At 54.1% G+C, this 69,495-nt stretch overlaps 3 protein-coding genes and 1 long non-coding RNA gene across 7 annotated transcripts in view; 3 read left to right on the forward strand and 1 right to left on the reverse strand.

Annotated features, from left to right (window-relative positions):
• The first annotated feature begins 1,515 nt into the window (after positions 1-1,515).
• POU3F1 (POU class 3 homeobox 1) lies at positions 1,516-2,988 on the forward strand. The gene is made up of 2 exons (XM_029081168.1): positions 1,516-1,744; positions 1,787-2,988. The coding sequence occupies exons 1-2, from the start codon at positions 1,516-1,518 to the stop codon at positions 2,986-2,988; spliced, it is 1,431 nt and encodes a 476-aa protein (XP_028937001.1).
• A 579-nt stretch (positions 2,989-3,567) lies between these two features.
• Positions 3,568-9,990, forward strand: LOC114817192. Its single transcript, XR_003765029.2, has 3 exons — positions 3,568-3,631; positions 8,122-8,319; positions 9,334-9,990. It is a non-coding gene; the product is annotated as an uncharacterized LOC114817192 (long non-coding RNA).
• A 29,269-nt stretch (positions 9,991-39,259) lies between these two features.
• UTP11 (UTP11 small subunit processome component) lies at positions 39,260-54,673 on the reverse strand. Its single transcript, XM_029081454.1, has 8 exons — positions 54,570-54,673; positions 47,653-47,714; positions 46,037-46,139; positions 44,919-45,032; positions 43,261-43,354; positions 42,741-42,871; positions 39,938-40,048; positions 39,260-39,416 (listed from the first exon to the last, which is right to left on the reverse strand). The coding sequence occupies exons 1-8, from the start codon at positions 54,630-54,632 to the stop codon at positions 39,333-39,335; spliced, it is 762 nt and encodes a 253-aa protein (XP_028937287.1). The 5' UTR covers positions 54,633-54,673; the 3' UTR covers positions 39,260-39,332.
• Positions 54,674-63,864: 9,191 nt separating this feature from the next.
• Positions 63,865-69,495, forward strand: part of FHL3 (four and a half LIM domains 3) — a 12,372-nt gene continuing 6,741 nt past the window's right edge. For 2 of the 4 annotated variants that reach the window (XM_029080266.1, XM_029080269.1), the window contains exon 1: positions 64,028-64,131. The gene's annotated coding sequence lies outside the window, so the exon portion shown is untranslated. Of the gene's footprint in view, positions 63,899-64,027; positions 64,132-64,813; positions 64,895-69,495 lie in introns of those variants that run through there. The other 2 variants (XM_029080267.1, XM_029080268.2) reach the window with 2 other exon arrangements.

Raw genomic sequence — 69,495 nt, forward strand, 5'->3', positions numbered from 1 at the left:
TGTGCCGAGCACTGTTCTAAGCGCTGGGGGAGACACAGGGGAATCAGGATGTCCCACGCGGGGCTCACAGTCTTCATCCCCATTTGACAGATGAGGGGACTGAGGCCCAGAGAAGTGAAGTGACTTGCCCACGGTCACCCAGCCGACAAGCGGCAGAGCTGGGATTCGAACTCATGACCTCTGCCTCCAAAGCCCGTGCTCTTTCCACTGAGCCGCGCTGCTTCTCTAATTGAAGGATGGCCAAGCGGTCCCCTGCGGCCCCGCATCGGGGTCCCTCGGCCGAACCCCGTGAGGAATGAATTGGTCCGTCCAGTGTCTCGGGGCGGGGGAGGGGGAGCGAGTGACCGAGCGAGCGGTCACCAGGAGGAGCCGCGCGGCAAAGGGGGAGCCCGGAGAGAGGTGCCGAGCCCCCCGAGATTCTCGGGCCCCCGGGGGCGCCCCGGGACGAACGAGTGGGAACCACGGCTGCTCTCCATCCCTCTGTATCCATCTACCTACACGTACACGAATATACCATAGCCGGTATCCACCCCGGCGCTTAGAACGGTGCTCGGCACCCAGTAAGCGCTTATCAAATGCCATGAGAGAGAAAGAGAGAGCGAAGCCGCGAGGCTCAAGTGGCGAGAGCCCGGGCTTGGGAGTCGGAGGTCGTGGGTTCTGATCCCGACTTCGCCACTGATCAGCTGGGTGAGTTCGGGCAGGTGACTCCACTTTCTCCGTGCCTCGGTTCCCTCCTCTGTAAAATGGGGGATGAAGCCCCACGTGGGCCCCTCCCCCCCCCCCCCCGATGGCCTTGCCTCTCCCCCAGCGCGGAGTAAGCGCCTTAACGGATACCGACATTATCATCATCACCGGTGTACATACGCGGACCCCACGACGGAGCCCCACCGGCGGCCCTGGGAACTTTTCCGCGGGGGAAAGGCAAGCGGGCTCGGTCCCCTAACTCCGGTCTCCGGGCAGACCCAACGCCGCGCCGCTCCTCGGCGGCGAGCGGGTACTCACCTGGCGGGGTGAGCGGCGGCCGCGGGGTCCGGTCCCGGTCCCGGTCCCGGTCCGGTCCTGCCCGGGGAGTCGGAGCGTCCGAGTCCTGGCGGCGCAAGTCGGGGTCCGGAGAGGGTGGGCCGGGGGGGGAAGGCGGGGGGAAGGCGGGGGGGGGCGGGGGGGGGGCGGGGGAGGGGAGCGGGGCCCCGCGCGCGTGCGGCCGCGGGCCGGGCGTGTGTAGGGGGGGGCGTGGGAGCGGACGGCATGAATGAACCCCCCGCGGCCAATCAGCGCGTCCGGCACGCGGGCCCGCCCGGAGCGGGGGACCAATGGCGAGGGGGCGGGGGGGCGCGCGCGCCGGGGGGCGGGGCCCGGCCGGGGGGCGTGTCGGCGTCCGGCCAATGGGGAGGCGCGGGGGGCGGGGCTCGGGGCGCGGAGCGGGTCCGGGCTTTAAGCCGGCGGCGCGGGGCGGCGGGAGCGGCAGACGGAGCGGCGGCGGCGGGGGGGCGGCGGCGGCGGCGGCGCGGGGCGGCCATGGCCACCACGGCGCAGTACCTTCCGCGGGGCCCGGGCGGAGGGGCCGGGGCCGCCGGGCCTCTCATGCACCCGGATGCGGCGGCGGCGGCGGCGGCGGCGGCGGCGGCGGCGGCGGAGCGGCTCCACGCGGGGGCCGCCTACCGCGAGGTGCAGAAGCTGATGCACCACGAGTGGCTGGGCGCGGGGCACCCCGTGGGGCTCACCCACCACCAGTGGCTGCCCGCCGGCGGCGGAGGCGGCGGCGGCGGAGGCGGCGGCGGAGGCGGAGGAGGAGGAGGAGGAGGGGACTGGGGCGGCGGCCCCCACCTGGACCACGGCAAGGGCGGCGGCGGCGGCGGCCGGGGCGACGAGAGCGGCGGCTTCCACGCGCGGCTGGTGCACCAGGGGCCGGCCCACGCGGGAGCGGCGTGGGCGCCCGGCGGGACGGCCCACCACCTGGGCCCCGCCATGAGCCCGTCCCCCGGGGCCGGCGGGGGCCACCAGCCGCAGCCGCTGGGGCTGTACGGCCAGGCGGCCTACCCCGGGGCCGGAGGAGGGACCGGGGCGGGCGCCGGGGCCGGGGCCGGGCTGGCGGGGCTGCTGGCCGGGGCCGGGGGCGGCGCGGGGCCCGGGCTGCACCACGCGCTGCACGAGGACGGGCACGAGGCGCCGCTGGAGCCGTCGCCGCCGCCCCACCTGGGCGGACACGGACACGCGGGGGGGCTCCACGCGGGACACCTGCACCCCGGGCCCGGCGGGGCCGGCGGGGCCGGCGGGGCCGGCGGCTCGTCGTCGGTCGGGGAGCACTCGGACGAGGACGCCCCCAGCTCCGACGACCTGGAGCAGTTCGCCAAGCAGTTCAAGCAGCGGCGGATCAAACTGGGCTTCACCCAGGCCGACGTGGGCCTGGCCCTGGGCACCCTGTACGGCAACGTCTTCTCGCAGACCACCATCTGCCGCTTCGAGGCCCTGCAGCTCAGCTTCAAGAACATGTGCAAGCTCAAGCCGCTGCTGAACAAGTGGCTGGAGGAGACCGACTCGTCCACCGGCAGCCCCACCAACCTGGACAAGATCGCGGCCCAGGGCCGCAAGCGCAAGAAGCGCACGTCCATCGAGGTGGGGGTCAAGGGCGCCCTGGAGAGCCACTTCCTCAAGTGCCCCAAGCCCTCGGCCCACGAGATCACCGGCCTGGCCGACAGCCTGCAGCTGGAGAAGGAGGTGGTGCGCGTCTGGTTCTGCAACCGGAGGCAGAAGGAGAAGCGCATGACCCCCGCGCCCGGAGCCGCTCACCCGCCCATGGACGACGTCTACGCGCCCGGGGAGCTGGGCCCCAACGGGACCGGGCCCGGGGCGGGGCCCGGGGCCGGGGCCGGGGCCGGGACCGGCCCGGGGGGCTCCTCTCCGCCCTCGGGGCCCCCCCCGCCGCCGCCCCCCGCCCCCCTGCACCATCACCACCATCACCACCACACGCTGCAGGCCTCCGTGCAGTGACCCGGCCCCGACCCTCCCCCGCCCCCCGCCCTCCGCCCCCGCCCCTCCCACCCGCCGGACTGGACCCCCCCCCCCCCCCCTTCTCCACTCGGGACCCTCCGGGCCTCCCCGTCCCTCTTCCCCTCCCCCCCCGCGCGCCTCCGCCCCCCCCCCGCACCCCGACCCACGGGGAGGTGCGGGCGGCGGGCGCGCCACGGCCGCCCCCCGAGGGGCGGGGGGCGGACAGGACTCTCTCTCCTTTTTTGGGGTTTGGATTTTACAAAAAAACAAAAAAAAGGAAAAAGGAAAAAAGAGAAACTTTCCAAAGGAAAAAAGAGAAACTTTCCAAAAAAAAAAACCAAAACAAAAACGAACGAACGATCGAAAGAACGGTACGGACCGACGAAAAAGATGTACAAACGCCAACGAAAAGCAGAAAGCGTCCTGGAGTAGACGGACTCAAAGCGCGGTGCCTGAGGCCTGGGCCCGAGGCCGGAGAACAAGAGGAGCCGACGTCGCGCCCCCTCCTCGGAATTCCCCTCCCTCCCACTCCCCCGGCCCCCTCCCTCCTTTCCCATCCCCCCCCCCCATCCCCTCCCATCCCCTCCCCGCCACCAGCTGTTTTCGGGGCCGGATCCCGGCAGCGCCCTCCCCGCAGCGACAGGTAACGCGATGAAGGGGGGCAGAAAACTTGGGGAGACCCCCCCCCGGGGGGCTGGGGGGCGGGGGGGACGGGAAAGAGGAGGAGGAGGAGGAACATCCCGCCCCCACCCTCCGCCACACGCTCATCCCCCTCCGGCCGGCGCGGCGCGCAGAGGGTTAACGCCGGGGAAACTTCGCCGCTCCCCGCGGGGGGGAGGGGGGAGAAGGGGGTCGTTTCATTCTTTCCCCTTTATGTCTTTTTTTTCCCCTCCGGATATCCCACCCCTTCCCTCCCCCCCCCCCCACCTCCTCGCCCACCTCCTCCTGGGGTTCGGGGGTCTTTTTGTTTGTTCGTTAGTGGTGGTTTTTTTTTTAATTTATTGGTTGAGATTTTTTTTTTTCGGTTTGGTTTGGTTGGGGGGCGGGGGGGGCAATCTAACTGTCTAACTCCGCTCGCGTTCTTAATTTAAATCGCTGTGTATTTATCTGGACTCCGGAGGGGAGACCGCGAGAATGCTGACTGTGTATAAAAAACAGAGAAACTATCCAAAGCTTTAATCTATTCTAATTTATTTTTTCCCCCTCCCCTTTCCCAACTCGCCTCCCGTCCCTCTACTCCAAAAAAAAAAAATAGAGAGAGAGAGAAAGAGAGAGAAAATTTCCGGGTACTTCTCTTTCCCCGATTTTTTTTTTTTTTTTGGAATTCTTTTTCATTTTACTGGTGTCCAGAGTCCCTTTCCCCCTTTTCCCCCGGCCGCTGGGTGCGGGGCAGCGAGCGGACGGGGCGGAGAGGGAGTCCCTCCCTCCCTCCCTCCTTCCCTCCCCGCTGGGCCTGACCTTTTTCCCCGGGCTATTCCGCGGGCCGTCCCCCTCAGCATCCCGCCATCTCTCCCTCGGACCCTTTCCCCCTCTTCTAAGACCGCCTCCATCTCCCCCTCCTCCTCTCCTGACCTCACCTCTCATCTTCAAATAACAGGTAGCTGGAAAAGTTTGTTTGGTTTGGTTTGGGTTTTTTGGTTTTGGTGGTTTTTGGGGTTTGTTTTTTTTTTTTTTTGCTTGGGGAAATTCAGCGTCCGAGGAAGATAAACTCTCCCCCCCCTCCTCCCCGCTCGGATTGCTGGGCCCTTTTATTGCCCCCCTCCATCCCCCCCCCCCCAAAGCCCCCCGTCTCCCGTGACCTTAGGAGGGGAGGGGTTGTTGAAGAAGGGAGAAGAAAAAAAAAACCAATATATCCACTTGGGGCGAGGCCGGAGCCCTGTAAATATGTGATATATGTACACGCACGGGGCGGGTGGGGGGGGGAGGGGGAGGGACGGGGAGGGAAGAGAAGCGTTTTGTGCTCGGGTTTGGCTTTTTGTTTTGGTTTTTAATTTTGGATTTTTATTTGTCTGTTTGTTTGTTTTCTGGTTTGTTCCCATCCTAGAGGATTCTGTGCCCTGACTAATCTGAAGAGGATATTTGACTATGATTTCTGGATCCCTCTGGCCCGTTTCTATTTATTTTTTCTCGTTGTGTTTGGAGCTTCTCCCCTAGCCCCGTTTCTAGTTCTGTTTGTTGCGATTTTTACTTTATTTTTTATTAAATTTTATTTGGACAGCGTTCGGTCCGATCTGTTTGTATCTTTATTGCAAAAAAAAAAAATTGTAGAATGCGAAGTTCCCTTTATATTTATGTTATAGTAAATATTTTATTACTCACATAAACATGTACCCCATCGCCGTGTCCTGTCGTCTTTGCAGCAGGCTGGGAGGGAGGGGAGGGGGGCGGGAAGGGGTGGAGGGGGTCCAGGGTGCGCTCTCGGGCTAAAGAGGTAGCGCTATAAGGAGGAAAGGCGGTTAGCCGGGGCAGAGCTGGAGCTTGGAAGATCTCGGCTCCTTGAGATCTCGCAGCTGCGGGGAGAGAGGGACTCCGCTTCATTTAACAATAACAACAACAACCCCCCCCCAAAAAAAAAAAATCCCCAAATCCTGGGAAAGGGAGGGAATCTGTCTCTCTCGGCCGGTCCTTCGCTCTCGGCCAACGCGGTCCCTCTGAACGCCGGTGGCCGGGCGGAGAAGGGGCTTTCGAGGATCCGGGGGAGGGTCTTTGGGATCTTAACCCGGGTTTCGTCTTTCTCCCTTGCCTAAGAGATGGGGTAGAGCCCAGCCCCGGGCGGGGGTCAGCCCCATCTCTTCCAGCCTTCCCTTCCCGATTCCCTCCTGCGTTTCCCTCGGGGTACCGGGCCAGTCGACAGCCGGACTCGATAGTTCTCCCCGGGGTCTTGGGGACCCCCATTCTCCCTACTCTCCCTTCTCCCTCCTCCGCAGGTCTTGAACCCGGCTTGTAGAGGGCCGAGGGCCCCGAATTCGCTTCCATCACGAACGGGAAAATTCGTTTTTTGATGGGTTTTTAGGGTGGTGGTGGTGGTTGTTGTTGTTTGTTTTGTTATTTTCAAAACAACCCTGCGCGCTGGGTGGAAACGGATCTTCGGGACGCTGTGGGGGGGGGGGGGGGGGGAGTCCCCGGCGTGGATTTGTCCGCCAACGCTCGTGGTTCTGTTTTTAATGAATCTGTCCGCCCCCTCCCACCATCGATATGATGAGCGCCTTCCAATACCACCAACGTTTGTCGTGTGTGTGTGTGTGTGTGTGTGCGCGACCCCTCCCCACCCTCACCCCATCCCATGGTGGTTCTCTCAGAAGTGTGGAAGGAGGGATAGGTTTGCGGGGGGGGGGGGGGAGACGCGGGCTGAAAAAAATCTCCCAAGGCTCTACGGGGAAAAGTTGTAAAGGAGCATTAGGGCCCTCCAGGTATCCGCGATTATTGTCTCCGGATTTGCAGCGGGGTGGTTGACTCGCCCAGGGAGGCTGCTGGGGGACGGAGCGGAGAAACGGGGGAATTCCCCCGTCTTTTCCCTGCTCAGTTTGCCACGATGAGTTCCGCCGGAGGGGGGTGGGGGACGTGTGGGGGGGGGGGAGAGAGGGGGAGGATTTCTTCGCGGTCTGGGGTCGTGACGTCACCGGAGCCCCTCGCCTCGGGCCCCTGCCTCCGTCCTGGGAGCCGGGAGTCGAAAACATTTTCAGCGATCGATTCCGCTCTGTCATTCCTTAATTCCGTCGGCTTTCTTCCGAGAAAGAGTGCCCCTTCCTCGGCTATGTTTCCCACCCGGGTGGGGAGGTTAGAGCGGGGTTTTGTGTTTCTAAAGTCTGCGCCGGGGCCGAGAAAGTTGGGCCCGGAGAAGGGCTGTGGGCCTAGCCCGACTGTCGTCTGCCCGTCTGTCGGCTTTGGAGCACCTAGGCCCGGCCGCGGTTCCTTCGTCTCTCCTCCGAGTCGGGATTGAGGCCTAGGACGGGCCCCTGGCCCTGGCTCCAACCGCGCCCTTTCTTCCCCCCACCCCAGAGCTGGAAAAGGAAAAAGGAAGTAATTTGACTTTGGTTCGTGTGATCCCTAAAGCCGGCTGCTTTCGGCTGCCCCAAGCAGCGAGTCTCCTTCCACCCCGAGTCCGAGTTGGCGCTGGGTTTCCTTGGCCGGGGCCGGGCGGTGACCGTCGGGCCTGCCCTCGGTTTCAGGTGAAGGCCGGACCACGGGCTCAGCACCTCCCGGTCACACAGGTCGACAGCACCGCCTCACTCCTCTCAGCAGGGCCCGGGCCGCTGCTCACATTTGCCAGGGTTCGGGTTCCTCTCCCGTGTCTCCTCCTCCTCTTCCTTCTCTTCCTCCTCCTCTTCTTTCTCCTCCTCTTCCCCTTTTTCTTCCTCTTCCTCCCTCTCTTCATCCTCCTCCTCCTTCTCTTCCACCACCTCCTCCTTCTCCTCCACCTCCTCCTCCTCCTCCTCCTCCTCCTCCTCCTCCTCCTCCTTCTCCATCTCCTGCTGCTGGGCTCCGTTGTCCCGTCCAACAGCCCCCGACCACCCCTCAGCAGCCCCCGCTCCAGTTGGCTCCGGCTTGCCGGGAAGGCCCCACACGGAAGGGGCTTGCGTGAGGAAGACTCCGGGCCCCGCTGCTTCTGAATTCCAGTGTCTCTGCCCAAATCCTGCTCCGTTTCGATTTGGCTTTTCCTTCTGTGGGTCTCTCAGGGTCTGCCCGCGGCCTCCTTCCCTGATCCGATTGCATTGTGTCTCCCGCGGCGCCGAGCGCAATGTCTGGCACGTAGCGAGCGCTCAGCGAAGACCCCGGTTAGTGGGGGTTTTGTTGTTGTTTTGATGATTATGAGGCCGGCCGGGCAGCTGAGCCGAGAGGCGCAGAGGAGTTGCTCCCCAGCGCCAGCTCACTCTCCCCTGGAACTTGAGGGTTTTTTAGTGAACGCGGAGAATGCTCGCCCCCAGGCGCCCCCAAAATCGGCCCGGGACGCAAAGCCTCCCCGGCCAGATGGGCCGAGCGGTCTGGCCATCGGAACCGGGGCGTGAGTTTGCCGGGGAGGAGGAAGGGATGCCGTTCCACCCACCCCCAAGACCCCCACCCCCACCCCAAGCCCCCGCCGGCAGCGATGGGTTGATTCCCTAATTGTCTGGTTCCTCTTTTACGAGAATTCAGGTGTCTAAACCAACCGAGCCAGCCCCACAGCCGCCGCCCACGAGCCGAGTCCAAGAGAAGAGGGGTGATCCGGAGCCAACGCCTCTCTCCCAGGGCTCCCCCAAAAAGACAGCCGACACTTCCCTGAACCCTCTGCGCCCCCGTTGCTGCTTCAAACGCGTGCCCCCTCCAGCCGACACCCCGCCCAGGAGATAAACGGTATGAATGCGACCGATTCACTGGGGTTTTTTTTTTTTTTCCGATTCCCCCGCTGTTGTTTTTGGGGTGGTGGGGGGGTTAATCGGGAGCCCCAGCCCCGCCCCGCCGGGCCCGAGAGGCCTGTGGGGGCCCGAGAACAAGGGTGTCGCGGCCCTCTGGATTTATCTTCCGTCCTGGCATGTAGGGGAGCTCACGGAGGGGAGCGGGGGTGCGTATATAGGGTAGGGGACGGGGGGGGCCCAGGGGGATCCCAGCGGGGAGCTGGGAGCGGGCTGAGTGAGGAACCTTCCTATCTGTGGCCGAATTGTGCTTTCCGAGCGCTTAGTACGGTGCTCAGCACACATTAAACGCTCACAATAAATACGATTGAACGAATAAATGAAAGTTAAGCTGGGTCCAGGGGGACCAGAGACGCTGCTGATTGAGGAAGGAGTCCGGCGCCCCGAATCGGCAGCCCCCTCTCAATCCCCGACCGCGGCTCGGCCCAGACCCCGGAACCTGTTGCGATGGGTTTGGTGTGGGTTTGTTCAGGGTCAGTCAACCCACTCCTTTTGCAAAGTGGACGGATGAGGCGTGTGTCCGTCTGTATGTTCGGGCCTCTCCGAAACGTCCCCCAAAACAAGGTCAAAGTCTGCGCGTAGCCCCGAGTGAGGATATGGGCGGATTGCGTGGTGTTGCGGGTGGGTGATAATTGTGTGAGCGTGTTGTGTGGCTCCGAGTGTGCATCCCGCTTCCTCTGTAACGAGCGGAGATGTAGGGGGGAGAGGAGCTCTACGTACCTGTGTGACTTCTGGCCCCTACGAGGATGGGCCGGATTGAAAGATCAGTGGCCCCATGGCTGAGACGGGGTTGAGATTTAGGGGGGCTTAGTCCGCGTTTTCCCGAGTCCCTCGGGTCGCGCAGCCGAACCGGGGCCTGCCTGGTCCGACCCATCCCCCTGTTGAACATTCTTGGGGTTCTTAACTCGGCGGGAAGTGGGGGAGAGGAATCACAGTCCATCCCTTTCGATCTTAGGAGTGCCCTGTCGGCAGGAAAACGAAGAAGGGAGAGAAGAAATGCGTCGTTCTCTTCCCGACTTTGTACCTCTATCCGAGGACGAGGGATGGAGGGGGCGGTAGGAGAAGGCCTGCCGGAGGAATCAGGAACAGTAAGCTCGGATGTGATTAATGAATGGTATTTGTTGAGCGCTTCCTCTGCGCCAAACACTGTTCTCAGCGCTGCTCAGGGACCGGTGGACGGGAAATTCAGAGCGGGTCAGGCTCCGAGAGCGCCTTGGAGTCTCCGGCTCTGGGTGAAATCATCGGGACTCGGAGGGGTGAAACGGTCCCGGTCCGTTTCCCCTGGGCGGCTGTGGATTCTCCGGTCCCGGGTGTACCTGTCGGTTGCTAGGCGACGAGACTCGGGCCGAACAGGGCAACCCACAACCCGGGTTTCCCTGCGACCCTGCCGCCCGGGCGAGGGGAAAAGAGGAGGTTGGTTGGGACCCGTTCGTCGGGAGTTTGTTGCTTCTTGAGAGGGCCTCCATGGGTGTCCGGAAGAAAGATCCGATTTGAGCTTGTGTTGAAGATTCCCGTGTGGGTGGACTGCCCTCTATTGGTCCCTGGCCCGGGGGCACGGGAAACGTCTCTGTGCAGTCACCGTGGACCAAAAACTTCAGAGAGAGAGAGAAAGGCAGACGGGCGGGCACGGAGAGACAGAGACACAAAGAGAGGGAGAGAAAGCAAGAGGGTGAGAGAGGAGAAGGGAGGAAGAGGGGGAGAGAGAGAAGACAGACGCAGAGTCAGAGACACAAAGAGACAGACAGGGTAAGAGAGAGAGGGAGAGAGTAAGAGAGAGCAGACAGAGACAGACACAAAGAGAAGAGGAAAGACAGAGTGTAAGAGAGAAAGGAGAGATACAGAAAAAGCAGAACAGGCCAATCTTGGGACCCACAGAACCCCCGAAAATGGCCACCGAATGATCTCACCAGACCTAATAGCAGTCCACCGCATCTAGTCTCCCGTACCCACTATATTGTCGGGGATCTAGGCTCCTCACACACTCCCATCCAAAAAACATTCACATTTGTTCTCCCACTCCCACTCTCTCACGCACACACCTGCACAAGCTCCCTCTCACTTTCTCCCCACACACATTCTTACCCGCTGTCATTCTCTCTCACACACTCACAGGTGCAAGCGCAAGAGGGCTTCCTAAAGATTCACCTCTTCCAAGAGTAGTTGAGGCAAAGACACGCTCTAAGAAGAACTGTAGGAAACACCGGGGGAAAGTATAAGGACATCGATTCAGACCACTCCTGGTCCGCCCGGTGGCTCACATTCTAATCTGTGGGAGAAAGGGGGAGGACGGGCACCCAGAGAAAGAATAAGAGGATAAATTCAGCCAAAATGCTAATTGTACAAGAGCATCAAGAATAACAGAATAATAACGAGAAGCAGCATGCCTAGTGAATAGAGCACGGGCCTGGAAATTCTAATCCCGGCTCTGCCACTTGTCTGTTGTGTGACCTTGGGCAAGTCATTTACTGTATCTGTGCCGCAGTTACCTCATCTGTAAAATGGGGATTCAAGCCTGGAAGACCCACGTGGGACAGGGATTGTGTCCAACCTGATCAGCTGGCATCTACCCCAGTGCTTAGTGCAGTGCCTGGCACATAGTAAGGGCTTAACAAATACCATTTAAACGCCCCCCCCAAAAAACGGTCCATCACTGCCGAGAGGCTTCGATCCCCGGACTCCTCACCTCCAGGGAGGGCCTTGCTGGGTCCAAAGTGTCCTGATCTTCCCAGCACCCCAAATTAGCCGGGCTCCAGGATCCATGCCTGTGGCTTCCACCTGCCTTCTAACCTCCTATCGGCTACCTGGCTACCTGAGTTCCCTATGGGTCTATCCGGTTTTCAGTTTGTCATTCATTTAACTTCTTACTTGTGATTGTCATTCCACCTTTCTCTTTTGCCTCCGGTTTACTGGGCAATTTGCATCCGGTTGCCTCTCTCTTTAGAATGTAACTTCTTTGAGGGCAGGGGCCGGGTCTTCCACTTCTAGCGTATGTTCCACGAGTGTCCAGTGTTTTACATACACACACACACACACACACACTCACCAGGCGGAGAAATGATAGTCAAAAGGCAGATTATCTCTCTCTTTCTCTAACCCAGCTCTCTGTAATTGTACATGTCCTGCCTTGATCTGAAGCTCATCATCCTACAGTATATGGAATATGTGATAATAATAATCGTGATGATTTTGACAGTGGATTTGCATAACTCCTTCCTTCTTAGACTCTCCTACGGCTTGCGTAGCTCAACACGCCGTTCCCCCCACATTGTTTGCGACCCTCAATCAATCGATCATATTTATTGAGCGCTTACTGTGTGCGGAGCACTGGACTAAGCACTTCGGAGAGTACCACGGAGTTGGTAGACACGTTCCCTGCCCAGAACAAGTTGACAATCTAAAGGACCCTCCAGCCCACCACAAACTCACCAGTTCCCTTCTCCAATTTATAATCTCGCTGTTCCTTTGGAAGTTAGACTTCTGTGTATGTGTGTATATGCTTATTTTTTGTGTACACCCACATTCATACATTTGAGTATATATAGAGATAACACTCACACACATACACACATAGAGACTATCTCGGTCTCCGTCTCCCTCTGTCTCTCTCCTTACACATTATTACGCACACACACACACACACACACACACACACAAACACACAGAGAAAAATCTCTAGTGTTCTGCCCCAGGACCGCTTCTCATTCCCCCCTCTCCCCCGGGAGCCGGGTGAGACGAACTCTCCCAGCTTTGTGTCTCTGAGAAGTTCTGACCAGTTTCCATCAGACCTATTAAGACCCAAGACTTCACTGGGCCCCGGGCTGGTGTGAGGCCCGGGTATCGTTAGGCTGCAAAGGCAGCGCTTAGGCATATGGTCTCGTACACAAGAAATACTGTCATGTAAAATCAGCCCTCATGCATAATGCATGATGCCTGATCTCACATTATTTTTGGTGTTAGTCAAACTCAGTGTTATTTCTTGTAAGCTCTCCTGGAAAGGGGGTGGGGGGAGGAGAGGAAAGGCGTTTGGTAATTACACACGTTGAAGCAGGGTCACAGACAGCTGAGAGCAGCCCCATCTCTCCATCTTTCTCCTGCCTCTGTCTCTCCCTCTCTCTCTCCTTCTCTGTCCCCGCTTTCTGGCCCTCCCCACTCGTCCTCGCCTCTCTGTCTCTCCTCATCTGTCTCCTCCTCTCCGTCTCTCCCTCTCTGCCCTCTCCTCCCCGTCTCTCATGTCTCTCTCCTTCTTTGTCTCCATCTCCCTCTCTGTCTCTTCATCTCTCCTGCCTCTCCTTCTCTCTCTCTCTTTTGTCTCTGTCTCTCCTCTTTCGTTTCTCAGATTAAAGGGGAGGGTGTGGAGGGCGACGGGGGTGGAAAACGCACTTTTTTCTTGATCCGAAAAGGGAAAAGGCCCTGCATTATTTTTACCCTCCTTTTCACTGGTCTCTCGCGTTCCTGGAGGGCTCGGGCTCGGAAATAAAGATGCCTCTGTGGCCGCTTTCGCACCCGATTCATTTGCTGGTTTATGAACTCCCCGTTGATTCATCGCCTCCTCGGGTCCATGATTCACTCCCGGTGGCTTTTCAGAGATCTTTCTTCAAAGGCTCCCGAGTCTCCGGGCTCTGAACGGGAGCCGACCCGAGCTTGAAGCCGCCGCCGATGACCGGGGGCAGAGACCACGCGTTTACACACACGCAGAGCTTTGGGTGGAAGATTCGTCAACGTTTTCAGAATGTGCCCTGACTCTGGGTCGCCAGGGGAGTGGGGGAGTGGGAGGTGGGAGGGAGAAGGAGAGGAGGACAAGGAGGAGAAGCAGGGAGGGAGGAGGAGAAGGAACAGGACGAGGAAGAAAGGGGAGGAGGAGGAAAGGGGAGGAGGAAGAAAACGGGGAGGAAAAGGGGAGGGGGAGAGGAAGAGGAGAAAGGGGAAGGGAGGGAGGAAAAGGGAGGTGGGAGAGGATGGGGGGAGAGGAGGGAGCAGGGGAAGAGGTGAGGGCCCGGACTGGATTTTCTGAGGAAAGGCGGGATCCGGAAGACTGCCACCTGATAAACTGGATCGGATCGAAGAGAAATGAGCGACACCTGTATTTTCCTCTCGAACCTACTACGGAGCAAACGGGCATCCCCGCGGGAAGGGAGATGCACCCACCCCTCTCGACGAACAATTGAGCAGACACACACATACAAACACACAGAGACGCTAGCCCCCAACCCGCGGGATCAGCCTGCTTTACCACTCCCCAGGCATCAATCGTTACACAGGGCGAGGGGCTAATTGTAAGGTTGAATTAGAAGGTCAAAATCAACGGCAAATCTTTCCTCTCTTTTTCACCCCTTTTCAGGAGGACGTACGTTTCCTAACTTTCCTAAGGAAGAAAAAGTCTTGAGCTAAGAAGCTAGGGGACTGAAGGAGGCTGCGAGAGAAATATTAAGCGCCTACCGGCCTACCTATATACTAAGGGCTCTCCTTTAAATCTACACTAGAATTAGTAGACGTCATCTCTGTTCTCAGGAAGATTGCGATTTAGCGGAGGGGACGGATACTAAAATTAATTACTGTTAGAGAGAAGTAATAGAGTCTCAAAAGATATGGGCATAAATGCTTCGTGAGGGTGTGAGCATTCGAGTGGTCAGGCGGCGCGGAAGTGCTGAAGTGTTAGGGGAGGAGTAGGCTAGGGAATCTCCGTTCCTGAAGAGTTTTGAGCGCAGAAGATGGTGGGAAGAAGGTGAAGGCAGGGGAATGGCCCTAATGACTTTCGAAGGACTCCCCCCCGCCCCCCCCCCCCGCCCCCGAAGGCTGTGGATTAATTACAGTTAAGCATCAGGATTTGGGAGTAATCGTAATACTAATGATGGTATTTGTTAAACGCTTACTGTGTGCCAAGCACTGTTCTAAGTGCTAGGGGAGATTCACGGTACTCGGATTGTCCGACATGGGGCTCACAGTCTTAATCCCCATTTTACAGATGAGGTAACCGAGGCACAGACAAGTGAAGTAGCTTGCCCATAGTCACATAGCTGACAAGTGGCGGAGGCGGGTTTAGAACCCACGACCTCTGACTCCCAAGCCCGGGCTCTTTCCACTAGGCCACGCTGCTTTTCCGACTCGCTGTCCCCTGCCCCTTCCCCGCAGCTAAATGAGGAGATTTGGATCTGATTATACTGTTTCTACCCCAGCGCTCAGCACAGTGCTTGGCGTATAGTTATCATTTATCAATTATTATTGCTGTTGTCGTTATCGTTTTATTAGGCCCACGTAGAGGATGGAATCATCTTGAATTCGAGCAGCCTTTCGTCTCTGAAGCAGGACCCCCTGCCCCACGACCTTCCCCCAAGTCTCTCTGCATCTGCCTCTTCCCTGGGCCTTTGCCCGGTGCCTTTTCAGCCTCCCTAACGTTTCTTGCAGGCGCCGTTATGCCCCAGTTAGGAGGGGGATCAGAGAAGGGAGGGGGCGTTGTAAGAGGTTTCTGGGACCCCCGAACCCCCACGCCCCCCACCCAGTCCAAATCCCTTCCCTCCCAAAACCGGAGAGGAAGGGCAGGAGACTGGGATTCAGAAGGTCGTATGTTCTAATCCCAGCTCCGCCACTTGTCTGCTGTGTGAGCTTGGGCAAGTCACTTCACTTCTCGGAACTTCAGTTACCTCATCTGTAAATCGGGGGTTGAGACTGTGAGCCCCACGTGGGACAGGGACTGTGTCCAACCCGATTTGCTTGTTTCCCCCCCGGTCTTAGTACAGTGCCTGGAGCATAGTAAGCGCTTAATAAATGTCTCGTCTTGTCTTCTGCTGCCGAGTCGTCTCTGACACATAGCGACTCCGTGGACACTTCTCTCCCCGAAAGCTCCACTCTCCATCTGCAATCGTTCTGGTAGCGTAGCCATAGTTTTCGTGGTAAAACTACCGAGATGCCGATTTACCATTGCCGGCTCCCGCGCGGGAAACTCGAGTTTCCCCCCTCGATTCTCTCCATGCCCCTGCTGCCCAGCACAGGTGAGTTTTGACTTGTAGCAGATTGCTCGCCACTCTCTAGCCACTGCCCAAGTTAGGAACGGATATGCCTCCGCTTGATTCTCTCCCATAGCCGAGAATGGTAATAACAATAATAATAATAATAATAATAATGGCATTTGTTAAGACCTTACTACTCGGCAAGCACTGTTCTACGCGCTGGGGGAGGTACAGAGGAATCAGGTTGCCCCACGTGGGGCTCACAGTCTCAATCCCCATTTTACACCGAGGCCCAGAGAAGTTAAGTGACTTACCTAAAGTCCCACAGCTGACAAGTGGCGGATGCGGAATTAGAACCCACGACTTCTGACTCCCAAGAGCGTGCTCTTTCCACTAAGCCACGCTGCTTCTCCTGGTAGAGTACTGGAAACTCTCCAGGTTCGATCCTGAGAAGGGACTTCATAAATACAACAAAAATAATAATAATTAAAGGGAGCCGTGGACTTGGCCACAGAACTTGAGCTGGGTGGAGGAGGGAGGAGCCTGGGGGGGAGGGGAGCGTGGCAGACGCGGGGCCGACCCCCGGGGGACTGACCTTGCATCCAGGGGACCCTGAAAAAGCCTAAGGAAGATGCTCACACTGCCCAAGACATGGGGCTCGGACCCTCTGAGCCTGGTCGCGAGGAGGGAGGGAAAGGAGATCCAGAACAGGAGAGGCCCCGTCTGGACAGGCTGGGAGAAAGTGACGTGGGCGGAGTGGGGAGTGAATAGGTTGACTGCCAGTCAATCGATTTATTGAGCTCTTAATGGGTGCAGAGCACTGTGCTAAGCGCTTGAGAGCGTACAATATAATAGGCACATTCCCTGCCCACGAGGAGCTCAAAGACTAGAGCACAGAGGGTTCCGCTGTTCTTCTCTCTTTTTTTTTTTTTATGGCACTGTGTTAAACGTTGGGGTAGATACAAGCTAATCAGGTTGGAGACAATCCCGGTCCCACAGAGGGCTCACAGTCTTAATCTCCATTTGACAGATGAGGCCAACTGAGGCACAGAGCAGTTGAGCGACTTTTCCAAGGTCACCCAGCAGACAAGTGGCAGAGCGGGAATTAAAACCCGGATCTTCCTGACTTCCAGGCCCGTGCTCTGTCCACTAAATCCCCTGCTTCCCACTGCTTTCCAGGAAAACGAAGACCTCGCCTCTCCCTCTCTTCCTCCCTATCCCATCCCCACCCCCCTCCACCTCCCGGATGGGAAGAACACCTAGAGGGGTTGCGGGAGGAGACCAGCAGGAAGCCAGTTGACCACAGAGACCTGAACTGCCTCCTTGGTCTGGCCCCGATCCCTCGAGAGATCGGCATATTGGGGGTCAGGGGTCTGGGGAAGGAGGATTCGGAGAGATGGGGGCCCATCGGTGAGGTCGCAGGGGGGCGGGGGGCTGCCGCTTCCCAGATTGGCACTGGGGCCCAGCCGGCCGTCGTCTCTCTAACGAGGGTGTCCAGAGCAGCAGAGGCGGGGTGATGATCTATGGGGCGTGAAGCTCTGGCTATTGATCCCCGTTAATCTCAGCTCCCGCTAATGACAGGCAGAGCTGCCGTTTAGCGGTCCCCAGTCGCCCGGCCTCTCACTGCCCCCAGAGGGTCAATGAATCTTCCGGATGAGCGCGGCTGGGCCGGCAGGAAGCTCTGGACCAGAGGGTGGGGAGTTTTGAGGGGGGACGGGGGCGGCTCAGAGTGGGGCCTGTCCCACAAGTAAGGTCCTTCCCGCCCGGGCCGGGGTCTCCGAGCAGAAACAGACCCTTCTCCGGGGATTTAGGAATCTCAGCCTCCCGTGATAGGTTCGCCCTCATCCGCCCTGGCAGTCCTCCCTTCGGATTTATGCGGCAGCATCTCCATCCTTGCAGTTAAGCCACAGGCCCGGAGCCAGTGAGAAAGAACTCTGGCATCGAGCGACTTCTGTTCTAGGTCGGTGGGTCGGGGACTGGAGGTCCAGTCGGAGGGCCGAGGGACTGGAGGTCCAGCTCTCCCTGATTAATAAATCTCAAAACACAGCTGTCTGGGAGTTCAGCAGTCCCAGAGACACACCTCAGAGGAGATGAAATCTAAATTCTTTTTGGGAGGGAGGAGGTGTGGGGGGTTTTTTGTTTTGTTTTTTTTTAAAAAAAAAACAGCTCTTAAAGCTCTCACGGGTGGCTCTGTCTTCAGGTGCTAAGTGAACCAATTTACAAATTCGGCCAGGAGCTAAAAGGCTGGCCAGCGACCTCCTCAGGCCGCCCCTTTTCCGAGACTGTAAAATCGATGTGAGCTGGAACGGGTCTACTAACTCTATTAGATTGTACTCTCCCAAGGACTTAGTATAGTGCTCTGCACACGTTAAGGGTTCCATAAATACGATGATTGATTGATTGATAGATTGATAGACAACCTCAAGAAATTTCAGGATCAAAGTTGCTGCTGAGGGGACCTGTCTACACTTCTCTCTCTTCCCTCATGGTAGTCGACTTCCCTCCCTGGCTTCAGCACCAAGATGGGGGGCTGTGAAGATTAGTGGACGGCTTCCTGAGCTGGAAGGAGACCCGGGTTCTCCTCTCAGCTCTGCTTTTGAGTTCTCTGGCCTCAGTTTCACATCCATAAAGTGGGAAGACTAATCGCTCTCGCGCTTCTCTCTGTCCCATCTTAGTCCCACTGGGCTTTGGGGAGTCACCTCTGTGCCCCACGTCCTCTCCCTTCCCGCCCCCGACCACCGGGAGGCGGGGGGGTGGGTGGCCCTCTGTACGTATCCGTAATATATTTATTTTAATGTCTGTCTCCCCTTTTAGACTGTGAGTTCCTTGTGGAAGGGAACTTGACCACCAACGCTACTATACCGTGCTCTTCTAAGCGCTTAGTACAGCGCTCTGCACCCAGTAAGCGATCGATAAATGCCATCGATTGACTGATCGACCGTAGATTGGAATACTCTTTGAGGTAAGGCGTGCAATATGGTATGATCTCTTCGGTTCTGGATTCAAAGCCCAGATCCTCTGGCTGTGTGGCCCTGGGTGGGGCCCCGCCCCTCTCCGGGAAGCCGAGTGGATAGAGCACGGGCCTAGGAGTCGGAAGGTCACGGGTTCTGATCCCGGCTCCGCCACTCGTCTGCCGTGTGACCTTGGGCGAATCAAGTCACTTCTCTGGGCCTCGGGGACCTCAGCTGCAAAATGGGGACGGAGATTGGTACGCACTTAACAAATGCCACGATTATCATTAAAAGTGTCACGTCCGGGAGAGGGGGGCAAGAGCAAACAGGAACTAGGACAAAGTTCCCTGGAAAGCCATCCTCCCTCCCGCAGACCCCGCTGACCCCCCCCCCCACCCCTCCCCGGGGGCCGTGGCATCGCGGGGCGCGGGGGCGGCGGGTCACTGACAATGACTCCTCTCTGGCCTCCCTCCCACACAGGCCGGGGCGGGGCCTGGAGCTGACGCAGCCGAGCGCGTTGCTTGGCAGGGGCTCCGCATACATAGCCGGGCTCCTCCCGCCATTCATACCCGACCCCCAACCCCCGCCCCGCACTGCCCACCGCCCCCCGGACACAAACAGCTCTCAGTCCCCTCCTAGCCCTCTGCGGCTGGCGGCTGGCCCCAGCTGGCTTCGGGCCTCCCCATGAATCGCCTTTCTATGGTCCCTGGATGGGCCGGGGGTGGGATGGGGAGGGGGGTGGGGAGGGGGACGCAGATGACTGTCCTACGCACCGGGCCCAGGCCGGGGACGGGGAGAGGGCCGGGGGGAGCCGGATTAATGGCATTTGGGTCGTCAAGCGCAATAGTGTGAGCAAGAAACAATAGTAGGCCTGTGGCCGCCGGACCCAGGAATGCCAGCGCCCGGTCTGCCCATTGTACTACCCGGCTGGGGCCCGGAGCTCCCTGCGCCCCCCGCCCCCGAATACCTTTGGGGACAGTGCGACACCCAGCCGTGGCTGTTCCCTCTCCTAAAGGCGCCCCCAGGCCCGGGAAGGAAGGAAGGAAGGAAGGAAGGAAGGAAGGAAGGAAGGAAGGAAGGAAGGAAGGAAGGAAGGAAGGAAGGAAGGAAGGAGGTTCCTGCGGCTGTCGGAGACCCGGATGGGCGGGGAGGAGACCCTAGAGTCTCTGGGGGCATTGGAGAAGAGGTTATAGGGGTCCCCACTAAGGGGGTCCTGGTTGGGTCTGCCTCGCCCCGCCCTCTCCCCTCGCTAATCCAACAGTGCCCAGGGGAGCAGACACGGACCCTGAAAGAAAGAGGACCGGTTTAAAGCCAAGCCAGCTTGCGGATGAGAGAGAGAGAGAGAGAGAGTTGGAGGGAAAGGGGAAATGCCACCTGCCGCTAGCTCTACCCTCCCCGGGTTGCCCACCGGCCTCGTCCCGCCCGCCCCCTCCGTCCCGTGGGGCCCTTCCAGCCTCAGCCGTCGAGTCGCCAAGACAGTAAGGGGCTGAGAAGTTCCGAAAATCTCTCTCCCCTCTTCCCCTTCTCCCCATCCCCTTCCTCCAAGAGACTTAGTCACGGTGGTCGGGGTGGGGAGGAGAAATCTTTGGGGGGAGGGGGCGGTCGGAGGGGCCCTGGGGTGGGGCGGGGGCAGCGCTCGGAGCGCTTAGGCCCGAGCCATACATCATGGCGGGGAGGGGGACGAGGGTTGGGGGGAACCACATTAGAATAATACATGATTAGAGCGGGGTTGCCATGGCGACGTATGAGGGCCATGCATCATGAGGCCCCGTCCCCTCTGTGATGTATGACTCCCCGCCCGGCTCAGCCCCGGAGCGGGGGGCAGCCAGGGAGTCTCCCCCCGAAGCAGACACCAGCCTGATTGCTTCATTAAGGGGCAGAAAGCGCTGGCTGCTGGCCCCTTCTCTTCACCTCTGCACCCCTCACCCCACCCCCCCAAAATACACACACACACACACACGCACCGCTCCCGAAATGGGGTGCTCTTCAAATCCCTGCGCCCGACTGTCTGGCCGGCATCTGTCCGGAGAGCCGGGGACTCGTGGGCTTTAAGGCTAGAGGAGGTCACGTCGGGGTCGCCTCCTCCCGGACGCCCGGGTCCCCGGCAGGGGCACTTTTCTGCTCCAGGCAACAGAGACTTGCTGACCCTTCCTCTCCGCAGTCCTGCGATGCCCCGGACACCCGGAGAGGTCTGCGCGGGTCAGCTTAGTACAGTGCTCTGCACATAGTAAGCCCTCAATAAATACTACTGAATGGATGAACGACCACCGCCCCGCCTCCAGCACAGACGGACGAAGTTTCCCCCAGGGAAGAAGGAATCGGGGTCTCCGTCCCCCAGCAGCCGGCTCCTGTCTCTCTCACCCCTCGCAACCTGCAAGGGCTTCTCGCTGTCTAGCCTCGGTCCCTCCTGCTGCAATTAAAGACTCATCTGGGGAGGAACGAGAGACCCGCTGGCTCCCGAGGAGCCTGGGGGAGGGGGCGAGGGAGAGGGAGGAGGAAAAATCAGACGGGGAGGTCGGCGGGGAGGAGAAGGGGCGGGGGGAGAGACCTGCGCTCTGGGAGAGGCGAGGAGGGAGGGAGGGGCGATGGGCAGGTGGGTCTCGGCTGCCTCTCTCCGCCCCCAGCAATCAGGGCTCCTTGAAGCAGCAGTCGCCCCGTGGGGGGATCTGAGCCAGAAGACCCCCCACCCCGACCCCTCCACCCCCCTGCAGAGAAGAGGAGCTGTGCCTAAACACCCTCTGCCCACTCTATGCAGCAGGAGAAGGGGACAGTATTCCTGTCCGGAGGGAAGGACAGAGGGACGTGGGGCTGACCATTCCCTTTCCTGCTGATCCCCGGGGTCTGACCTTCGTCTGCTGGGCGAGCTGAGGGCAGTGGAGGCTGTTATTCATGGCATTCGTTCAGCGCTTACTATGTTCCAGGCGCTATTCTAAGCGCTGGGGTGGATACAAGCTAATCGAGACGGACACAGGCCATGTCCCACATGGGGCTCACAGTTTTAATCCCCGTTTTACAGATGAGGAAACTGAAGCCCAGAGAAGCGACTCGTCCAAGGTCACCCAACAGAGAAGCGGAATTAGAACCCAGGTCCTTCTGACTTCCAAGGCCCGTGCTCTAGCCACTAGGCCACGCTTTGGGGGGGGGGGGGTCTACCTGGGAGGTCGTCCAGAAACAACCGTGACATTCGGAGTGAACGGGACTGGGTCCCGTCCCCTCGCTCCCCCTATAGACATAGGCGCCGGGGGGGTGGAGAGGCAGAAACGGACTCTGGAGAATCCCGAATAGGGGAAAGAGGCCGGAACCCACCCTCCCGTATCTAACCGGATTCCCTGGATGGGATCCTGAGGGTCGCGGAATCCCAGGAGGCCCCCGGGGGACGACACGGAGATTCAGCTCTCCGCCAAAGAGGGGTCCCGAGTTCCAATCCAACCTTCCCCCTCTGGGTCGCTGAGTCCCGGAGGCAGAGAACGGCGGCCGGGAAGAGGGTCTAGTGGTAAGTGAGGTGTATTTGCGCAATCTCCCCAAGCGACCCCTGGTGCCACGGCTAATTCGGAGAGGCCCGCGGAGTCCGATTCCGGAAAGAGAACAAGCGCGCCGTCTCTCTCCCCGTTTCCAGTCCTCCAGCAATTAGGCATCTCCTCACCCAGCGAACCTGCTAATCTCCTCCGCGCCGGGCTGGCCCATCAATCATTCGCACCGAGCGCAAGGCCCAGCCACGCCGCCAGACACGCGCCTGCCTGCTCTCCCTCCCCGAGAATCACTCGCCCGAGGCGGGCTCCCCCTTCTCGGCTTCCCCTCCCCCGGCCTGCCGAGCCCCTGGGCTGGCTCGATCCTGGGACTGGGGGGTGGGAGGAGGGGGCTGGGGGTGCTCCTTCCCCGCCCCTTTCCCCTGCCACCCTATCTCAGCTGGATAAGGACACCAACCCCCACATCCCTGTGAGCCAGTCTGTCTACATCTCTCCCTCCCCCAAGCATCGCTTCTGGAATAAATTCCTGACTACGTATCAGATCAGATCGGGTCAGATCCGAGCTACTGTATGATAATAATAATAATTGGGATATTTGCTAAGCGCTTGCCGGCCGCCAGGCTCTGTACTAAGCGCTGGGGTAGATACAGGGTAACTAAGTTGGACACGGTCTCTGGCCCACATAAGGCTCGCGTCTTAATCCCCAGTTTCCAGATGAGGGTTCTGAAGCACCGAAAAGTTAAATGACTTACCCAAGAGGTCGCACGGCAGGCAGAGCCGAGATTAAAACCCAGGTCCTCCTGACTCCCAGGCCCCTGATTTATCCACTAAACCCAGCTGCAGGTTTATTCAGCGGCAGAGCCGGGATTAAAACCCAGGTCCTTCTGACTCCCAGGCCCATGATTTATCCACTAAACCCAGCTGCAGCTTATTCCAGTGCTTGGCCCATAGTAAGCACTTAATAACAATTCTGATGGGATTCAACGCTGGCTCCCTCTTCCCTACCTGCTCTCTTCTCGTGCCCCTCGCCCCTCCAACTCGTGCTTTATGCTCTTCCCAAGGTAACCTCCACCCTCCGGCCTTAGATCCACTGCTATCGCCTTCCCCCAACCCAAGATGAGGCTCTCCCCGCCTCCTCTTGGCCAAACTACAGTCCCTCACCCCTTCAGAGCCCTTCTAAAGAGTTACCTTCTCCGGGAAGCTGTCTCTGATTGATCAGTTATTTATGTCATTGTAAAACACTTAAGTGTTAAACACTGTTCTAAGCTCTGTGGCAGATACAAGTTAATTAGGTTGAATGCCGTCCCTACCCCGCATGGGACACACTTCTAAGTATTGGTATTTGTTAAGCGCTTCCTATGTGTCTAAGCACTGTTCTAAGCACTAGGATAGATCCAAGATAATCAGGTTGTCCCAGATGGGGCTCACGGTCTTCATCCCCATTTTACAGATGACGTAACTGAGGCCCAGCTGACAAGTGGCGGTGGGGGGATTAGAACCCACAACCTCTGACTCCTAAGCCCGTGCTCTTTCCACTAAGCCACTCTAAGAGGGAAGATAGGAGAACTGAGGCACAAGGAAGTTGAGTGACTTGCCCGAGAAAACACGGCAAGCAATTGGCAGGGACAGGATTAGAGCCCAGTGCTCTTTCCATTAGGTCATGCCGCTTCTCAAGCCTGCCCATTATACCCTCCTGCCATTCACCTTAACATTCACTGATGAATCAATCAATCAAAGACATCTGTTGAGAGCTTACTATGCGCTGAGCACTATGCTAAGCGTTTGAGTGAATACGAGGCAAAAGTTGGTAGGCACGAGCCCTGTCCACAATCCATCAGTTGTATATATTGAGCGCTTACTATGTGCAGAGCCCTGTAATAATCGCTTGGGAGAGTACAATATTACAGAATCAGTGGTCACGTTCCCTGCCATAGGGAGCTTACAGTCTGAATGGGGGGGAGAAGTACTAATACAAATAAATAATTTATAATATATGATTAAAGATATATACATAGCTGCTGTGGGGTTGAGGGTGGGGTGAGTATCAAATGCTCTAAGGTCACAGACCCAAATGCTTTCAGTCCAGTACATTCATTTATGTAATAATAATGATAACTGTGGTGCATTTGCTACCATAAGCTAAGCACTGGGGTAGATACAGTACAGTCTGATTGGACACAGCCTCTGTTCATTTGTTGTTGATTGATTGATTCGCCTTTGCCTACTATTTATTTTTAGCTGAACTCTTTCTCTTGACTATGGTATATTAATCAGTTCACATCTCCCCCACTGTAAGCTCCTTCAGGGCAATCACTGTATCTTTTGCTGCTTCATTTGTCTCCCAAGTGTCTATCCATGTGTGTATCTCCCCATACCTTTCTTGGGCTGTGATAGGGTAACTACGGGTGTCCATCCGTTTTTTTGTGACTCTACGTGATTGTGCAAATGTGCCGGCCCATGAATCTGCGTGTGCCTCTCCTTATATGTGGTGCGAGTCTATGTTGTTGCAGGGCTGGGTATGTGTGGGTCTGTGTTTTTGTGTACCTCTGTATGGTACCATGTGTGGGTCTAAGTTTTGCATATACATATGTTTGTACCCATATGTTTGGGAACCCATGTGTGTTTGTGTATCTCTGAAAGGGTGTATCTGTTTGGGTGCCTGACTCCCACCTTGGGTTGGTAATTTTTATTTAATTCCATTGATTAGAATAATTACACACCCAGGAAATTCTTCCTTTTTTCTCCTCTAAAAAACCATGTCCTGGCCCTGCGCCAGGGAGAGCGGGCCTGGCCCCGGGCCAAACCCACACCAGGAGCAAGGAGGTCTCCCAGCTGGAGGGAATTAGGGGGCGGGGACTGAGGGGTCCGGGAGCAGGGGAGGGGGGCTGGGTGAGGGCCTGGGATCTTTCAAAATCCCTCTGCTGCCCGACCTCTCTGCCCACTTCCCACCCCCGACCCCCCTTGCTTCAGCCCCTCTACCCCTCCTTTCCCTGCCCTGGTTCCCCCAACCCTCCCCAGACTGAACCCCCTTCCCAGTAAAGCTTGCCTTCCTTTCCTAATCATTGTTCCCTCCTCTTCTCAAATTCCCCGGGTCAGCCAGGAAGCCGGGAGATGGGTTAAAGGGAGACCCTATCCAGAGAAAAGAGAGCCACTGGGAGACGTGGAGAGACAGCAACAGGGGAGGCGGTCCAGAGAGGAGGCAGGGGCAGAAAAGACAGAGACAAAGGAAAACAGGGATTCTAGGAGAGAGGGGGGAAAAGGGAGTCAGAGTTGCGGGCGGAGGCGGAGATAGACATACCCGAAGGGAGAGACCCTCAAAGAGAGACACAGACACAGAAATGGATGCCAAGAAAGGGCAGATCGACCCCCCCCCCCAAAGGAGTGAGAAAAAGAAAGGGAGAGAGGAGCGAGAAAGAGAGAGAGGGAGAGATGGGGAGAAAGAGCGAGAAAAAGAGAGAAACAAGAAAGAGAGGGAAAGCTAGGGAGAAAACGAAAAAGAAGGAGAGAGAGAAAAGAGAGGGAAAGAGAAGCGAGAAAGAGAGAGGGAGAGAGAGGAAGAAGGTGGGAAAGAGAAAGGGGAAGATAAGGAGGAGGAAAAAGAGATGAAGAGGAGGGAGAGAGAGGGAGAGATAGGTAGGGAGAGAGAAAAGAGAGAGAAGCGAGAAAGGGAGAAGGAGTGGAGAGGAGAGGGAAAGGAGATAAATGGAGGGAAAAAAGAGATCAGAAGAAACAGAGCTATAGGGAGGAAGACAAAAAGAGAGGGAGAGAGGAGCGAGAGAGAGAAAAAAGAGAGAAGCGAGGAAAGGGAGAAGGAATGGAGAGGGAAAAGAAATAAATGGAGGGAGAAAAGAGATAAAGAAAAAAGAGACGAGAGAAAGGAGAGAGAGATGAGAGAATCGATAAAGGGAGAAGGAATGGAAAGGAGAAAGAGATAAATGAAGGAAGGAAAGAGATAAAGAGAAAGAGCTCTAGGGAGGAAGAGAAAAAGAGGGAGAGAGGAGCGAGAGAGAGAGATAGGGAGGAAGAGAAAAGGAGAGAGGAGCAAAGAGAGAAAGGGGAGGGAAAGAGAGAAAGGGAGAAAAGCGATAGAGAGATTAGGGAGCAAGAGAGAGGAACAATAAAGAGAGAGAAAAGAAAGAGGAGCGAGAAACAATAATAATAATGTTTTTAATAATAATAATAATGTTGGTATTTGTTAAGCGCTTACTATGTGCCGAGCACTGTTCTAAGCGCTGGGGTAGACATAGGGGAATCAGGTTGTCCCACGTGGGGCTCACAGTCTTAATCCCCATTTTACAGATGAGGGAACTGAGGCACAGAGAAGTTAAGTGACTTGCCCACAGTCACACAGCCGACAAGTGGCAGAGCTGGGATTCGAACTCATGAGCCCTGACTCCAAAGCCCGTGCTCTTTCCACTGAGCCACGCTGCTTCGGGACGCTGGTCTTGCCCAGTGGAAGGGGAAAAGAATTGATCTTCACTCCTTCCCGAGAGATCCCTTCCCATTCTACTCCAAACAGTCAATCGATGGTGTATATTGAGTGCTTACTGTGTGCAGAACACTGTACTATGTGGCAAGTACTGTTGTAAGTGCTGAGGGAGATACATGGTTATCAGGTTGTCCCAGGTGGAGCTCAGAGTCTTAATTCCCCTGAGGTAACTGAGGCCCAGAGAAGTGAACCCTATTTATTTTGTTAATGAGATGTACATCACCTTGATTCTGTTTATTTGCTATTGTTTTAATGAGATGTTCTTCCCCTTGACTCTATTGCCATTGTTCTTGTCTGTCTCCCTCGATTAGACTGTAAGCCCGTCAAAGGGCAGGGACTGTATCTGTTCCCGATTTGTACATTCCAAGCGCTTAGTACAGTGCTCTGCACATAGTAAGCGCTCAATAAATACTATTGAATGAATGAAGGAAAGTAACTTGCCCAAAGTCACACAGCTGACAAGTGGCAGGGGGGCGATTAGAACCCACGACCTTTGACTCCCAAACCCGTCCTCTTTCCCTTAAGCCAAGCTGCCTAAGAGACAAAAGAGAGAGGAGTGAGAAAGAGAGAGGGGGAGAGAGAATGGGGAGGGAAAGAGAGAAATGGAGAGAAAGAGAGAGAGCGCGCACCCCCCGCACCCCCAGAGCCGGGTCCGTGGAGAGGGTGAGTTCTGGGGCCTGGGGGAAGTCCAAGCTCCAAGCCAGGGCGACCGCAGGCCCTTCCAGGAGGGGCGGACAATAGGCGGCCGGGCCACAGATGAGAAGGAAACATGATCTCCGGGGGCGAGTCCAGTCAAACTGGCCATAACTGCGAGCCCCAAGCTCCCGTCCCCCGGCCGAGCCCCGGGGCACAGCGTGGGCACAGCGGGGGCACAGCGGGGGCACAGCGCGGACCCGGCCCAGAGCCGCCCGCCTCCTCCCAGACACGTGCTGCCTGACCGCCGGGCCCGGGGCCTTCATAAAAACATTATTGTCCATCGCCCGCCCGGACAGGGCCGCCAGGGACTCAATCTCCGCCGCCCCCTTGCCCCTGGGCCAGCCTCCCTCCTGCAGCTCCCAGGCTCCCCTTCCCTCCTTTGTCTGCCATCCCTCCACCCCCAAAAATCCTCTCCCCGACACACCCCCTGACCTCTCTCCCCTTGCGGAAATTCTAGGTCCACCTAGGCAGGCCTGGAATCAGCTATCTGGGCCCCTCAGGTCCGGCCTGCATCCATCCAGGGACTGAGCTCTCCAATCCCGGCTCCGCCACTTGTCTGTTGTGTGACCTCGGGCGAGTCGCTTCATTTCTCTGGGCCGCAGTTACCTCATCTGTAAAATGGGGAATGAGATTGTGAGCCCCACGCGGGGATCGTGTCCACCCCGATTTACTTGTATCCACCCCTGTGCTCAGTACAGTAGCGCTGAACAAATACCAACATTATTATTATTATTATTACGGTGTCTGGCACATAGTAAGCACTTTACAAATACCACAATTATTGTTATCATGTCCCTACTAGGCCCTCTCCTTCTCCCTTCTCCCCCCTCCAGACATTTCTCTTCCTCTCGTCCCACGAGGACAGAGAGACCCTGTGGGCTACCCTCCCTCAGTGGGGATTAAGACTGCGAGTCCCACGTGGAACATGGGCTGAATGACAACTTCCATCACTCCTGTCTTGGATCACCTTCCCTCTCCCTCCCCTTGGTGAAGCGGAGAGAAACTGATGACAACTGTATGGTCAGCTGTGCGGTCACCTGTGTGGCCAGCTGTGTCGTCCGCTGCACCAGCAGCCCTGGCTCCCACCCACACATACACGTATACACAAACATGCTCAAACAGACACGCATGTGCATACACAGAAATGCACATACACTTTCCCAGACACACTCCCCCCCACATGCACAGATGGGCACCCCTCACACAGACACATAGAGAAGCAACATGGTGTAGTCGACAGAACCTGGGCCTGGGAGACAGAAGGACCTGGGTTCTAATCCCAGCTCCGCCACTTGTCTGCTCTGTGGCCTTGGGCAAGTCATTTCACTTCACTGTGACTCAGTTACCTCATCTGTAAAATGGGGGTTGAGACTGTTAACCCCAATTGGAACAGAGACTGTGTCCAACCCGATTTGCTTGCATCCACCCCAATGCTTAGTATAGTGTCTGGCATATAATAAGCCCTTAACAAATACCACAGTTATTATATACATATGCACAGATTTTACACACGTGCACACTCACATGCCCTCATCCATAAACACATGCACGCAGGCACACAGACACCCTGTGGGGCAGATCCGGGAACACAGGCCCCATTCAGAGATGAGGCTGGCCCCGGTGGGCGTTTAAAGTCATCGTGTACACGAGCCGGGCCTGTGGGCCACGTCCCCGGGGCCCCAGTCGCCCGGAGGTGCCCTCAGGGTGACCCGGCCCCCGCAGCACCCGAGCCTCACCCCCCAGGAGAAGATGCCACAGGCATCAGTGGGCCAAAGGGCACCACGGGGAGATCTGGACAGGGCGGGCGGTGTGTGTGGAGCTGGGCCGGGGGGAAGGGGAGAACGGTCTCTCAGGCTGAACAGGCTATCTCCTTGGGCCTAGGCAGAAAGCCAGGGAGAGATGGCGGGAGAGCCGTCTCAGTCTGGGCTCCAGAGCCTCTAGGAGTGGGGCTTCTCGGGGAGACACGCCAGGCAGCAGAAGAAAGGGCCAGCAGGGGAGGCTTGGGTTTCTCCCCCATTTTCTCCCAGGTCCAGCAGCCTGGCCCAGCGGAGCCTCGTGGTCTGTCGGGCCAATGAGGCTATTGAGGCCGGGGGCACCGGAGAACTCTAGCCTCCTCCCAATCCGCCCTGTTCTGCCTCTAGAAGGCCATGAACAACAGAAAGTGGCCAGGAGATGGGGAGTCCATGGGCTTCAAACCTCTAGCTCCTAGATTTGACTTCTCCTCACACCCGACTCCCCAGACAGGCTCAGCTTCTCTGCTCCCGTTCCCTAGATAGCCTCTCCTGCCCTTTGGAAGAGAAGGGACGGAGCACTGAGGAGAGAGGAACAGCGGTAGGGATCCCTGAGAGGAAAACAGCCCGGCCTAGTGAAGGAGGAACACAGACTTAGGAGTCAGAGGACCTGAGTTCTAACCCAGGTTCCACCACTTGTCTGCTGTGTGATCTTGGACAAGTCTCTTCACCTCTCTGGGCCTCAGTTACTTCATCTGTAAAATGGGGATCAAGACTGAGTCCCACATGGTACAGGGACTGTGTCCAATCTGACTAGCTTGTATCTACTCCAGTACTTAGTACTGTGTCTGGCAACACTAGTAAGTGCTTCACAAGTACCATTAAAAAATAAAAAGGGAGACAGGCCTGGGACAGCCACGGAGGGAAGGGAAGCCAGTTCCGGGGATACTGGATTGTAGAAGATTGTAGGAGAATATTGGGTAGAGGGGCAGGAGGCACAATCCTGAATAGTCCAAAACCTTGGGACTTGCTCCCTTTATTCACCCCCCTTGCAACCAGCAACCACAGCACTTAGAGAGCAGTGTGGCTCAGTGGGAAGAGCCCAGGCTTGGGAGTCATAGGTCACGGGTTTGAATCTCGGCACGGCCACTTGTCAGCTCCGTGACTGTGGGCAAGTCACTTCACTTCTCTGGGCCTCAGTTTCCTCATCTGGAAAATGGGGATGAAGACTGGGAGCCTCACGTGGGACAACCTGATTACCCTATCTACCCCAGCGAGTAGAACAGTGCTTGGCACATAGTAAGCGCTTAACAAATACCAACATTATTATTACGTACTTATCTGTAATTTTTAAATTCATATCAATGTCTGTCTCCCCCTCTAGACTCGTTATGGGCAGGCGATGTGTTTAGTGTTGTACTGTACTCTCCCAAGGGCTTAGTACAGTGCTCTGCACACAATAAGCGCTCAATAAATACGACTGGCCGAAAGAGAGACTGAGCCCCAGGAGCGTACGCCCGCCCTTACCGAGCCCCAAACCCCGGCTCGATCTGATGAGGCCCACACTCATTTTGGAGGGAGGGTGATTGCATGTTCCTTGAGTGGGTGTAGCACACATGCACAGTTGTCCTGGGGCTGTTGAGACTTGTCGTCCCAGCAAGTACACAGGAACTTCCATGTATGCGTGATACTTCTTTCACGCATGGCAGTGCAGCTGCACCACACACCTGCCAGGCATGCCGGGAGCTGTCACCCCCTACCCTCTGGCACATGGCTGACGGAAATGGAGAGGAACGGGCCAGCGTAGACCCAGCTGAGGCCTGTGCACGGCCGTCTTGGGCCGGGAGGGCCCTGGGGTCAGCAGGAAAAGGACCAGAGGAGGAGCCGAGGTCAGGAACATTGAGGAGCCGGAGCCGAGAGTTAGCGTCGGAGGGAAAGATCAGGGGCTGGGGGATGCCGCGTGTGGTGAAACTGAACGAATCACGAGCAGGGGATATTCCACTACAATAATACATTTGTTAAATGCTTACTACATGGCAAGCACTGTGCTAAGCACCGAGGTGGATAGATACGGGGTAACTGGATGGAACACAGTCCCTGTCCCCCATGAGATTGAGTCTTGGGTGTTAGAGAGGGTGAACGGGTCTAGTGGATAGAACCCAGGACTAGGAATCAGAGAATCCGGGGCCTAGTTCCGGCTCTGCCACTCGCCTGCTTTGTGCCTGTGGGCAAGTCGCTTAACTTCTCCGGGCCTCGGTTTCCTCATCCACAAAACAGGGATTAAATATTTGCTCTCCCTCCCCCTTCGATCGGGAGCCCTATGTAGGATAGGTCCAGCTGGGGTAGGTAGACGATAATCAGATCTGCCGCTATCCTACATAGGGCTCCCAGTCGAAGGGGGAGGGAGAGCAGATATTTAATCCCCGTTTTGTGGATGAGGAAACTGAGGCACGGAGAAGCTAAATGACTTGCCTTCACACAGCAAGTGGCAGAGCTAGGATTATGTTTTATCCAAAGGCCGCACAGTTTCTCAATTTCCCAAATTCTAATTTTTAAGCCCCAGACTGCAGTGTTTCCTTGTCTGGGGCCTCTTTGCTCAGCGGAGACTGGTCCAAGCTGAAACGTAGGGAGCTTCTAACTAAGGACCATGAGAGGGACCTTCCAGCCCTGAAAGGGAGAGTGGGATAATAGAAAGAGTAATGATACAATAACGATAATAATAATATTTGTTAAGTGCTTAGTACTACGTGCTAAGTACTGTTCTAAGTACTGGGGGTAGATACGAGATAATCGGGCTGGACACAGTCCCTGTCCCACTTTGGACTCCCAGTCTTAATCTCCATTTTATGATGAGGGAATTGAGGCACAGAGGAGTTAAGTGACTTGCCCAAGGTCGCACAGCAGACGAGTGGCAGAGCTGGAGTTAGAGCCCAGGACCTTCTGACTCCCAGGCCCATGCTCTACCTACTAGACCACACCGCTCCTCTAGCTTCGGGAAACCCCAACTCCTTGGATTAGAAACCGGATGGATGGAGACCGAGAGCCCCAGCCTGGCCCCCCAATTCGGGCTGGATGGGGTTCCACTCTCCTCCCTGACTCCTGAATTTGTCACCTTCCTCTAAAGCCCAGGGCCGACCGCTGACTCCAGTTCTTGAGGTCCCTCTCCCCCGACCATCCCTCACCCGCCCTTTGACTTGTCTCTTTTAGGTACATTTCGTTGACACCCATTTTCATCTCCGTCCTTCTCCTCCCCGCCCCTCTTTCGCCGACACTCTCACTCTCGTTATTATTAGATGTGATTTACATCGGAAATGCTGAGTCAGACGAACCAGGGGCTCCTTGGGCGGGAGCCATGGGGAGGTGGGGGTGGGGAGGGCCCTACTTGGGGAAGGGGAGCCGTGGTCTCCCACCCCGAGTGTCTCTGCTGGCTGAGCACAGGGTGCGTGGCTGGGTGAAAGAATGAGACCCCCCCCCCCCACCCAATCTGCTTCCAGATGGATGGACTGATTTCACCCTCTTAGCTAAACTCACCCTGCAGATTCCAGCTGCGGAGACCTCTCTGCCCCTGCTCTCCTAAGTCACCTGCATCTCCCCTGATATTTCTCCCTCTGACTCTTTTTCCCGCTTTCTCTCGTTCACTGACTCTCCTGGCCCTGTTGGCCAGTGGACCTGACCAAGCAGGGGCTACCCGGCTACTGAGGTGTTAACGGCTGGGAGAGCTCTGAGGCCTGGGTGCTTCAATTTGGCCCCAGTGATGCCTCATCTCTGGAATCTGAGAATACCTGGCACAACTAAGGCCTAATGAGGGTAGAAGGACCGGGGTGATGAGGAGCAGCGAGGCTTAGTGAATAATAATAATAATAATAATGTTGGTATTTAAGCGCTTACTATATACAGAGCACTGTTCTAAGCGCTGGGGTAGATACAGGGTAATCAGGTTGTCCCATGTGAGGCTCACAGTCTTCATCCCCCTTTTACAGATGAGGCACAGAGAAGTGACTTGCCCACAGTCACACAGCTGATAAGTGGCAGAGCCAGGATTCGAACCCATGGCCACTGCCTCCCAATCCTGTGTTCTTTCCACTGAGCCACGCTGCTTCTCTGGGCCTGAAGGAGCTGGGTTCTAATCCCAGCTCTGCCACGTCTGCTGTGCGACCTTGAGCGAATCGCTTAATTTCTCTGGGCCTCAGTTACCTCATCTGTAAAATAGGGATCAAGAGTGTGAGCCTCAGGTGGGACAGGGACTGTATCCAACCTGATTACCTACCCCAGCACATAGTACAGTGTCGCCACATAGTAAGCACTTAACAAGTACTATTATCATTATTATTATGGATCTAGCCAGGAGCGTGACTCGCTCCAGACCAGCTGCTGCAATCCCCCCCTGACCATTCTGTGATAATATCGAGTTTACAGAATTTAGCGTGAGCAGAGGCGGCAGGGAGATCGGGGGAGGCACCTCTGTCCGGCCTCATGGGGACAGGTAGGCGAACGCGGGTGTTGACAGCTGGTGTTCCCGCGTGTCCACTCTCATCCTGCGGCGACGGGGAGAGAGGAAGAAGGTGAGGGGGTGGGAGGAAGACCACAGACAGGTCTCTGCTCTCTGGGCCTCTGCTCCTCTGGCGGAGAGGAACTGGGCATTGTTGCCAAAAATAAACGTTAGCGCTCCCGCTCCCCGGCTCATTAGGGATGCATGTCATTTGGCTGTAGTCCCACACCTTGCAGCTCGTTATAAATATGCAGTCGCTGCTGGCGCTACCCCAATCATCTCTGCAATCAGAGCTTTTAATTAGGTTAATTAAATTGTATCAAACCTCGCAGGGACGCAGTTCACTGATGCTGATGAGGCAGCCAAAACAGACCCCGGCTCCCCCTCTAATGAAGGCCCCGCCGCCTCCCCCAGCTAACGACGGCACATAATAAACGGGCGCGTCCTCGGGGAGGGAGGGGCGACCGCCCCGCCCGGCATCGGGGACCCCCTGAGGGTGGGGGTCCGGGGGGGGGGGGGGGCGGGTTGCGTCTGGCTCTGACAGGGGATGACCGGGGGGCTCTCTCTCAGCCCCCAGCACGTGCTCAAGAAGCAGCTGCATAGGCAGAACGCTTAAGACAGTGCCTGGTACTTAATAAGCCCGTTGTGGGATAGGGATTGTCTCCATTTGTTGCTGAATTGTACTTTCCAAGCGCTTAGCACAGTGCTCTGCGCACAGTAAGCGCTCGATAAATACGATTGAATGAATGAATAGTAAGGGCTTAGAATCTGGGGAAAGGGGAAGAGGGGAAGGTGAGAGGGATTGGTGGGGGGAGGCAGGAGTTAAACCCCACCCCCGGCCCCCTTATGTCTTGCGATTCCGACTACCTGAGGGGACCGAGTAGGGGTCGGGGGCAATTTGAGTTCATCAGGTGGGAGAGGTCTCCCTCTCTGCCCTCAACCACGACAAGGGGTGAGATTCAAAGGAAGAAGGGCTGTGCGAGGCTGCCAACCACTTAACGGGGCGAAGGCCCCAAGGTTGGCATCGGAGGCCTGGAACTCGAGCGGGGAGCTGGGCACCGGGGGATGAATGCCCCCTTGTCCCTGCCCTGGCCCTGTGACTGCTGGGAGCTGGACGTGGCCCCCCACTCACCCTTCCCCACTATTCCCTGGGAATATCTCATTAGCAGGGGAGGCCAAACTAAACCCAGAGACCCTCCTACGGCCTCCTGCTTCCTGCCCGCTCTCCATCTGCTGTGGAGGACCCAGCTGCCCCCGGGGCCGAAAGGGTTGGGGGTGAAAGGTTTTTTTAGGGGGGTGGGGGCCAGTGAGATGGGGACACTTCCACCCTCCCCTATCCCGTGCCATATGGAGCCCCGAGCCCTCCAGCCTCTCCCTCCCGTCGACTAGTGTTCCCGTACCTGGAACATGCAGAACTGCTGCTGGAATCAATAGTATTTATTGAGCGCTTACTCTGTGCAGACCACTGTACTAAGCACTTAAGAGAGTACAAATAATATGAGCAGGAGCCCTGAGGAGTGTCGCAAGCCCCCTTGCAGGTGCACCACAGGCTAGCAGAAGCCCAGGACCTCGAGGTCGACAGCCTCTCCCTCAGCAGAGGAAAAGAAGAAAGGAGGGGGCAGGAGGTTGGTATTTGGTATTGTGTGTGTGTGTGTTTTGGGGGGTCCCCCCCTCGCCAGCACTCCCACCCAGACAGAAGCCCAGAATACCGGCACAACCACCGACGCCAGAGCCCGAAGGTTGGCGGCCCTGGAAGGCCCTGCACATCCGTGATTTCTAGCCTCATGATTGGCCTCGGCCCTCAAGGGGTTTTTGCAGGGGAATTTTCAATGTTTTGGAGCTAGAGACGTTTTTCAGATGCATCAGCTGTTTTCTGTTTTTTTAAAATAAAGTTTGAGAGTTTCTCTTTTTCCCCTCAGCTAGATAAAACACCAAAGCAAAACTTAAAAACCAACCTCCCCTGCACCTCTCGCCTGCACCGAGAAGCTGTCAAGGGGGTAAATGGCCAAGGGGAGAGGGATCCAGGGAGGGCCGTCTGGAACAGTTGAGGTTGTTGGGGATGATTCAGAGTGGGTGCCCTGGCAGGATGAGCTGCACAGCTCTGGAGTTTCACGCCTGTGAGCAGGGCTGGAACACTGTCATTTCAAGGCAACTGAGAAACAAGTGGGGGGAGGCCACCCAGTCATGGTATTTGTGGGATGTGGAGCCCCATTTAGCTAGGGAGGGGAAAGAGACTGGGCTCATACACGAGGCTTGCCCATTTTAGGGTAGAAACACATCAGTCGTAGTCATAGGATGTGGGTTCTAATTCTGACTCCACCTGTCTGCTGTGTGACCTTGGGCAAGTCACTTCACTGGGTCTCAGTTACCTCATCTGTAAAAGGGGGACTAAGACTGTGAGCCCTACGTGGGACAACCTGATTACCTTGTGTCTACCCCAGAGCTTAGAACAGTGCTTGGCATGTAGTAAGCGCTTAAATATGTAATTATTATTATTTGATAACTTGTGTCTCACCAGCCTTGTGGCAGCTACCATTTACTGGACCTCTGAAGAAAGGGCGTTAAAAGGGAGCGGAATTTTTTTTATGGTATTTTAAGTACTTACTATGTGCCAGGCACTGTATTATTATCATTATTATGGTATTTGTTAAGCACTTACTATGTGCAAGGCACTGTACTAAGCACTGGGGTGGATACAACCAAATCAAGTTGGACGCAGTCCCTATCCCACGAGGGGCTCACAGTCTTAATTCCCCTTTTACAGATGAGGTAACTGAGGCACAGAGAAGTGAAGCGAGTCGCCCAGGGTCGCACAGCAGACAAGTGGCCGAGCCAGGATTAGAACCCATGACCTTCTGACTTCCAGGCCTGTGCTCTATCCACTAGGCCATGCTGCTTTGTCTGTGGTGAGACATAAAACAATAATTCCCTGACGGTGCGGAGTCCCCGGTTAGATACGGGAGCCCGAGGAAGATTGGAAACCTCCAGGAAAGGAAATCAGGAGGGGAAATCCACCGGGTGGAACGGCATGAGGGCAGGGGAATCGATTAAATGACCGCTCACAGCAGAAAGATTCAGGGTAGTGGTCAGGCTGGATGATGCCTGTTGCCGGGTCCCTCTGTCTCCAGACACACCTTCCGTGTATGTCTCCTTAGCCAGAGGTTACAGGAACCTGGGGGAGGTTGGGAGGGGGAGGACTGCCCTGACTAGCTCAAGTGGTTCAGAAGGTGGCTCCCCGACACTGATGGACCAGAAAAGTGATAGATCGAGTCCCCGCAAACTCCCCCCCTCACTCCTCCCAGAGGTGTGTGTGCATTTAAGTGCTACCCCGACCCAGGCCGACCTCAGCGATGGGACTCTCCTGAAGGGGAGATGGGCCCATCTCCACAGGGATCATCTCTGCGGCGGCTCTGGAAAACCCTCCCAGGGCCTGAAGCCGGGCCCTGTTGCCCTGGGGCAGAGGGCAGAGAAAAAGAGGTGCGTGCACACACACACACACACACACACACACATTTCTTGTTCATGTCCCGACAGGTCCTCGCCCCACATTGTGCCTCTCCCGCCTGCCAGGGAACATGTAGTTGGCATTGCCCAGTGCACACTTTGCAGCCAAGGATGGGACAACCAGATATTAATCACACCCCAGCAAGTGCTGAGTGACACCTCCCTTAGGTGGCACTCCATTCGCTCGGCACCGACCTCCCCAAGATGGTGGGCACGGCGACCGCTGGTCTTCCCCCCCGCCACTCCATCCAAGTCGCCAACGGTGGGGGGGTGGGGGGGCTTGAGGCCTTGGCGCCGAGAGCCCTGGTGGAGCGGAGGAGTGGAGATCTCTGAGCTTAGACCCCGCGGGAAACAGCCGCTCCCCCGCCGACCCACACCGGGACTTCGGACGGCCGACACGTCACCGGTCAACCGCGCGGTTCGGAGGGGAGCCGCCTGAGTCAGAGCGGGAGGGCTGATTCCAGCGGCTTCACCTTGCAACCGCAGCGAGGTTTAGTGGAAATCCAGCCCCATAAATCCCCAAAGGGAGGCACCGGGATGGAAGGGCAAGCGGGCCTCGGTCTCCGAGGCAGCCGAGGCCAGCAGTCGCCAAGCGGGCAAGCCAAGGCCATCGGAAGGGCAGCAGTGCCACCTGCTGGGCTCTTCCCTTCTCCTCCGGTGGGACGCCGCATTCCCTGAACCGGCCCCGGAGCCCAAGCCGGGAAGCGGGGCACAGGGTCTTTGTCCCCTCGGGAACCGCAAGGCCGACGGCAGAGGTGTCCGACCTGGGACCGTGAGCCGCTTTCTAAACATCTCGTTCACGCGGCCCCCCTCGTCGGGACGGAGGTCACCTCGAACGGTGGCCACGAAGCACCGAGAGGGTCCGCTTCCTTCCCCCAGAAGGCCCCTCGGCCTGCCGGAGTCACTCGACCTTCAGGAAAAAAGAAAGAACGACCCACAGACTCATCTGGGCTCCAGCTGCTACACCTGTTGGCCTTCGGATCCAACAGTCTCCTCCGGGAGACCGTGAATCCCGGCTAGTCCTGCCTCGCCAGCCCCAGCCTCTTGGTGCACTCCTCCGCGAGCACCAGGTCTGCTAAAGAAAGGAATCACCCATCTCCCATGACCCTCTTTCTCGAAACAAAACGATCCCCCCAGGGGGAATGGACTCAACCGGGACAAGGGGAGGGATCCAGGCCGATTCTCAGTGACGCTATCCTCCCTTGGCAGTTCTCGGTCTCTCCTTCCACGGTCCCGAGCCCCGTCCCGCGAGATGGGATTGGACCGTGGCCCACACCCCCCGTCCGGTCAACGCTGACCGGGGAATCTGACCGAAGCATTCCACCACTGGCCATCCTACTGAGACCCAGTTTGCTTACCGTTCCCTAGACCCTAGCTCTCTCTGGCTCCAGAACACCGAGCCATCGGGCTACGGTATGCCAAAGAAAACCCCCTCTTCGGCTGTAATTGGTATTCTGCTAACTGGCACCAGCGGGCCGCCCGCTCAAGCAGATTCTGCCTTTCCCTCGTGAACTACTTCACGGGGGGCAGTTCCTTGAGGGCCCGGGATCTGCTCCTACCGCCTGGTAAGGGTAAGGAGCTGTAGGGCAGAAAGCAGCTCCCTCCCTATAACACTCTGGTGCTTGGGGTTTGTTTTTTTAGGGGGAAGGAGGAGTGGAAAAATCAGCTTAACCCAGTGGCGGTGGCTGCCTCCGACACTCTTCAGCTTTCCGCCGGTGACTCATTCTGGGACCTTGAATAAGTCACTTCCCTGCCCGTCTGGGATTCCCCCTCTGAATCGGGGTGACACTCCGCTTTGCTGCCACCTTACGAAGGCAGGCTCACGTGAGATGCCGAAAGGTTTTTTAGTGCTTCTGAAGGGGCTCCAGACCTAGGAGCTCCTCTACTTTGCCTCTCCCTCCCCAGTTTCCCCTGGCGCTCGCCCCCTTCTCACCCTGAGGGCTCCGTCTTACATAGCTCATCCCCGTTCAGGACCTGGCAAATCGTGGGCACTTGCTAAGTGTTAATAATGATAAAAAAAAAAAAAGGAAAATCATTACAATCCACCCACAGCTGTTCCCCCTTCGGGGCACTGGTGGAGTGTGAGCAAGCCTCCAAGAGAGCTCCACTCCTTCCTCTCTGCCCCCCACCCCCCCAGACCATCTGCTCCAAGCATGCTCAGTCGCGCCAGCCCTGGAGCCCGAGCTCCCTATATGGACACCAGAGGCAGGTGTGATTTTAGGGAAAAGGGAGGGGGTGAGGGTGGGAGTGGGGGGGAAGGAGAAGAGAGAACTGCCACGGGCTGGGTTCCAGGTCCTAAGGGTGAGGGGCCAATGCCAAGCCATTTGTAGCCTCTGAATCAGAAGTCAGTATCATGGGAAACGCAACAGAGCGGAGGGCGAGGGCAAGGCTCCAATTCTATTCTGACTCCGGCCTCTCGCGGACGGGAAGACTGGGGGCCGTGAAGTTGGCTCACTGAGTGGTCTTCGACTTTCACGTCAGCACATCCCGGTGACAGGAGATCGGGAAACCTTCCACATCTCAGCACCCTGAGATTCCTGTCGCTGCCGGGCCGAGACCTGATTTGCCCACTAGTTCATTTCCTTCGGCGGCTGTTTGATCTGACAGAATCTTTTTTTTAAATAATAAATTTAATAGTTTGTCAGAAGGGATGACCGCACAGTCGAGGCGACCACAGAGCTAAATTAACGCTTTCTTTGACTTTTAAATTTGTAAATGGCTGCGGATTTGGTAGTTTCTTTCTTCACTTTCACTCGGGAGTTTTTATCCTGCAGAGCAGAAAAAAAACAAAGAATAATTTCTGGTCAATAGTAGGGCAAAAATATTTCCAGGAAGAAAGGGTTGTACGGGCCACGTTAGAAAGTAACCAAAAGTGAATCTTAAAAGTTTGACATTTAGTGAACAGATGATAATAATAATAATTCGGAGGCATCATTTTATACTCCTTAGCTCTGCTATTTAACTACACAATATTGTCTATTTTTAAACACCAATGAGTGACACTCACTGTTTTGTTAACCTGTTTAAATGTTACGGAGAGCTATTCATAAGCTAGAAAGTTCAAACGCTGCCCGTTCCTACCCTTTGCTGTTCCACGGCATTGACTAATAACCCCTTATTACCTTCTTAATCAAGGAACATTTCAACACTCCCAGAGGAACAGACATTGGCTCAAAACTGTGCCCCTAAGGAGCAGACATTTTCACCGGGGCTGATTTACACACAGATGAAATCCAGTCTCAGTTAAGACCTTTAAAGCAAAGCAGGCCAGAGGATTTTCTCTCCTCACCATCAGGTCTTTGCGTGTCTGGATTTTCTGGGCCATGACAAACAATTCCTCTTCTCTCTTGATACGCTGCTCCAGGAGGTTGTATTGTCTCTTCCTTTTCTTGGTTAACCTCTGGAGGAGGAAAAATACCAAGATGCTTTCGGTCCGGCCGGAGAACACCGCGCAAGATCAAAAGTTTGTTGCTCCTTGAACCCCGCCTAACCCCAAATCCGCAGCTGCTTCAAACAGCTCACGTCTGACTTCTCAAACTGACCCCCTGAGAGACTGTAAGTCACTTCGACTCTCCGGCGTCTGCAGAGTGGGGAGAGCAGGGAGCTGGGCCTCAACAACGTTGGGGAAAGTGTGGAAATCTCGGGGGACTGAAGCCGAGGAGTCTGTGGGGAGCAGGGGATTTTGGGGGGGGAGGGGCAGGGAGGGAGTGCGATGTGCCATTACTCGTGACACTAAAAGAACCGATCTCAGATCTGCTCCTAGACTCCTCAGCCACCCCAACTTCACACTCATTAAACAAGGGCAAAATTCAGCTTATAACCACTCTAGATCGGGCAGAGGACTGAGAGAAATAGCACGGTATAGTGGATAGAGGCACAGGCCTGGGAGTCAGAAGGTTACGTGTCACTTGTCTGCTGTGTGAACTTGGGCAAATCACTTCACTTCTCTGTCCCTCAGTTCCCTCATCATAAAATGGGGACTAAGACTGTGAGCCCTATGCGGGACAGGGACTGTGCTCAACCCGATCTGCTTGTACAGTGCCTGGCACATATTAAGCGCTTAACAAATACCTCAATTATTATTACTACGTAAGCACTGCCAGCTAGGATCGGAGAGATCGTGCCTAGTACAAACTCCCAGCCCCGATCCATCACCGTTTCTGAAAATCCGCAGTCCTGAATCACTACATCAGACACTTGGGATTTAAAAAAAAAAAAACAAAAACAAACAAAAAAAAAACCCCACAACCAAAACACAAAAAAACAGCATTAAAGCTCACTGAGTGTCAGAGTTAGAGTGAGGTTTTAGTACAGCTATTTCACAAACAGGAGTTGCCTACTGGTGAAGCAGGGAAACAGCCTGCTTTCTCCTGTGCTAGAAGTGTCTACGTAGGGGGTATATTACGGGGCCTCAGACTTAAACAATTCACCGACTATACCAGTCTCGCAGCAGCGGTTTCAGACAGCTTTTGTTTTCGCTTTATTGCGCATACTGTCAAATTTATGGGATTGCCCAATATATTCCAACTAATTAGAGGTATTTATATTACTAAAGCAAGTTTAGCTGCCTCTGAGCTAGAGAAAACTGCTGTGAAATTAAACATTGGAGGCAAAGCTGATGCTGGGTAAGTGATTCAAATCAAAACAGAACAGCTGTCTGCTTGAAACACACACTGACAGAATTTTTTAAAAATGAATCAGAAGTGAGATTTCAACCAGAGAGGTTTTGAGAGAGAGGGCTGCTTCGTTTCATAAACCCAATCATGGTAATGGGAGAGCGTCATAAGGGAAAACCAAATACAAATTAATCACCGAGATCATTAGCTGGAGTCTAGAAAAACGGCCTGCTGGTTAAAGCGATCACTGCCAATAACCCTTGGGGGCCTCTCACGCCAGTGGCTGGACGTCTCCTTCTTCAACGATGCGCAAGGAGGGCCTGGGTTCTAATTCTGGCTCCGCTACATGTCAGCTGGGTGACCTTCGGCAAGTCACTTCATTCTCTGGGACTCAGTTGCCTCATCTGTAAAATGGGGATTAAGACTGGGAGCCCCACAAGGGACATGGACTGTGTCCAACCTGATTAGCTTGTACCTATCCCAGCACTTAGTACAGTGCCTGGCACCTAGTAGGTGCTTAATAAATACCATTAAAAAATGCCTCCTCCTCCTCCTCTCCCACTCTCTCACTGTGAATTTTATGATTTTAGTATTTGGCGTCTCTTGAGGTGTCCCTGTCTTCTAAGGTCACTCGAGAGCTGCTGTTTCTCTTCTTTTTGAAAGGAGCAAGTGTTTGGGCCAGCCGAATCAATCTAAAGATCTCAAGATGTGTTTCTCAAGAGCCACACACCAAGGACGCCCCAAATTAAAAGTTGGCAGCTCTTCCCTAGAGCGTACTGGCAGAATTGGCGGGGCTGGACGTTCACACGAGGGAAACCCCGAAGACATCCCACCTCCGTTTCCCAACTCAGCCACCAGAATAGTCCCTGTGGAATCACAGGCCTCGGTCACCTCACTCTTCTATTCCTCACCGTTAAAATGGGGATTCAACACTTGTTCTCCTTCCCTTAGACTGTGAGCCCCTCCTGGGACAGGGACTGTATCCAAACGGATTAGTTTGGATCTACCCCAAAGCTTAGGAAAAATGCTTGGTACAGAGTTAGTGCCTTCACAAATACCACGATTATCAACTTACCGATTGATCTGACTGCTTTAAGGTATTCGACGTCCCTTCCTAATAACACCGATCGGGGTACCGAGGTGCGACGTGCCAAGCTGGGGTAGATACAACCGGATCAGACACAGTCCCTGTCCCCTGTGGGGCTCAAAGTCTGAGGAGGAGGAGGAGGGAGGACGAGGAACTGAATCCCATTTTAGCGACGAAGATACCGAAAGCCCAAGGTCACGCAAAGCAGGCAAGTTGGAGGACCCAGGTCTCCTGACTCCTCGTCCTGTGCTCTTTCCACTAAGCCATGTGGCTCCTCGAGTTCTATCCCTTAGTACAAACTTACAGGCTCCGATTTCCCACGAACCAAACTTCTGGGCTCGGTGCAGGGAATGGGATGGGGAGGGCGAGAGGAAAGGGAGACACGTTACCATTAGCTGAAGCTGGCTGGTAGCTCCTTTTACTTTTTCCTTCTGCAGAGTTTCTAACGTGGGTCGATTATAAACTCTGCCTACTAGTTCCGGGGCTGTTTGCAGGTGAGTGGCAAGATCAAACTGCTTAACTGAAAGTTAAGACATGTTTAACATACTACTTGTTACAGTCATTAAACAGCTCATCACATTCCTTGAGACATTTCCCAGAGTCTAAAGCAAACACAGAGCTCAGGCAAACAGAAGTGGGCAGGGCAGCTGGCCAAGGCACAAGGGCCACGACCTGGCTCTCAGGTCTTCAGAAACTCCGACTTGGGAGCAAAGGAAATAGAGACCCTTCCCCCAGTCTCCACCCCGCACCCACAGAACAAAAAGAGCCAACGTCGCCCGGCCAACCTAAGGTGGAAAAGGATTCTCGTTAACGACGCCCGATTTATCCAAAAGGGATCCTCCTCTGATTGTTAGAGCCGAATCCCCAGCAGGGTCAGGGAGGAAATGAACCCAGGAATCTCCTTCCTACCTTCTTTTTTGGTGTCAAAAAAGAACACGTGCTTGTTCGGATGCTCCCTCGTGGCATCCAGCAGATGGAGCTCTGATTTTAGCCTTTCGATTTTCTGTAGCGGCACAGATTGAGGGTTCAGGATTAAGCTCCGGAGGGACACTGGTTGGACTGGGGTTCACAGACAGTAAACTGAAGAGAAGCACCACGGCCTACGGGAAAGAGCCTGGGTCTGGGAGTCGGAGGACCTGGGATTTTTTTTTTTTATTTAATGGTATCTGTGAAGCACAGCTCTAAGTGCTGAGGTAGATACAAGTCAATCAGGTCGGACGCAATCCCTGCCCCGCGTAGGGCTCAGAATAATGTTGGTATTTGTTAAGCGCTTACTATGTGCAGAGCACTGTTCTAAGCGCTGGGGTAGACACAGGGTCATCAGGTTGTCCCACGTGAGGCTCACAGTTAATCCCCATTTTACAGATGAGGTAACTGAGGCACAGAGAAGTCAAGTGACTTGCCCACAGTCACACAGCTGACAGGCGGCAGAGCCGGGAGTCGAACCCGTGATCTCTGACTCCGAAGCCCAGGCTCTTTCCACTAAGCTACGCTGCTTTCCCAGAACTTAAGTAGGAGGGAGAACAGGTATTAAATCTCCACTCTGCAGATGAGGAAACTGAGGCACTGAGAAGGGAAGGTCATCATAGCAGGTGACTGGTAGAGCCGGGTTGGGAACCCAGGTCCTCTGACTTCTAGACCCTTGCTCTTTCCATTAGGCCACGCTGCTTCTCTAATCCCTGCCCCGCTACTTCATTCATTCAATCGGATTTATGGAGCGCTTACTATGTGCAGAGCACTGTTCTAAGCATTCGGAATGTACAATTCGGCAACAGATAGAGACAATCCCTGCCCGACAACGGGCTCACAGTCTGAACGGTCTACTTGTCTGCCGGGTGACCTTGGGCAAGTCACAACTTCTCTGTGCCCCTGTTTCTTCGCCTATAAAATGGGGGTTAGGACTGTGAGCCCCTATAGGCCAGGGACTGAGTACAAACTAATTAGCTTGTATCAACCAATCAATCATATTTACTGAGCATTTACCGTGTGCTCTGCACTGAGCATTTGGGAGGGTACAATATAACAGACTTTGTAGTTGCCCACCACGAGATTACAGTCTAAAGTGTAGTCTACCTCAGTCCTTAGTACAGTGCCTAGCACATACATAGTAAGCACTTAAATACCATTATCATCATCATCATCTGGAAAGAACATCAGAGCCTAAACTGTTCCACTTCACTCATGGTCTCTAGCAAGTAAAGACCCGAACTCAATCGTTTTAAAAATTCCACAGGTAGCTATACCGGACTGCATGTTTTCACTCTGCTTTCTAGCCGGGACCTGCACCACAATTAAGGAACCGGTTGTGCGCAGCGGACACAGTATATCCTACAACAAATGCCATCATTATTACTATTACAACGCATGTTAAACACGGGCTTCTACGAGAACCCACCCTCATGTTACAAGAGAATTGGATGGGCTCCCGTACCCTTTTATTGAGAGTCGTTAGTCCAGAAATGTCCAGGAGGGATTTAAAAAGGCAAATTTTTGATTCCTTTTTTAATTGAACAAGACACAGGCAATAAACAAAGGTGAAAACTTCGGAACCAGGTTTCGCTCGTTACCTTGGCTTCTGCCACTCTTTTCATTTCCACGTATTTGAGATCCTGAGTCCGCATGATCTTCAGTTGCTCTTCAGTTACCTCCTCCTCATTACGCTTAGTAACATGAACTCCATCCTAAAATGTAAATAAAAGGCAAAATTCTAGTGTATTAGAATGAGAGCAATCAAAATGACAACGTAGCTCAGAGTAATGCCAAAGGGAACACAACGCTCTGCTTAGGGAATAAGAACTGGGCAGAAGCACTTACAGAATCAGCTCAAGGGAGCATGGGGAAGGAGAGGTAGAGGACACCCGACCAGTTGGAGCAGCTCCATCCAAAGTTCCCTAGGCTCTTTCCTTGGGAAAACCTCAGGACAGATGTTAATTAGCTAGAAGCAACCAACGGTATTTATTGAGCACTTACTCTGTGCAGAGCACCGTACTTGGTGTTTGGGAGAGCACGATATAATGGAATTGGCGAGAAACGTCCCAAATTCGTGAAGGTTGTTACTATGTTACTGGAGACTCCTTGCACTATAATGAACTGTCAGTTCTCCCAGAGCATGCTTCATTAGGCATTTTGAGGAACTGGGGAACATCCTTCTGGCAACACTCACTTGTCTGGATAGAAGGTGATGCAGTGCCGGCAGAAACGCATATAATAGTATCCCCTATAGGGCTGCCAGTCTAAGAGAGAGGGACAACAGGTATTTTTACCCCCGTTTGGTAACAGAAGCACAGAGCAGTTAAGTGACTTGGCCAAGATTAGAACCCGAGGCCTCTGACTAGGCCAAGAGGCGTCTCAATCGTCACGAGAACCGTAATGCACGTTTCCCTTCCCGCAGGGATCGAGAAGGCAACTGCCATATTAAAGGATTGACTCTGTATGATATTGATTCCACTTATTCCCCGACTGTTCATTCACTACTTTTATCTCAAAGAAAAATTTCCCAGGTGCACTTCCTCTCTTTCCCATCGGTGCCCCCTGCCAGAAGACCCTCTTGGACAGCTTGAACCTGCAAGGAATGGCCCGGGAGTGGTGGGGGAGATCGGCCAACGGTGGCCAAATACAACAGTGAAGGGGAGGGAGTATAGAGACCACCACGCCTCCCCGGCCTGCCCAACCCAAACCCAGTCACCTGGAGTTGAGATCGAGTCATTCTATAGTAGAACTCATCAGGATTTCTTTCCAGGGCTTTTGTCCGCAGAGCCTTGAGCTGTTCCTGTTTCTTATGGTAGTCACTGAAAAGCACATGGAGCAAAAGTTTGCAAAAGATTCCCTCCCGCCGATAAGTGAAATAAGATGGGACTCTGAGGGTTCATGCAAGATTAACTAAAATGGACCAGAGCAAGGAATTTGCTCTTTCTTACCCTTGGAGATGAAAGATATCTTAATGATAACAACAACAATAAGAGTAATGGTATTTATTAAATGCTTACTAAGTGCCAAACGCTGTACTAAGCACGGGAGTAGATACAAGAGGATCAGGTCCCACATGGGTCTCAGAAACAGGTTCTGAATCCTCAAGGTTTGGAGAAGTTAAGTGACTTTCCAGATCACACAGCAGACAAGTGGTGGAATTGGGATTAGAATCCAGATTCTTTGACTGCCACCTCTTGACTAACTCAAGAATTCTCAGGTAGCACAGCAGAAAACATGAATCTGTTCTATTTCCCTCCTAGCTCCTCCCTGACCAGTTGCCCTATCTGAAAAATCATCGTTATCGACAATTTACTGCAGGTCCCCAGGAAAAGCACCACTCTTCAAGGAAAGTATATTTCAAGAACACAGTCCCTGCTCGCACAGAGTTTATGATCTAAAGCAATCCTCCCTTCGATCCACTCGACACATGAAAACTTGAAGGTTTCCGTTATTATTCTTTCCGTTCTGGCCGGTCTACACGTTCAGATTATTCTGTTATATCTGACCCTCAAATCCAGCACCTAAATTATTTGGCTATTTCAAGTGGGCAGGGTTTTTTTTTTAATGGCCTAAATATAGGCTAGTGTATTCTCAGGACTCAGTTATCCAGATATCAGAGTAAAGAGAAGCAAGAGATGCAAGTCGAGTGCTCTATTGTGAAGGAATGCCACACGTGGGCTCCGTCTGCCTCCGACCCTGTGACCCGGGGCCATTGATTCACTTAACCTCTCTGAAGCAGAGCTACCCATTTGTAACGTATCTGCGATAAGGCGGAATCTGGGCTGTTACAAAGAATAACCGTAAAACGATTGCACAGCACTTTGCAAATCTAAAGTGCTAAATAATAATAACGATGATGATCATCATAACAATAATTAAGTGTTTTATAAATGCTCTGTCGCCATCCCCTTAGCGGCAGCGACTGACTCCATCTCGATCATCTACGATTACAGAATTTTCATTCCACACCCCGTGGTGATGTAAGAGGTGGAATTTTCCGATTACATCTGGTGTTCCAAGAGACAGCAGCAAGAAGACTCATCTTTTGGCTTGAGCACCAAGACAGACTCAATTTAAGTCACTGTGAGAAAATGAATCTGGAACAACATAGTAATAATAAAAAAAAAAACCCACACTGCAACTTCAGTTAAATAAATATTACCATGTCTAAACAAACTGATAGATTTGGGGCCAATGAAATGTGTCTGACAGGCTGCCAGAACTCTGGCAATTTTATCAGCGGCAGGAAATTATCCCCTCCTGAACACCCAGACAATTCAACCAAAATGCAGCAGGATTAGCGTGTTCCTGGCAACAGAAGATTACACTCACTCGGCACGGAGCTTGTAGTCTTTCTTTTTCTCCAGAAAACCCAGATGTTTTCGAAAGCTGGGCTGGAAGAAAAAAATTAAAAAATCAAACACGAAACACGTAAGAAGTTCCTTAAGTGCTTAGCTACTCGTCCACCTTCACTGAACATTACACTTGACTGAAAAAAGCCTCTGAAGGAGCATCAGTAAATCCACGTCCTCAAGCCATCCCCGTCCCCGTGTTCAGACACTTCCTCTAGTTCAACGGCTGCCAGAGAATAAAGAGGTAGAAAGCTTGGAGCCAGCATCTTTACAAGCACAGTAGTGGCAGGTTTCCTGGCCTATTAAGGGCAGAGGGAGGCAAAACGACTAGGAATGGTGTCAGCGGTTGCCAGCTCAAACTACAATTACCATATGGGTCTGAGAAGCTGGAGCCCTATATGACACTTTTGACTCGGGGCCAGGTAGCAAACCCGCCCAAGCCGGTCCCGGCTCCTGCCTGGGTTGTCCCGGCCCAGTATCGGCCGTAGACAGGCTCCGGGGAAATCGCCCTAACGGACGTCAGTTCGCCTCATCGCCCGTTTCCTAGAATGCGCTTCTGGGAGAGTTGCAGGGCCTCAAGTTGCCCCGGGCTCAGGGAACCACAGGACAGCCGCTGTACACCGGAGCGCTCTCTGGGACGGAATTCCCGGACGCTTTTTTTTTTTTCAATGGCATTTGTTAGGAGCTCATTATGTGACCGGCAATGGAATAAGGCACAAGGGTAGATATAAGATAATCAGGTTGGACACAGTCCATGTCGCAGGCGGAGCTTACGGTATGACTAGAACCCGGGCCTGAGAGTCAGAAGGTCGATGGTTCTAATCCCGGCTCTGCCACTTCTCTGCTGTGTGACCTCAGACAAGTCGCTTTGCTTCTACCTCAGTTCCCTCATCTGTAAAATGGGGATTGAGACCGTGAGCACCATGTGGGACAGGGACTGTGCCCAACTCGATTTGCTTTTCTCCATCCCAGCACCTAGTACAGTGCCTGGCACATAGTAAGCACCTGAACACCACAGTTGTTATTACCACTAGCCCCCGTTTTACAGATGAAGTGACTGAGGCACGGAGAAGTTCAGAAATTTGCCCAAGGTCACAGAGCAGACAAGTGGTAAAGCCAGGATTAGAACCGAGGTCCCTCCGACCTAGTGGCATCCCTGCCTTCGCTCAAATGAGAAGCCACGTCAGGGGGTCACCCGGACCAGGCCCGGGCATGGCTAGCAAGTCCTGCCATTTTTGTGGTCTCAGGGTCCCTGGGCTAAGCCTCAGTCCATGCGAAGCTCTACCTGTCCCCAAAAACAATTAACTCACAGGCGCCATGTCACATGTGAAGCCCTGAGGGCGGGGATTTCGACCACTACTGTAGTCCAGCTCCAGCCAAAGGGGTGGAAGGGGAACATCTGGGGTGGAGGGGGAACCAAACATGCATTCTACCCCTGCGGGACAACGACCAAGGCAAGTACTGAAGCTGCCCCACCGTGTCCCTCCTCGGTCTAAAATGTGGGTGGAGGTCAGTCCGCCACAGCCTCAACCCGAGGCCCACTGGACCGAGTTTTATTTTTTTGGCTCAGTTCGACCTAGCTGAGGCCAGCCCAAGCCCAGGCAGCATTCTAGGAAAGAGTACAGGGAATTCAAGCTTCCAATTCATACAGATTTCCGACTGACCTTTGCTGAAGCCTCTTACTTCCTGTTTCTTTTGTAGTCATTTGACTAATTTACTCCAGCACTATATATAGCTACTCTTGTCTATATATATATATATATACACACACACATATATATTCACGTGTGTGTAAAATTGGAGTTGTACCATCTAAGTGGCGATATCTGAGTATTCCATCTTAGAAAGGGTACCGGGTGGCATGATTGGCTGCTGGGGCTCCAGGCATATTACTCTCTCCATGAAGTAACATAATCCCCTCTATTTTAGCCCTGGCTCCTGGGCTAAAAAAGAAAAAGAAAAAAATGGTATTTGTTAGGTGCTTACTATGTGTCACACACTGTTCTATGCTCTGGGATAGGGACTAGTTAATTAGGATGAGCCCGCCTGGGGCTCACAGTTTAAGTAGGCGGGAGAATGGGTATCCCCATTTTACTGTTGAGGAGACGAGGCACAAAGAAGTGATGCCATTAATTGCCTACGGTCACATAGTAGGCAATCGGCAGAGCCGGAATTAGAACCCAGGTCCTTCCGTCTCCCAGAACCAGGATCTCTCCACTAGGCCATGCTGATCCTCAAGAGGGACTGCAACTTCTCTTAAGAGGGGGCTGGTCACTAGGCTGCCCACCCCCACCCACCCGGAGCTGCAGTCCAAGTCCCACCTCCGGCCGCCTGGGGACAAGAGGGAGGGGAAGGAGGTCAAGACCTCTTTACTGGCTGCCACCGAGCCCCAGCTCCAGCTCCTGGGAGGGTGGGGCCAAGGCTCAACAGCAGTGCGGGAGCAGCCAGTCTGGAAGAGATGCGGCATAGCCACAACGAGCCCGGGAGTCAAAAAGGCACGGTGTCTAATCCTGACTCCGCCAACTGCCTGCTGTGCGACCCTGGGCAAGTCACTTCACTTCTCTGCGCCTCAGTCACCTCATCTGTAAAATGGGGATTAAGGCTGTGAGTCCCATGGGGGACAAGTCCAACCTGAGTAACTTAGATCTTAACCCACAGCTTAGTACTGTGTCCGGCACACAGCACTTAAATGCCATTAAAAAAAAAAAGAGCAGCACAGCAGGAACTGGGCAAAATATGGGTCACCCCTGCTTCCTGCTCAGTCGCCTTCTGTCCTATTTTTTTCCTAGATGAAGCACAAACAATTCCACCAGCAGACAATACTGTGCATAGTATCCTCTTATAGCACTTAAAGATTATTGCCTTGTGAACTTATTTGTGCAGCTGAAAAGATTTTATCTAGGATGGCCGAGGGAGCTGTCTGTCAACCTATTTCCTGTTCTAAATCAATCTGCAGGAAACACTTCAAAATTAAAAAAATCTACAAGTCAGCAAACACTGGGAAAGAGGAAGGTGAGACTCTTTGAATGGGGAGCCTGAGCGCTGGAAATGGGAAGAGAAAAATTAGACTTGAAAAAGCACAGATGAGTTGGCAAGTTCCAATCATTCCACGGCATTTATTGAGCACTTACAGTGTGCAGAGCACTGTACTAAACACTTGGGAAAGTTCAATACAACACAGTTGACGTACATGATCCCCGTCCACAAGGAGCTAACAATTTTTAGGGGGAGACAGCCATTAAATTACAAAAAGGGAAAATGGCAGAATGTAAGTCTAGTTTACTGTACTTTCTCAAGTACTTTGTACAATGCTTTGCACATGGCAAGTGCTCAATACAAATCAATTGTACTGACTGATCAACTTATAGTATTGAGCACTTTACTATGTGCAGAGCACAGTATTAAGCATTTGGGAGAGTACAATATGACCTAGTAGACACGCTTCCTGCCAACAAGGAGTTTACAGTCTAGAGGGGAAGACAGACATTATTATTATTATTATTATTAATAATAATTGACAGGTAAGTGCATAAGTGCTGTGGGCTCGAGGGTGAGTTGAATAAAGAACATGAATCCAAATGCAAGGGCGATGCAGAAGGGAGAGGGAACTGGGGGAATCAGGGCGTAGTTGGGGAAGGCCACTTGGAAATGTGTTTTTAATAAGGCTCTGTGGGTGGAGAGAGTGGTGGTCAGCCAGATAAGGTGGGGGAGGGAGTTGGACTGGTAGTTGGGAATCTCTCTCCCTGGAACCCTCTAGGATCAGCAGAGCCTCCCCTCTGCAAACGAGCAGAAGGGCCTGCTTGGAGGCGGGGGGAGAGACGAGATCATTTCTGGAAAACCTGCCCTGCCACTGGGACCGACAGCACTAGTGGGCACAATAAGGGCGGATTTACCCAAAATACCTAGATCGTAATAATAATAAGCTGTGATATGTAAGCTCGTTGTGGGCAGAGAACAAATCTACCAACTCTGTGGTACCGTACTCTTCCAAGTGCTCAGTACAGTGCTCTACACACAACAAGCACTCAATAAATGCCATGACTGCCGACATTTGTTAAACGCTTATCATGTGCCAAGCACTGTAGTAAGTCCTGGGGTGGACACAAGATAATGGGGTCCCACCTGGGGCTCACAGTAGGAAGGGGAACAGGTATTGCATCTCCATTTTGTAGATGAGGGAACTGAGGCACAGAGAAGTATTTCACTCATTCATTCAATCGTATTTATTGAGCACTTACTGAGTGCAGAGCACTGTACTAAGCGCTTGGGAGAGTACAATAGCACAATGAACAGACACATTCCCTGCCCACAACGAGCTTACAGTCTAGAGGGGGAGGTACAGACATCAATATAAATTGTCCCCTACCTGTAAGTTATTTTAAACTGGAAGATCCTGGAGAAAGGATCGTGTCTATTAATTCTAGAATTAATGGTGGAAGAGGGGAACTAGCGAAGGGGTGCAATCAGAGCTGGGGGGCGGGGAGAGAGAGGGGACCGGCGGCCAGTAATATTTGCTAAGCGCTTACTATGTGTCAAACACTGTTCTAAGCGCTGGAGTAGGCGCAAGCTCATCAGGTTGGACACAGTCCCTGTCCCACATGGGGCTGACAGTCTTAATGCCCATTTTACAGATGAGGGAACTGAGGCACCGGGAAATGAAATGACTTGCCTAAGATCATACAGCAGATAAGGGACAGAGGCGGGGTTAGAATCCAGAAGATGATGGTAATAATAATAATAGTGGTTTTTGTTAAGCGCTTACTATGTGCCAAGCACTGTTCTAACCCCTGGAGTAAATACAAGCTAATCAGTTTGGACACAGTCCCTGTCCCACATGGGGCTCACGCTTAAGAAATCCCCATTTTACAGATTCAGTAGCATTTATTGAGCGCTTACTGTGTGCAGAGCACTGTTCTAAGCGCTTGGAAAGTACAACTCGGCAACAGAGACAACCCCTGCCCAACAACGGGCTCACAGTCTAGAAGGGGGAGACAGACGACAAAACAAGTAGACAGGCATCACCACCATCAAAATAGAGACTGTGAGCCTGTTGGTGGGCAGGGATTGTCTCTGTGGCCCAATTGTACACTCCAAGCGCTTAGTACAGTGTTCTGCACACAGTAAGCGATCAATACATATGACAATGAATAAATAGATGAGGGAACTAAGGCAAAGAGAAGTGAAGTGAGTGGCCCAGGGTCATACAGCAGATAAGGGGCAGAGAGAGGGGCCTGGCTGCCAATAATAATAATAATAATATTTGTTAAGCGCTTACTGTGTCAAGCACTGTTCTAGGCACTGGAGTAGACGCAAGCTAATCAGGTTGAACACAGTCCCTGTCCCACATGGGGCTGACAGTCATAATGCCCATTTTACAGATGAGGGAACTGAGGCACCGGGAAGTCAAATGACTTGCCTAAGAGCATACAGCAGATAAGGGGCAGAATCGGGATCAGAATCCAGATGATGATGATGATAGTAATAGTGATAACTGTGGTATTTATTAAGCGCTTATTGTGTGCCAAGCACTGTTGTAAGCGCTGGAATAAACACAAGCTAATCAGGTTAGACACAGTCCCTGTCCCACCTGGGGCTGACAGTCTCTCAATGCACATTTTACAGATGAGGGAACTGAGGCAAAGAGAAGTCAAATGAGTGGCTCAAGGTCACACAGCAGATAAGGGGCAGAGTCGGGATTAGACCTCAGATAATAATAATAATGTTGGTATTTGTTAAGCGCTTACTATGCGCGGAGCACTGTTCTAAGCGCTGGGGGAGATACAGGGTCATCAGGTGGACCCACGTGAGGCTCCCAGTCTTCATCCCCATTTTACAGATGAGGGAACTGAGGCTTGCCCACAGAGAAGTGAAGTGACTTGCCCACAGTCATCCAGCTGACAAGTGGCAGAGCCGGGATATTTTATTATTGTATTAATGAGGTGTCCATCCCCTTGATTCTATTTATCGTGATTAAGTTGTCTTGTTTTCGTCCGGAAAGAGTCCGGGCTTGGGAGTCAGAGGTCACGGGTTCGAATCCCGGATCTGCCCCTTGTCGGGTGACTGTGGGCAAGTCACTTTACTTCTCTGTGCCTCAGTGACCTCATCTGTAAAATGGGGATGAAGACGGTGAGCCTCCCGTGGGACCGCCTGTTGACCCTGGATCTCCCCCAGCGCTTAAAACGGTGGTCCACACATAGTCAGCACTTAACAAATACCAATATTATTATTCTCTGGGCCTCAGTTCCCTCATCTGTAAAATGGGGATGAAGACCGTGAGCCTCCCGTGGGCCCACCTGATGCCCCCGTCTCTCCCCCAGCGCTTAGAACGGTGCTCCGCACATAGCGCTTAACAAATGCCAATTTCACTTCTCTGGGCCTCAGTTCCCTCCTCTGTCAAATGGGGATGAAGACCGTGAGCCCCACGTGGGCCCACCTGATGCCCCTGGATCTCCCCCAGCGCTTAAAACGGTGCTCCCCACACCGTCAGCGCTTAACCAATACCAACATTATTATTCTCCGGGCCTCAGTTTCCTCCTCTGTCAAATGGGGATGGAGACGGTGAGCCCACCTGATGGCCCTGTCTCTCCCCCAGCGCTTAGAACGGCGCTCCGCACACAGCCAGCGCTTAAATACCAACATTACGATAACGATGGGGGCAGGTTAGGCGCTTCCTACGTGCCGAGCCTTGTTCTAACCGCCGGGGTGGATCCAAGGTAACGAGGTGGGGCCAGTCCTGGTCCCTCAAGGGGGTGACGGTCTTCGTCCCCATTTTACAGACGAGGGCACTGAGGCCCAGGGACGGGAAGCGACTCGGCCAGGGTCACACGGCAGTCACGTGACGGGGGGGAGGAGGGGAGGCTCAGAAACCACTCCCTCTGAGGCCCCTCCGCTCCCTACCTGGCTCCGCTCCCGATGCTCCCGCTGCCGGGACTTGGCCGCCTTCCTGAAAGCCGCCGCCATCTTGTCCGGCTCCCCCGAGGCCCGGCCTGGCCGACCGGAAGTGGGCCGGCCGCGCACGCGCTTTAGCGCCGCCCCGACCGGAAGGACGCTCGAGAACGAGGCTGCACCGCCTCCCTGGCCTTCTGGGAGTTGTAGTTCCGCCGAGGCCACGTGTCACCCGAGGGCGGCCACCCGGGCCTGCCACTTTCCCCTAAGCGCCATCTTCCGGGTCCCCGGATGTAGAGCTGCCTCTCGTCCCCGGGCCATGACTCATTATGGTCTTTGTTCGGCGCTTACTCTGTGCTAAGCGCCCTCTTCTAAGTCAGCTGGGTGACTTTGAAGTGTGTATCTACATAATAACAATAATGGCATGTGTTAAGCGCTTACTTTCTTCTAAGTCAGCTGGGTGACTTTGAAGTGTGTATCTACATAATAATAATAATGGCATGTGTTAAGCCACTATGTGCTTACTAGGTGCTTACTTACTATGTGCTTACTATGTGCCAAGCACTGTTCCAAGTCAGCTGGTCAGCTGGGTGACTTCGAAGTGTGTATCTAAATAATAATAATGATGGCGTTTGGTAAGCCCTTACTCTTGCCAAACACTCTTCTAAGTCAGCTGGTCGACTTTGAAGTGGGTACCTAAATAATAAGGGCATTTGTTAAGCGCTTACTGTGTGCAAAGCACTGTTCCAAGTCAGCTGGTCGACTTTGAAGTGTGTACCTAAATAATAAGGGCATTTGTTAAGCACCCACTATGTGCAAAGCACTGTTCTAAGTCAGCTGGTTGACTTTGAAGTGTGTACCTAAATAATAATAATAATGGCATTTGTTAAGCCCTTACTGTGTGCAAAGCACTGTTCTAAGCTGGTTGACTTTGAAGTGTGTACCTAAATAATAATAATGGCATTTGTTAAACCCTTACTGTGTGCAAAGCACTGTTCTAAGTCAGCTGGTCAGCTGGATGACTTCGAAGTGTGTACTTAAATAATAATAATAATGGCATTTGTTAAGCCCTTACTCTGTGCCAAGCACTGTTCTAAGTCAGCTGGTCAGCTGGGTGACTTCGAAGTGTGTATCTAAATAATAATAATGATGGCATTTGGTAAGCCCTTACTGTGTGCAAAGCACTGTTCTAAGTCAGCTGGTCGACTTTGAAGTGGGTACCTAAATAATAAGGGCATTTGTTAAGCGCTTACTGTGTGCAAAGCACTGTTCTAAGTCAACTGGGTGACTTTGAAGTGTGTACCTAAACAATAATAATAATGGCATTTGTTAAGCGCTTACTATGTGCCAAGCACTGTCCTAAGTCAGCTGGTCAGCTGGGTGACTTTGAAGTGTATATCTAAATAATGATAATAATGGCATTTGTTAAGCCCTTACTATGTGCAAAGCACTGTCCTAAGTCAGCTGGGTGATTTTGAAGTGTGTATCTAAATAATGATAATAATGGCATTTGTTAAGCCCTTACTATGTGCAAAGCACTGTCCTAAGCCAGCTGGGTGATTTTGAAGTGTGCATCTAAATAATAATAATAATGGCATTTGGTAAGCTCTTACTATGTGCAAAGCACTGTTCTAAGTCAGCTGGTGGTCTTTGAAGGGTGTACTTAAATAATAATAATAATGGCATTTGTTAAGCACTTACTATGTGCCAAGCACTGTTCCAAGTCAGCTGGTCAGCTGGGTGACTTTGAAGTGTGTATCTAAATAATAATAATAATAATAATGGCATTTGTTAAGCGCTTACTGTGTGCAAAACACTGTTCTAAGTCAGCTAGTCAGCTGGGTCACTTTGAAGTGTGTCCCTAAATAGTAATAATAATGGCATTTGTTAAGCGCTTACTCTTGCCAAGCACTGTTCTAAGCGCTGGGGGAGATAGAGGGTCATCAGGTTGTCCCACATGAGGTTCAGAGTCTTCATCCCCATTTTACAGATGAGGGAACTGAGGCCCAGAAAAGTGAAGTGACTTGCCCACAGTCACACAGCTGACAAGTGGCAGAGCTGGGATTCAAACCCATGACCTCTGACTCCCAACCCCGTGCTCTTTCCACTGAGCCACGCTGCTTCTCATAAGAAGCATTTGTTAAGCGCTTACTATGTGCCAAGCACTGTTCTAAATCAGCCGGTCAGCTGTGTGACTTAGAAGTGTGTACCTAAATAATAATAATAATGGCATTTGTTAAGCGCTTACTCTGTGCAAAGCACTGTTCTAAGCACTGGGGAGGATACAAGATGATCAGGTTGTCCCACGAGGGGCTCACAGTCTTAAAACTCACCTCCTCCAAGAGGCCTTCCCAGACTGAGCTCCCCTTCTCCCTCTACTCCCTCTACCACCCCCCCTTCACCTCTCTGCAGCTTAACCCTCTTTTCCCCCCATTTCCCTCTGCTCCTCCCCCTCTCCCTTCCCATCCCCTCAGCACTATACTCATCTAATAATAATAATAATAATGTTGGTATTTGTTAAGTGCTTACTATGTGCCGAGCACTGTTCTAAGCGCTGGGGTAGACATAGGGGAATCAGGTTGTCCCACGTGGGGCTCACAGTCTTAATCCCCATTTTACAGATGAGGGAACTGAGGCACAGAGAAGTTAAGTGACTCGCCCACAGTCACACAGCCGACAAGTGGCAGAGCTGGGATTCGAACTCATGAGCCCTGACTCCAAAGCCCATGCTCTTTCCACTGAGCCACGCTGCTTCTCTACTCATCTGCTCAACTGTATATATTTTCATTACCCTATTTATTTTGTTAATGAAATGTACATCGCCTTGATTCTGTTTAGTTGCCATTGTTTTTACGAGATGTTCTTCCCCCTGACTCTATTTATTGCCATTGTTCTTGTCTGCCTGTCTCCCCCGATTAGACCGTAAGCCCGTCCAACGGCAGGGACTGTCTCTATCTGTTGCCGACTTGTTCATTCCAAGCGCTTAGTACAGTGCACTGCACATAGTAAGTGCTCAATAAATACTATTGAATTGAATTAATCCCCATTTTACAGATGGGGTAACTGAGGCCCAGAGAAGTTAAGTGACTTGCCCAAGTCACAAAGCTGACAAGTGGCTGAGCCGGGCTTTGAACCCATGACCTCTGACTCCCAAGCCTGGGCTCTTTCCAATGAGCCACCTCACTTTTCTGGGCCTCAGTGATCTCATCTGTACAATGGGGATGAAGACCGTGAGCCCCACGGGGGACAACCCGATGATCTTGTATCAACCCCAGTGCTTAGAACAGTGCTTGGCACATAGGAAGGGCTAAACAAATATATATATCGGAGAAGCAGGGGCTTAGTGGAAAGAGGCCGGGCTTAGGAGTCAGAGGTCGTGGGTTCGAATCCCGGCTCCGCCCCTTGTCAGCTGGGTGACTTTGGGCCAGTCACTTCATTTCTCTGGGCCTCAGTGACCTCTTCTGTAAAATGGGGGATGAAGACTGTGAGCCTCTCGTGGGACAACCTGATTACCTCATATCTACCCCAGCGCTTAGAACAGTGCTTCACACCAAGTAAGTGCTTAACAAATACCAACATTATTATTATTATAAGTATTATTATAGTAAGCACTTAACAAATACCCGCATTATTATTATTACTTTACCAGCTCTGCACACAGTAAGGGCCCAATAAATACGGTTGAATGAATGAATGAATGCATTTACTGGGCGCTTATTCATTCATTCAATCGTATTTATTGAGCGCTTACTATAGGCAGAGCACGGTAATAAGCGCTGGGAGTACAGAGTTGATAGACACTTTCATATACTAATAATTATGGTATCTGTAGTAAGCAGCATGGTGTAGTGGATAGAGCACGGCCTGAGAGTCAGAAGGTCATGGGTTCTAATGCCGGCTCCACCGCTTGTCTGCTGTGAGACCTTGGGCAAGTCACTTCTCTAGGCATCAGGTACCTCATCTGTAAAAATTGGAGATTAGGAGTGTGAGCCCAGTGTGGGACAGGGATTGTGTCCAACCGGCTAATTTGTAAATACCCCAGCGCTTGGTCAGTGCCTGGCACATAGTAGGTGTTTAACAAGTACCATAATTATTATAATTATTATTAAGCACTGTACTAGGCGCTGTGGTGAATACAAGTAAATCGGGTTGGACACGGTACTTGGCACTTATGTACATATCTGTAATTTCTTTCTATTAAAGTCTGTCTTCCCCTCTGGGCTGTAAACTCGTTGTGGGCAGGGAATGTGCCCGTTCATCGTTGTATTGTACTCTCCGAAGCGCTTAGTACAGTGCTCTGCACACAGTAAATGTTCAGTAAATATGATTGAATGAGAAGCAGCATGGAGTAGTGGATTGACCACAGGCCCGGGAGTCAGAAGGTCATGGGTTCTAATCCCGTTCCCCCCCACTTGTCCGTTGTGTGGACTTGGGAAAGTCACTTCACTTCTCTGTGCCTCAGTTACCTCATCTGTAAAATGGGGGTTAAGACCGTGAGCCTCCTGTGGGTTAGGGACTGTGTTCCAACCTGATTAACTTGTAGCCACCCCAGTGCTCAGTACAGTGCCTGGCACATTGTAAGCGCTGAACAAATACCATAATTATTATTACTATGTACATAAGAGGAGAGGATGGGTGGGGTGAGTACCTACGTGCTTAGAAGATGAGGATTGAAGTGCAAAGATGAAACAGTGGGGAGGGAAATAAGGTGGGGTGCTATTAGCTTGGACTGGCTCTTTTCTTCCCCTTTTGGAGTTTGTTGAGGGAGTAGTATGCAGGGGGCGGTTAATCCTGCAAATCTGAGAATTTGGATTTTCCAAATTCCAAGTTCCAGATCTCAGGGTGAAAATGACGAGGGCCTCTCTTTCCTGCCAAGATACGAATCATTTCAACCCACCAAGACCTCCTCAGAGCCCCACCACCACAGGCAAACGTTAATTTCTCCGACCACCCAGGCCCTGATTGTGCCAGGAGCCACCCGCCCACTTACGTTCAAACTAGGCACAGGCAAGACGCCAGTCTGGCCTAGTTCAGCATGTCTGGGGCTGAGTACCGTTGGATTAAATAGAAAAGGAAATCAAAGGAGAGGCAGGAAGCAATGTCCTTATTCCTGCCTGAAATATACCGAGTATGCTTCTGCCTGGGTTTGGCCTTAAAGGTGCTTTGAGCTCCCCAGTTGGGGAAGGGAGGCATAGAGTGGTCCCTGGGTCAGGTGTTGTTCTTGTTGACAAGTCATTCTTGTTGACTCCAGCTCTTCCCGGAAAGCAAAAAAGAGGCCAGTTGGATTAGAACTGGGCTCCTGAAGGGGCTGCAGCTGCTTCTTCAGTGATCCTGAGGGAGAGGGTCCCAGGTAGGAGGAAAATTCCATCCCAGTTGCTTGCACTTGTTTACCTGCTGCTCCCCTCACAAAAGATCCTGCCCTTGAGGTATAAGATGGGAAGATGGGAGGCTGGGGCTAATACACACTAAACAAAGTTCATTCTGAAATGAGGGTGGGAGGGAGGTTCTAATTCCCAATTATTCCTTTTTATAACCAAAAAAACCCAAACCCCAAGTGCCCTGTGCAGAGCTGTGCACAAGGAAATCCTTTCTGAAGGGAAAGGTCGCTTCTGCCGGTCGAGACCTCCCCGAGCGGAGAGTCACACGGCCTTCTGGACCCCACGGCCTTTCCCCACTGCCAGGGGCGGCTTAGCGAGCGAGAGGCCGCTGAAACCCCAGCGCACCTGTTGCCCACAGTTCCCGGGCGGGGGGAGGTGGGGAGAGAGGAGGAGGGAAGGGAACATGGAGTTCGGGCCTGCAGCCCCTGGGACACGTCCCCTGGGGTCATAGAAATAAACCGGAAAGGAGTGAGGATCAAGAGAAACCTCAAACCAGAGGGGAAGTGGTCAAATCAAACAGCCCACTCCATTTTAAGTGGCTTGAGGGCACTGAACATTCCCTTTAGACTGTAAGCTCGCTGTGGGGAGGGTGTCTATTGACTCTCTTACTGTGTACTCCTCCATGCACTTAGTACAGTGCTCTGCACACAGTAAGCGCTCAATAAATACGATGGATTGATTGATATTAACCTCGTTGAGCTCTCCCAAGGGCTCTATTCAACACTCTGCTAAGAGTGAGCACTCAATAAATACTATTGATTGGTTGATTACTAGCCCCGTGTGGATCCTGTTGCAAACCTGGGGATCCTGGCCTTGGCCTAGAGAGCAGAGGAGTGAGCCCCAAATCCAGACCCCTCAGCCCTCAGCCTTCTTCTCTCCCACTGCTAAACTGGGGTTTTAGCTGCCGGGCAGGGATTTCAGGAGAAAGGATTCCAGTCCCTTCCTCATTCCATTGCTTCCATTCCTAGTTCAGACTGAGAAGCAGTGTGGCCTAATGGACAGAGCACGGGCCTGGAAGTCAGAAGGACCCGAGTTCTAATCCTGGCTCCGCTACTTCTCTGCTGTGTGACCTTGGGCAAGACACTTCACTTCGCTGTGCCTCAGATAGCTCATCTGTAAAATGGGGATTAATAATAATAATAATAATAATAATAATGTTGGTATTTGTTAAGCGCTTACTATGTGCCGAGCACTTTTCTAAGCGCTGGGGTAGACATAGGGGAATCAGGTTGTCCCACGTGGGGCTCACAGTCTCAATCCCCATTTTACAGATGAGGGAACTGAGGCACAGAGAAGTTAAGTGACTTGCCCACAGTCACACAGCCGACAAGTGGCAGAGCTGGGATTCGAACTCATAAGCCCTGACTCCAAAGCCCGTGCTCTTTCCACTGAGCCACGCTGCTCACATTAAGACTGTGAGCCCCATGTGGGACAGGGACTGTGTCCAACCTGATTACCTGGTATCTACTCAGGGCTTAGTATAGTGCTTGGCACATAGTAAGTGCCTAGCAAATACCATTTTTTTAAAAAAAGGCCAGAGGATGCAGCTTCAAACAGGAATCGTCCCCGTCCCCGTCCCCCCATGCTACCGGACGCAAATCCCGACCGGGCCCAGAAGCTGCTGCTGGGCTGAGCGAGTCCCTTCAGGGTAGTCCAATGGCAGGAATGGAGAGCGGTGTGGCTTAGTGGAAAGAGCCATGTCTTGGGAGTCAGAGGATGAGAGTTCTAATCCTGACCACCACTTGTCTGGCTCAGTGGAAAGAGCATGGGCTTTGGACTCAGAGGCCATGGGTTCGAATCCCAGATCTGCCACTTGTCAGCTGTGTGACTGTGGGCAAGTCACTTCACTTCTCTGTGCCTCAGTGACCTCATCTGTAAAATGGGGATTAAGACTGTGAGCCCCACGTGGGACAACCTGATTCCCCTGTGTCTACCCCAGCACTTAGAACAGTGCTCTGCACCTAGTAACCGCTTAATAAATACCAACATTATTATTGTCTGCTGTGTGATCTTGGACAAGTCACTTAACTTCTCGGTACCTCAGTTACCCCACCTGTAAAATGGGGATTAAGACTGTGAGCCCCACGTGGGACAAACTGATTCCCCTGTGTCTACCCCAGCGCTTAGAACAGTGCTCTGCACCTAGTAACCGCTTAATAAATACCAACATTATTATTGTCTGCTGTCTGATCTTGGGCAAGTCACTTCACTTCTCGGTACCTCAGTTACCCCACCTGTAAAATGGGGATTAAGACTGTGAGCCCCATATGGGACAACCTGATTACCTCGTACCCAGCACTTAGAACAGTGCTTGGCATATAGTAAGCGCTTAACAAAATACCATCATCATCATTATTATTATTATGAAGTAGCATGGCCTGCTGGTTAGAGCACGGGCCTGGAAGTCAGAAGGACTTGGGTCCTAATCTTGCTGCACAGCATGTCTGCTGTGTGACCTTGGCCAAATCACTTCACTTCTCTTTGCCTCGGTCACCTCAACCGTAAAATGGAGATGAAGTCTGTGAGGCCCACCTGGGACAGGGACTATGTCCAACCTGATTAGTTTGTATCCACCCCAGCGCTCGACACATAGTAAGCGCGTAATAAATGCCAAAGTTAGGAGCCAGGGGGACGAGGCGGCGGCCCCTCCCGGGTCCTGGATATGAACTCTTAGCTGGAACTGGACTTCGGGGGGGCCCTCTCCTCCAGGCCCGGTGGTTTAGCCGGGGGGCCGGGGGCTATTTGAAGAAACTTTCCAGCACTGGTTGTTGTCTCTTGTTTTGCAAACAGCGGCACCGACCCCCTTGGCCTCCCCCTGCTCCCCCCACCTCACTCAAAGGCTATTTATTCCCCGTGACAAGCCTCGGGGAGGCGGGGGGAGAGAAAGGAGGGTAAGAGGAGCGACCCTGGCAAAGGGAGCCGGTGGACAAGGACAGCTCTCATCCAGCTGCCCTTGGCACCGGAGACCGGCCGAGGCGGAGAAGGCGTCACTTCCCTCCTTCTCCTTCCCTGGAAGAGCAGGGATCAAGGAATAATAATAATAATAATGATACTTATTAAGCTCTTACTTTGTGCCAAGCTCTGCTCTAAGCGCTTGGGGGGGATACAAGGCCATCAGGTTGTCTCAGGTGGGGCTCACAGTCTTAGTCCCCATGCTACACGTGAGGGAACTGAGGCCCAGAGAAGTGAAGCGACTTGCCCAGAGTCACCCAGCTGACAAGTGGCGGCATTAGAACCCACTACCTCTGACTCCCAAGTCCGGGCTCTTTGGGCTGAGCCCCGCTGCTTCTCTGGAAGGGAGGATCAAGGGGTCCCCGGAGGCCTAAAGGTTACGGCTATTCCTGGGCCCGGAGGAGGCCGCGGGGTATTTCGGTGTCGAGGCGAGGAGGGAGGGAGGCGGTGTCCACGCCTCCCCCTCCCGCTATTTTTATTTTTATTTAAATAAAGAAGTTGGAAAGGTCACAACTCCGACACTGGCTCCCTCCTCCAATCTCCAGCCCTCCGGGTAATGCACAAGCGGTCACATTGAGCAACCCCCTCCCCCAAACTCCCCGAAACCCGAGCCCCCGGCCCGGGCCTGAGGCTGGACTCAAGATCGTCTCCTCCGGACCGGAGCCAGCTAGCCAACGGGCAATCGTGGGCGGGGGACTCCTGCCCCCTCCCCAAAAAAGGTGAGACCCTCCCCCTTCCTGGAGGGTGAAACCCCCCCTCCCCTCCCCTCAGTGGGTGCGAATTCCCAGGTGGGAGTGGAGGGCGATGGGGTATATATTATTACTCTATTTTGTTAATGATGTATATATATATATCTATAATTCTGTTTATCTTGATGATATTGACGCCTGACTACTTGTTTTGTTGTGTTGTCTCCCCTGTATAGACTGTCTGCCCGTTGTTGGGCTGGGATGGTCTCTCTCTGCTGCTCAATTGTCCATTCCAAGCGCTTAGTCCAGTGCTGTGGTCACGGTAAGCGCTCAGTAAATACGATTGAATGAATGAATGAATGATTTAGGGAATGGGGAGGGTCGGGGGGGTGGTCTCCGCCCCGCAGGATGGGCCGGGGGCGGGGCCGGGGGAGGGGGAAAGGGGTCCTGCTCCCGCCCTCACTTCCTCCGGAGGGGATGGGGCCGTCGCTCGCCCGGCCGCCCAGACACACTCGGGCCCGGACAGGAGAAGCCCACCCAGCCCCGACCCCGCAGGTAAGACCAGTCCTTTTCCCTCTCCCCAGCCGTGCCCCTTCTCCCGACCCATCCACGCCCACGGCCTCGACCTGCCCTTTCCCTGGAAAGGGGGGTCAGAGCCGGCTGGGACAGGAGATAGAGGGACCCCCCCCCCAAAAAAATCCCACCCCCGGATCGCCAGGATCCTAGGGCCGGTGGGCACTCAAGGGGTTAAATGTGGCCAGCACAACCTAGGGGCTGTTTGGACTCCGTCCATCTGGGTGCCCCGCCCTGAGGCCCCCTCCCCGCCCCAACACCGTTCGGAGGGGCTGGGGGTCGTGGAGGAGCCAGGGGTGTGGTTGGATCTGTCCTGGGGTCCCAGGGTCTGGACGCTTCCCCGCTGGACCGGTCGAGGGTGGGGGGGACTTGTCCCTCTAGCCCTCTGCCTCCGGACCTGGCCTGGGTCAGTGCGGGTTTATGGCACCATCCCTGGGGGGGGCGAATAAAGGGGGAGGGGGCTGAGAGTGGGGGTGAAAGGTCAGAGAAGGAGGGCAACGGGGGGACAGGACCGGGTGGCGGCCTGGGGCTCGAGCAAAGTTTGTAAGAGCCGAAAGTTTTCTCTCTGAATCTTGCATCTCGGAGAGCTGGGGTGGGGAGGAGGGAAGGGGGAGAGGTTGTCGTCATCATCCCCAGTTCTGGGAGGGCACACTTCCTCCTGACCGTCCCTCCGGTACAGAAGTAGGAGACGAGCTGGGACAGCTAACCCGGGTGGCGTCCTTTCTGCCCCCGCCCCGGCCGAAAGGTGAGCGTCAGGGGCTGTGGGGTAGGGAGGGCAGGGGGCCGGCTGGCGCCGTGCCAGGCAGCTGCCGGGGTAGGAGGGGATCGGGAGGGGGAGGTGAATTTCTCCCCTTCTTCCCTCCTGTCAACAACAACAAGAAAAAATCCTCCAGCATTCTGGAAATGGGGGTCACACTTCAAGGGAGGGGGAGGGAGGGATGAAGGAGTTGGGAGGACGGATCCAAGCTATTTAAGGCCCTAGGCTGGGGATGGGAGGAAGATAATGGGGTGTCAGGCTGGAGACGAACAGCAGGAACTAAGATTCCCAAAATTGCACAAGGGGAAACCGAGGTCCAGAAGATTAAAAAAAAAAGAACTTGGTTTTCCAGCTCCCGGCACCAAGTCCCCCAAACTACCCCGCCTCCTGGAAAGGGCACTGGGGAAGGGGGTGGAGGTTGACAGCTGTGCTGGGAGACCCTCCCCCCACACCAGGGCGGGCAGAAGTAGGGGAACGGGGACAGGGTGGCGATCCCCAGAGCTGTGACTGGGAGAATCCGTGGATTTCTCCTTTACACCTGGGCTACTTTCAGAAAGCCAACTGCTCCAGGGAACACCCGAGGACTCATCCATCACCAAACCAGTCTGGCAAAGGTCAGGGCTGCAGTAGGGAGGGTCCAGCCACCTCAGGGGCCCCAGGTGAACCCCCAGAGGGACAGGGACTGCGTCTAATTTGCACAGGAATATTCCCTCCAGCGCTTAATACAGTGCTCGGCATGCAATAAGCGCTTAATAAATACTATTAGTACTAGGTAGGGGATCGTGTCCCTCCAACTCCCAGAATTCTTTCAACCCGCCTCCTGGGACCCACGTGGTCTTGGGGGGGGAGGGCGGGGGTGAAAGAGGGAAGCAGGAATGGAGTGAGACGTGGGGGGAAACAACTACTTATTGTTTCAGGGAGGAATCCCCTGCACTTGCCTTCTCTTCTAGTCTATTGGAGGGAAACACCACCAGTGACAGAGTGTTAGCCCAATCTTCTCTGAGCCCGTGGTGCTCCTCCAGGTGTCTCCTTTTGGCTAAGGAATAACTCTTTCTGACTGTGTAGGTGGCCAGGCCCAGGGAGGGAAGAAGAGTCATTGGCTCCAGTGTAGACATAGCCGTAGGCTGGCTCAGCTATGGGATCGCCAACCAGCCAAACTGGAATCCCCATTGAAGTCTCGGCCCCCAGCCATCTGATTGGCTGTCGGTCCCCTAAACCATGGTCCTCTCAGGCCAGGGAACTGGCCTCCATCCACCTCCTCCTCCCACTGAGCCCACTCAATCAATTAATTGTATCTAGTGAGCTCTTACTGTGCACAGAGCGCTGCACCGAGCACTTGGGAGAGCACGATGTAACGGAGTTGGTAGACGCATCCCCCGTCCGCCACAAGTCCGAGAGGGAGAAGCCCTTGAAAGGAGAATTTGGAGGGGTAGGGGCAGGTGCCAGTCTCCTTAGGGGTGGGAAGCGCTAGGGAGGGCAGTGAAGGTGGCATTCAGGGAGACCCAGATTTCCAGGTTCAGAATACTCGTCCCCTCCAGTGATAGTATTTTTGGTGGCAGCGGGGAGGGGTGGTGGCTTAGAGGAAGGGGACACTCAGAGTCTCAGGCCAGAGGGATCCAGAGTGGGCTGACCTGCCAAGCTCCACATTGACACCAGTTACCCCTGAGGCCGCCCTCCATTTGGGGGCGACTATTCTGGGAGGGACGGAGCACCGGGGCCGGAATCCAGCTGGGATCATTCCCACTGCGGTGGCAGGAGTGACTCTTCCTCTGAGTGAGAGGGACAGAGGGGGCTTCAGGCTGAGAGGTCAGAATAGCTTGTCTTCAGACTTCCAGTTAGAGGCAGGGTGTGAGCCCCAGTGAGGAAAAAACCTAAAGGAGTGAGAACAAAAGAGTGGGCTCCTAGGATAAACCCCCGAGGGGCTTCTGGTGAATGTTGGGGGGCTGCTCGGGGGTTTCAGCAGCTGCAGCAGGCCCCCCCCCCCCTTCCTCCGGCCCCTAGGGGAGTGGGGGAAGTCGTTGAGGAGGGCAGGAGTCCAAGACATGCAGGTGCTGACTGGCTGCCTCAGAGGAAGGAAAGGCCCCCCAGCCCCCAGCCCCCTCAGCCTCCTCAGCCTCCTGTGCTGACCGCCCAGATTCCCCATTGTCGAGCGGCCGTGTGAGTGTTTCCTCTTTGCCTGCAGCGGCTCAGATGAATGGCCAAAGCAAACACAGAGGGGCTTGTGGGGCGGTAGGACTGGGATGGAAGGTGGGAGACACAGGAGGAGGAAGGCCTGAAGGGTTGGGGGAGGGGGTTAGAGACCACCTCTCCACCTCCTCTTAGGGCATCCACGTTCTCAGTTCTCTCCAGGTACCATCCAGCGCCGATTCCGGTGACTCGGGGGAGGAGAGTGTGAAGCAGAGAAAGGGGGCACAGAGCGAAGCAGCAAGGCCTGATGGAAAGAGCCCAGGCCTGGGAGTCAGAGAACCTGGGTTCTAATCCCGGCTCTGACAGTGGGCTGCTGGGTGACCTTGAGCAAGCCACTTAACTTCTCTGTGCCTCAGTTTCCTCAAATGTAAAATGGGGATTAAATACCTGTTTCCTCTCCTACTGAGACTGCGAGCCCCATACAAGACAGGCAGTTCGTCCAACTTAATTAACTTATATTCTACCCCAGGGCTTAGGACAGTGCTTGACATATAATAAAGGCTAAACAAATACCATAAGAAGAAGAAGAGTGAGTCAGGACTGGGTTGGGGAGAGGGAGGGATTCAGCTGCAGTGACCCACGAAATACCCCTCCCGCATCTCTGTATCCACGACTATCCCCTCCAACTCCTGACTTTATTTCCGGGACTCAAGTTCGGCCTCCACGGGCACTCTGGTTTTGGAAGAGGGAAGGAGAAAGGAAGGGGGCAGAAGAGCTCTGGTTTTGGAAGAGGGAAGGAGAAAGGAAGGGGGCAGAAGAGAAAACTGGATGGGGCAGCCGTTTCTCCAGGGAAAGCCCTCCCATGGCTGCAGTTTGTAGATGACCCAGGGTCGGTGACCTTCCTTTCCCCGCCTAGAGCCTCCAGGGACCCACTGGAGGGAGAGGGGCTGGTGTCCCTGTGAGCCCCTCCTCCCAGGCTGGAGGGGCTGACCCTTGGGCTCTTAAGCAGCATGGAAGGAATTTCCCAGGAAAAGTCTATCGTGGCCAGAGTGGGGTCACTTGTATACAAGCCTGGTCGAGCCCCTTCGAGCTGTCCTTCCTTTTCTGCTCCAGGACACATGGGTTCTTGTGGGATACCCCTCCCCCCCCCACTTCCCTCCCTACATACTCTTCCTCTCCCCCAGCCACAAGAAGACTGGGGAAAATCAGTCACTGACTCTTCAGATTTGTGGCAGGGTGCATGTTTCCTTGGGCTCCAGGTTCCAGCTAGGACTGAACTGCAAATTTCTCCCGCTTAGATCATTTTCCTTCACCTCACAGTGGGACCCAGAGCCACCTCTAGGGAAGGGACTAATAGTAGTTGTAAAAATACTTTTGACTGAGCACCCACCAGATGCAATATACCATACTAAGTGCTTGGGAAGTACAAAACAGAGAAGTGGCGGTGTTCTCTTGCCCACGTGGAGCTTACAGTCTAATGGCAGAGAGTAGGGACAATCAGGGTAATTGCTGCAGGAGGGCCCCCACTCTCCAGACGGCCCAAAACCTCCTGATGAGAGAAGTGTTCAGGATGTCTGTTCTTGCTGCTGCTGACGGAAACAGCAGGAGAAGGGTGAGGAAAGTGGTGTGGCTGGAGTCTCCATGTTTCCCTTCCTCCCTACTGTCCCATTTGGTGGCAGCTGAGCGGTGTCCACTCACCAAGATGGCCGGGGCCCAGGGCCAGCCAAAGTTTCTCAGCAAAATGTCAGTTCAGGGGTGAGAGAGAAAGTTAAGGGTGGAATTTCCACTTCTTAGACCCCACCCTGGCCAGGTTAATCATCATGATGGCCTTAGTCTTGCTCCCAACCCTTTCCTGCTGGGCCTTCTAAGGCCAAAGGGCACGTGTTGGTGGCACTGGTGGCCTCCGCAGGCCCCAGCAATCAGTAATAGAAGTCTGCACGCTCGCGGACAGAGAGAGAGGCAGATTGACGAGACCCAAACAGTTCAGTTTCCTTGGTGATTTAATGGCTCGTGTCAGAGTTAATCCCAGTTGGTTCCCTTCAGTGCAGTTCCCCGGCCTCACCCATCTCAAGCAGACGGGCTGGAGGCTGTGGGCCAGTCTCTGAATTGAGGACTGTAATGTCACTGGTGGCATGCTGAGTCCCTCTGTCCTGCCCTGTCCCTCCCCCGGCCCACGGTGCGAGAGGATGCCAGGGAAGCCCTGTGAAGAGGAGAGGAAGAAAGCTGTCCCAGGGCAGGAAATGTTTAGCAGAAGTACCCGCAGCTTGTCATTTCTAACGGCCCCTGACTGCGGCCACATCATCTCTCTGAATATCCCGTTTTCTCCTGCCTGGGCCACCCACTAGAGCCCTGAATGGGAACCAAATCCCAGGTCTGACCCATCCGCCCTGGGCCCGGCTGCCAGGGCCCAGCCTGACCCCAAATCCACTTTTGCCAACCTAGCCTGGGTCAACCATAGAAGG

Source organism: Ornithorhynchus anatinus, chromosome 16 (assembly GCF_004115215.2).
Source record: "Ornithorhynchus anatinus isolate Pmale09 chromosome 16, mOrnAna1.pri.v4, whole genome shotgun sequence".
NCBI lineage: Eukaryota > Metazoa > Chordata > Mammalia > Monotremata > Ornithorhynchidae > Ornithorhynchus > Ornithorhynchus anatinus.

What these genes read in the sequence shown, in the direction of transcription:
- POU3F1 (XM_029081168.1), top strand. Translation starts at nt 1,516, where the DNA reads ATGGCCACCACGGCGCAGTACCTTCCGCGGGGCCCGGGCGGAGGGGCC. An exon ending in CCACCAGTGGCTGCCCGCCG is followed by an intron (nt 1,745 to 1,786) that starts GCGGCGGAGGCG and finishes GCGGAGGCGGAG; the next exon opens with GAGGAGGAGGAGGAGGGGAC.
- UTP11 (XM_029081454.1), bottom strand. Translation starts at nt 54,632, where the DNA reads ATGGCGGCGGCTTTCAGGAAGGCGGCCAAGTCCCGGCAGCGGGAGCAT. An exon ending in GACTACAAGCTCCGTGCCGA is followed by an intron (nt 46,140 to 47,652) that starts GTGAGTGTAATC and finishes TGTGCTTTTCAG; the next exon opens with TGACTACCATAAGAAACAGG. An exon ending in AAAGAGTGGCAGAAGCCAAG is followed by an intron (nt 43,355 to 44,918) that starts GTAACGAGCGAA and finishes GTGCCGCTACAG; the next exon opens with AAAATCGAAAGGCTAAAATC.